We start from the raw sequence: 72,089 nt of genomic DNA, 5'->3' as shown, positions 1-72,089 counted from the left end.
CATTTGGCGCGGCCAAGATTGGGTTGGTGGCCAGGATGGCTTTTATTTCTTCCAATCCGGTCGTGGCTGCGTCCGTCCACTCGAAGTGTTCGGTGCGCCGAAGAAGGCGATAAAGGGGGAGTGCCTTTTCTCCTAATCGGGAGATAAAGCGGCTTAGGGCCGCCACACATCCAGTTAACTTCTGGATTTTCTTGAGGTCAGTTGGGATAGCCAACTGCGACAGAGCTCTGATTTTAGCCAAATTTGCTTCAATTCCTCTACTGGAGATGATGAAGCCCAGGAGCTTTCCGGCGGGTACGCCGAAAACGCATTTTCCGGATTGAGCTTAATGTCGTATGTTCAGAGATTGTCGAACATGAGCCTCAAGTCGTCTATTAAGGTGTCGACGTGTCTGGTTTTAACGACCACATCGTCTACGTATGCCTCCACTGTTTTGCCGATCTGCTTTTCTAGACATGTCTGAATCATGCATTGATACGTTGCGCCGGTGTTTTTGAGCCCGAAGGGAATTGTGTTAAAACAGAAGGGGCCGTATGGAGTGATAAATGCCATTGCGGCTTGATCGGCCTCCGCCATCTTAATTTGGTGGTAACCGGAGTATGCGTCGAGGAAGCACAATGAGTCGTGTCCTGCGGTGGCATCGATAATTTGATCGATGCGAGGGAGGGGGAAGGGATCCTTTGGGAAAGCCTTATTAAGGTCCTTGAAGTCGATGCATAGGCGCCAGGATTTGTCCTTCTTTGGTACCATTACCAGGTTTGCTAGCCAGTCCGGATGTTTTATTTCTCTAATGAATCCGGCCTCCAATAACTTGGCTAGCTCCTCTCCCATGGCTTGTCGCTTAGGTTCGGAGAAACGCCGAAGAGTCTGCTTGACCGGCTTGAATCCCTTTAGAATGTTAAGGCTATGCTCGGCCAGCCTGCGTGGGATTCCTGGCATGTCTGAAGGATGCCAGGCGAATATGTCCCAATTCTCACGCAAGAACTCCCGTAGTGCGGCGTCTATAGCGGGGTTTAATTGTGCCCCGATGGATGCTATTTTTGTGGGGTCCGTTGGATGCACTTGGAATTTGACTATTTCATCCGCTGGTTTAAAAGAGGTTGACTTGGATCTTTTGTCGAGTATCACGTCGTCCCTGTCCACTGCGGAGCACAGCGCAGTTAATTCCTCCGCCGCAAGGGCTTCGGATAATGCCTCGGGGGCCAGTGCGGCTGTTTTGTTCTCGGCGCGGAGTGCTATGTCCGGATCACTAGCTAGAGTGATGATTCCATTGGGCCCGGGCATTTTGAGCTTCATGTACCTGTAATGGGGTATGGCTTGGAACATCGTGAATGCCTCCCGCCCTAGAAGGGCGTGGTATCCGCTACTGAACGGGGCCACTTGGCATGTAATTTCTTAGGACCTGTAATTCTCCGAAATGCCGAATACCACATCTAGTGTGATTTTCCCAGCGCAACGTGCCTCCCGACTAGGGATGATTCCTCGGAAGGTAGTGTTGCTTTGCTCAATACGGTTTCTGTCTATTTCCATTTTTTGAAGAGTCTCCTCATAAATGAGGTTTAATCCGCTGCCGTCGTCCATGAGCACTTTAGTAAGACGAAATTCGTCCACAATTGGACTGAGGACCAAGGCGGCTAGTGCTCGGGCTATTAGGAATTTAGGTTTGTCACTGGCATTGAAGGTAATAGCCGTGTCGCTCCATGGATTTATTGTTGCCACGTGGAAGACTTCGGCAAGGCTGCGGAGTGCTCGCTTACGCCTATTATTTGAGGCAAAGATCTCGAAGACTGTCAATACTGTATTGTTATCCACGGGATGGTGCTCTGCGGTGTTTTGAATGAGGAGATCCTCACCGCTCTTGGCCACCTGCCGGAGTACCCAACATGCTCTAAGGCTGTGTGTTGGTATGGTATCCGCTGTACTATGAATTTTGCAGGGCCTGTTAAGCCATTCCTCCAATACGGTTCCGCGCCCTGTAGTGAGCTTTTGCTTCTTTGTAATTGAGTCGGGCGACTTATGAGAGTGCACCCTTTTAGTTCGGACTGGGGGTTTTGTCAGAGCGGGATTATCCCAAAATTTTGTTTGGGTTTTCTAGGCACTTTCCATCTCACAGTACTTCCATACTATGGCCGCCAAGTCAGCGAAGTGTGCTATGTCACGGCGACTTATGGCGTTGAGGATTCTCTTGTCCCTGCAATTGTTGCAAAAGAACGAAATTGCGTCTTCCTCGCGACAGTCCTTGACCTTGTTCATTACAAGGAGGAATCTGGCCCAATAGTGATGTACTGTCTCTTGGGGCTCTTGCCTAATGTGGGAAAGATCGTTTATATCTGGGTGGGTGGGTGGATTTAAGTCCAGACCTTGACCCAATCTGAGACCCAGGGGCGGGGGAGTTTCCGATCTTGGAAGTTCGGGCTTCGGGATGTTGCCCCGCAGGTTCGGCATGCTGCCTGATTCTGGGTTCTGGGTTAGGGCGATGTCCTCCCGTGGACGGGTATCCGGCTCAGAGAGCTCGGGAATCCGGACATAGTTCGTCCTCGGGATAGAGGGAGAATCGCCGCATTGCTCCTCCACCACCACTATCTGATGGGTGACCGGCAGAGAGTTAATCTCCCTTTGGTCGGGTTTAAGCCCAATCCGATCGTAGTCCATAGCGACTCCCAGAGCGGCGATGCGATCCAAGAGCTCGTTCAAAGAGGAGAGCTCCATTGGATCCATCTGCTCGGTGAATTTCGAGCCGATGTGGAGGCTATTTTCGATGACCCGAGAAGTCATTGTCGGCGCAGTGGCCGAGCGGGCGGTCATGACGAAGCCGCCTAGTCGGAGAGGTTGGCCTACAGCCAGGGCTCCCTCAGAGGTGATGTTGTTCTTGACAATGAGACGAGCCATCCCTCCTTATGATGACGACACAGTGGAACTCTCAATGAAAGCACCAATGTCGGTATCAAAACCAGCGGATCTCGGGTAGGGGGTCCCGAACTGTGCGTCTAAGGCGGATGGTAACAGGAGGCGGGGGACACGATGTTTACCCAGGTTTGGGCCCTCTCGATGGAGGTAATTCCCTACTTCCTGTTTGATTGATCTTGATGATATGAGTATTACAAGAGTTGATCTACCACGAGATCGTAGAGGCTAAACTGTAGAAGCTAGCCTATGGTATGATTGCCTGTTGTCCTACGGACTAAACCCTACGGTTTATATAGACACCGGAGGGGGCTAGGGTTACACAGAGTTGGTTACAAGGGAGGAGATCTACATATCCGTATTGCCAAGCTTGCCTTCCACGCCAAGGAGAGTCCCATCCGGACACGGGACGAAGTCTTCAATCTTGTATCTTCATAGTCCAACAGTCCGGCCAAAGGATATAGTCCGGCTATCCGGAGACTCCCTAATCCAGTACTCCCTCAGTAGGTATGGTGGCTTTTTTGAGGAAGGTATATGGTGGGTTTATGATACCGGCAAAAGTTGCGCGGTACTAGAGAGGCTAGCAATGGTGGAAGGGTGAGAGTGCGTATAATCCATGGACTCAACATTAGTCATAAAGAACTCACATACTTATTACAAAAATCTATTAGTTATCGAAACAAAGTAGTACGCGCATGCTCCTAGGGGGATAGATTGGTAGGAAAAGACCATCTCTCGTCCCCGACCGCCACTCATAAGGAAGACAATCAATAAATAAATCATGCTCTGACTTCATCACATAACGGTTCACCATACGTGCATGCTACGGGAATCACAAACTTTAACACAAGTATTACTCAAATTCACAGCTACTCAACTAGAACGACTCTAATATCACCATTTCCATATCTCAAAACGATCATCGAGTATCAAACTTCTCATAGTATTCAATGCACTCTATATGAAAGTTTTTATTATACCCCTCTTGGATGCCCATCATATTAGGACTACTTTCATAACCAAAGAAAATTACCATGTTCTTCTAAAGACTCTCAAAATAATATAAGTGAAGCACGAGAGTTCATCTATTTCTTCAAAATAAAACCACCGCCGTGCTCAAAAAGGATATAAGTGAAGCACTAGAGCAAATGACAAACTACTCCGAAAGATATAAGTGAAGCACAATGAGTAGTTGAATAACTATGTAACTATGTGAAGCCTCTCTATCATTTAAGAATTTCAGATCTTGGTATTTTATTCAAACAGAAAGCAAAGAAAAATAAAATAAAATGACACTCCAAGCAAAACACATATCATGTGGTGAATAAAAATATAGATCCAAGTAAAGTTACCGATGAACGAAGACGAAAGAGGGGATGACTTCCGGGGCATCCCCAAGCTTAGGCTTTTGGTTGTCCTTGAATATTACCTTGGGTTTCCTTGGGCATCCCCAAGCTTAGGCTCTTGCCACTCCTTATTCCATAGTACATTGAATCTTTACCCAAAACTTGAAAACTTCACAACACAAAACTTAACAGAAAACTCGTAAGCTCCGTTAGTATAAGAAAATAAATCACCACCTAGGTACTATTGTGAACTCATTCTAAATTCATATTGGTGTAATATCTACTCTATTCCAACTTCTCTATGGTTCATACCCTCCGATACTACTCATAGATTCATCAAAAATAAGCAAACAACACATAGAGAATAGAATCTGTCAAAAAACAGAACAGTTTGTAGTAATCTGTAGGTTTCAAATACTTCTATAACTCCAACAATCCTTAGAAATTAGGAATTCCTAGGCAATTTGTTTATTAATCTACTTCAAGTGGAATTGTTATTTTATCGCTCTCTGGTAAGAAATGAAAATTATTCTCGTGAGCGCATACTTTCTGTTTTTTACAGCAAGATCAAATAACAATCACCCAAGAAGGTCCTAAAGGCTTTACTTGGCACAAACACTAACTAAAATATAAAACCACATCTAAAAATAGGCTAGATGAATTATTTATTACTAAACAGGAACAAAAATCAAGGAACTAAAATAAAATTGGGTTGCCTCCCAACAAGCACTATCGTTTAACGCCCCTAGCTAGGCATGATGATTTAATGATGCTCACATAAAAGATAAGAATTGTAACATAAAGGGAGCATTATGAAGAATGTGATTAGCACATTTAAGTCTAACCCTCTTCCTATGCATAGGGATTTTGTGATTAAACAACTTATGGGAGCAATAATCAACTAGCATAGGAAGGCAAAACAAGCATAACTTCAAAACTTTAAGCACATAGAGAGGAAACTTGATATTATTGCAACTCCTACAAGCATATATTACTCCCTCATAATAATTTTCAGTAGCATCATGAATGAATTCAACAATATAACCATCACATAAACCATTCTTTTCATGATCTACAAGCATATAATTTTTATTACTCTCCACATAAGAAAATTTCTTCTCATGAATAGTAGTGGGAGCAAACTCAACAAAATAACTATCATGTGACGCTTAATGCAATTGAAAACTAAAATCGTGATGACAAGTTTCATGGATATCATTATTCTCAATAGCATACAAGTCATCACAATAATCATCATAGATAGCAACTTTGTTCTCATAATCAATTGGAACCTCTTCCGAAATAGTGGAATCATTACTAAATAAAGTCATGACCTCTCCAAATCCACTTTTATCAATATAATCATCATAAATAGGAGGCATGCTATCATCATGATAAATTTGCTCATCAAAACTTGGGGGACAAAAAATATCATCTTCATCAAACATAGATTCCCCAAGCTTGTGGCTTTGCATATCATTAGCATCATGGATATTCAAGGAATTCATACTAACAACATTGCAATCATGCTCATCATTCAAATATTTAGTGCCAAACATTCTAATGCATTCTTCTTCTAGAACTTGAGCACAATTATCAGAATCCTTATTTTCACAAAAGACATTGAAAAGATGAAGCATATGAGGCATCCTTAATTCCATTTTTTGTAATTTTCTTTTATAAACTAAACTAGTGTTAAAACAAGAAACAAAAAGATTCGGTTGCAAGATCTAAAGATATACCTTCAAGCGCTAACCTCCCCGGCAACGGCGCCAGAACAGAGCTTGATGTCTACTACACAACCTTCTTCTTGTAGACGTTGTTGGGCCTCCAAGTGCAGAGGTTTGTAGGACAATAGCAAATTTCCCTCAAGTGGATGACCTAAGGTTTATCAATCCGTGGGAGGCGTAGGATGAAGATGGTCTCTCTCAAGCAACCCTGCAACCAAATAACAAAGAGTCTCTTGTGTCCCCAACACACCCAATACAATGGTAAATTGTATAGGTGCACTAGTTCGGCGAAGAGATGGTGATACAAGTGCAATATGGATGATAGATATGAGTATTTGTAATCTGAAAATATAAAAACAGCAAAGTAACTAATGATAAAAGTGATCACAAACGGTATGGCAATGCGTTGAAACAAGGCCTAGGGTTCATACTTTCACTAGTGCAAGTTCCCTCAACAATAATATCATAATTGGATCACATAACTATCCCTCAACATGCAACAAAGAGTCACTCCAATGTCATTAATAGCGGAGAACGAACGAAGAGATTATGGTAGGGTACGAAACCACCTCAAAGTTATTCTTTCCAATCAATCTGTTGGGCTATTCCTATAAGTGTCACAAACAGCCCTAGAGTTCGTACTAGAATAACACCTTAAGACACAAATCAACCAAAACCCTAATGTCACCTAGATACTCCAATGTCAGCTCAAGTATCCGTGGGTATGATTATATGATATGCATCACACAATCTCAGATTCATCTATTCAACCAACACAAAGAACTTCAAAGAGTGCCCCAAAGTTTCTACCGGAGAGTCAAGACGAAAATGTGTGCCAACCCCTATGCATAAGTTCACGAGGTCATGGAACTCGCAAGTTGATCACCAAAACATACATCAAGTGGATCACATGATATCCCATTGTCACCACAGATAAGCACGTGCAAGACATACATCAAGTGTTCTCAAATCCTTAAAGACTCAATCCGATAAGACAACTTCAAAGGGAAAACTCAATCCATTACAAGATAGTAGAGGGGGAGAAACTTCATAAGATCCAACTATAATAGCAAAGCTCGCGATACATCAAGATCGTGCCACCTCAAGAACATGAGAGAGAGATCAAACACATAGCTACTAGTACATACCCTCAGCCCCGAGGGAGAACTACTCCCTCCTCGTCATGGAGAGCACCGAGATGATGAAGATGGCCGCCAGAGAGGGATTCCCCAGGTTAATAGGTTAGTCCCAAAAATCATATAAAATAGCATATAAATGCATATAAAACATCCAAGGTTGATAATATAATAGCATGGAACAATCAAAAATTATAGATACGTTGGAGACGTATCAAGGCTCTCTCCCCCTCTCTCCCGATGGCGCCGGAACGCCGCCGGGGCCATCATCATCACTGCAATCTACACCAACAACTTCACCGCCATCATCACCAACTCTTCCCCCCTCTATGCATCAGTGTAACCCCTCTTTTTCCCGCTATAATCTCTACTTAAACATGGTGCTCCATGCTATATATTATTTCCCAATGATGTATGGCTATCCTATGATGTTTGAGTAGATCAGTTTTGTCCTATGGGTTAATTGATGATCGTGATTGGTTTGAGTTGCATGGTGCTGTCCTACGGTGCTCTCTGTGTCGCGCAAGCGTGAGGGATCCCCGCTGTAGGGTTTGGAATATGTTCATGATTTTCTTATGGTGGGTGGCGTGAGTGACAGAAGCACATACCCGAGTAAGTAGGTTGTTTGCGTATGGGAGTAAAGAGGGCTTGATGCCTTATAATGCTATGGTTGGGTTTTACCTTAATGATCTTTAGTAGTTGTGGATGCTTGCTAGAGTTCCAATCATAAGTGCATATGATCCAAGAAGAGAAAGTATGTTAGCTTATGCCTCTCCCTCATATAAAATTGGAATAGTGATTACCGGTCTAGTTATCGATTGCCTAGGGACAAATAACTTTCATGTGACAAAAAGCTCTCTACTAAAACTAACTTAGTTGTGTCTTTATCTAGACATCCCCTACTGTTTATTTACACGCTCTTTATTATCTTGCAAGCCTATTCAACAACACCTACAAAGTACTTCTAGTTTCATACTTGTTCTACGTAAAGCGAACGTTAAGCGTGCGTAGAGTTGTATCGGTGGTCGATAGAACTTGAGGGAATATTTGTTCTACCTTTAGCTCCTCGTTGGGTTTTACACTCTTACTTACCGAAATAGGATACAATTGATCCCCTATACTTGTCGGTTATCAAGACCTTTTTCTAGCGTCGTTGCCGGGGAGTTATAGCATGGGGTGAATATTCTCGTGTGTGCTTGTTTGCTTTATCACTAAGTAATTTTTATTTGTTGTTCTAGTTGTTCTATATCTTTAGTTATGGATATGGAACACGAAATACCCAAAAAAAATTAGGGTTACTAGCTACTCATGGAGATGGGGAACCTCCTAAAACCCTCGATGCTCATTATGTGAAAGATATTATGTACTACTTTGATAATCCTGAGAAAACCCCATTCAATTATGTTATGGGAGACACGTTGGATCAACATGAATACTTTAGGGATTATTGCTTGACTCAAAAAATGGAAAATATTATGGGATCAAGTTTATATGTTGTATTGGTATGCTAGATAACTATGCTTGAGATATGATTATACTTGTTGCTCTAGGATGAAGGCTCCACACCTTCCCTTTTCATGCAAATTTAATGATAATGAAACCTTGGCTTCTTATGCTACTGGTGTATATGATTACTATGATGTGGAACAAATAGAAAATTTTGTTGCTTTTATGGGTGCTTATGAAATTGAATCTTTGTTTAAAGAGTGTGAAAATCTTGATGATGCTGTGTACAGACCTAAAAATTTTGTATACTTAAATATTGCCATGAGAATTATGAATTCAATTCCGATATTGATGATTTTATTGAGAGAGTCTCCGTTGTCCAATAAGATACTAATATTTTGCAGGAGTCTATGAAAGAAGAAATTGATGAAACTGTGGGCTCATTGGATGAAAAGGATGATGAAGAGAGTGAAGAACAAAAGGAGGAAGAGAGGATTAGCTACCCGTGCCCACCTTCTAATGAGAGTAACTGTTCAACTCATACATTGTTTAATTTCCCTTCGTGCTTATCGAAGGATGATTGCTATGATGATTGTTATGATCCCGTTGATTCTTTTGAAATATCCCTTTTTGATGATGCTTGTTATGCTTGTGGCCAAGATGCCAATATGAATTATGCTTATGGAGATGAACTTGCTATAGTTCCTTATGTTAAACATGAAATTTTTGCTAGTCCTATTATATTTTTGAATTCTCCCGACTACACTATATCGGAGAAGTTTGCCCTTATTAAGGATTATATTGATGGGTTGCATTTTACCGTTGCACATGATAATTTTGATGAATATAATATGCATGTGCTTGCTGCTCCTACTTGAAATTATTATGAAAAAATTGCAATATGATAAAATTACTACATCTCCTTCTCTCCATGTTTCCAATATGATAAAATTGCAAGAAACTGTTTATACTATGCATGGGCCTTTACCATGTGTGCATGAATTGTTCTTTTATGACATGCCGATGCATAGGAAGAGAGTTAGACTTCGTTGTTGCATGATATATGTTACTTTGTGCTAACTACTAAATCACAAATCATTGCTAATTAAAATTGGCTTTGATATACCTTGGGATCCGGGTGGATTCATTACTTGAGCACCTTATGCCTAGCTTAATGGCTTTAAAGAAAGCGCTTCCTGGGAGACAACCCGGAAGTTTTAGAGATTCATTTATTTCTGTTGAATGCTTTTATATAGTTTAAAAACAAAAAAAATAAAGAGGGGAACCCAAAAATTTTCAAAAAGGAAAGTGAAGGTGAGAGAGACAAGCATTGTTGAAGTGGGGGGGGCTCCTTGAACTTTGTTCATGCCCAAGGAAACTTTGTGAATCTTGATTACAGAAACTTTTAAACAAAAATAATTACCCCCTTTTACAATTCCATTGTATTATAAAAATAATGTGCCAAGGTTTTGCCTTTAGGATGTTCACATTGCTTGTTGGTTTGTGCGGTGCAGAACAGAAACTTTGGCTGAAGTGCGCGATTTTACATTTTTTGCTCGAACATCAAATGGTTCTGAAACTTTTTGCACTGTCTTTCTATACAAATTGTTTATTTTTCCTAATTATTTAAGAATTTGTGGAGTACCAGATGTAACACCCTCGATGCGACTATATCTCCCACGTGTCGAGGCACGACTTAGAGGCATAATCGTATTGAAGGCATATGTCGCAAGTTAGGTAATCTTCACAACATCCCATGTAGTATGATAATAAAATGGGAGATAACATAGTTGGCTTACACTCGCCACGTCAATCAAGTACATAAATAACATTACATCATCCAAACACTCATGGCCCGAGTACGGCGCCAAAATAAAAGATAACCCAACAAGCGACACGGTCCCGATCACCCCCAACTGGGCACCACTACTGATCATCAGGAAAGGAAACATAGTAACGTTGAGAGTCTTCATCGAACTCCCACTTGAGCTCGAACGCGTCACCTGGAGCAGAATCATCAGGCCCTGCATCTGGTGTAATAGTAATCTGTGAGCCACAGGGACTCAGCAATCTCGCACCCTCGCGATCAAGACTATTTAAGCTTATAGGTAAGGCAAGGTAAATATATGAGGAGCTGCAGCAAGCAACTAGCAAGTATGGTGGCTAACTTATTCGCAAAAGAGAGCGAGAAGAGGAGGCAAAGCGCGAGCGAGAAACTAGAGAGCAACCTGCGCAAACATTACTCCAACACCGTGTCCACTTCCCGGACTCCGCCAAGAAGAGGCCATCACGGTAACACACTCAGTTGATCCATTTTAATTAAGTTAAGGTTCAAGTTATCTACAACCGGACATTAACAAATTCCCATCTGCCCATAACCGCGGGCATGGCTTTCGAAAGTTCAAATCCCTGCAGGGGAGTCCCAACTTAGCCCATGACAAGCTCTCACGGTCAACGAAGGAATAGACCTCCTCCCAAGACGTTCCGATCAGACTCGGTATCTCGGTTCTTCAAGACACTTCGACAGGGTAAAACAAGACCAGCAACACCGCCCGAATGTGCCGACAAATCCCGATAGGAGCTGCACATATCTCTTTCTCAGGGCACACTCAGATGAACGCTCCATACAACTAAAACCAAACCTCGAGTTTCCCCGAGGGGGCGCTGCACAGGACTCTAGTTTGGACCAACACTCAGAGGAGCACTGGCCCGGGGGGGTTTAAAATAAGATGATCCTTGGGCTCCGGAAACCCAAGGGAAAAAGAGGCTAGGTGGCAAATGGTAAAACCAAGGTTGGGCATTGCTGGAAAAGCTTTAATCAAGGCGAACTATCAAGGGGTTCCCATTGTAACCCAACCGCGTAAGGAACGCAAAATCCGGGAGCATAACACCGATATGACGGAAACTAGGGCGGCAAGAGTGGAACAAAACACTAGGCGAGAGGCCGAGCCTTCCACCCTTTACCAAGTATATAGATGCATTAAGTTAACAAGATAATATAATGATATCCCAACAAGTAATTAAATGTTCCAACAAGAAACGGCCTCCAATCTTCACCTGCAACTAGCAACGCTATAAGAGGGGCTGAGCAAAGCGGTAACATAGCCAATCAACGGTTTGCTAGGACATGGTGGGTTAGAGGTTTGACATGGCAATTTGGGAGGCTTGAAAGCAAATGGTAGGCATCGTAGCATTGTCATAGCAAAAGAGCGAGCAAACTAGCATAGCAAAGATAGTAGTGATTTCGAGGGTATGATCATCTTGCCTGCACAGTTGTCAGAGTTGACTGGATCCTCGAAAGCAAACTCAACGGGCTCCTCATTAGCGAACTCGTCTCCTGGCTCTACCCAAACAAGACAAACAAGCAACAAGGACACAATCAACCACGTGCAAGAATCAAACAAGATGATGCAAAGATGATATGCTATGCGGGATGCGATGCGGGATGCAAAATGCAAGATATGACAGGGAATGCATGAACCTGGCCTCAACATGGAAATCCAAGTGTGCCACTGGAAAGATGAGATGAAATCACTTGAAAACGATATAAATAACGCCGGAATCGGAGTTACGGTTTGGAAATGGCAAGCGATTCAAAAATGACACCGGTCTGCGATTTACAGCAAGTAGGCATCTAAATGCAATGAGATGAACATGCTACAGCACCCAAACATCACAACAAAATACATGGCAGGGATGCATTCAAGATGCTTAACAAAAGTCTAGCATTGAGCTACGGCCAATTCATCCATTAACAGATTCAAACAAGCATGGCAAAAATGCATATGGCAAACAGATCTCAGACTTTGTGAAATTAACACTTGTCTGGAATTTCAGATCAGGAAGCACTCTTCGGAGCAACAAAACTACATGCTACAGGACCTGAACATGGAAAAGTAAAGCATGGCATGGAGCTACTCAAATAGCTTAACAAAAGTCCCTTAGTGACCTTGAGCCAAAAGGGATCAGAAAATACAATTCCAAGCATGTGAACATGGCAAAAACATAATAAGTTTTCAGACTTAGTGAAAACTGGCACATGCTGAAACAGATATCAAGTAGGCATGTTTACGAGCTCGATGCACTCACTACGGTGCAAGTAATGACAAGCTAAGCATACATCTATCAAGAACACACAAAATGCAAGCTAGACATGGCAAGAACAATAACATAGCATGCACGGATCAACTACAACATCATCGGCAAAATTGCAAACAAGTTGACAATCTGCCCAGATTCACAAAGTAGCAAAAGTAGAGCTCGATTGACTCAATCTAGGTTGCTCCATAATTGCAAACAAAGGCATGGATGGATAGAGCACTACAAGATTAACAAAACATCCTTACTGATCATCCTCAAAAGAGGCACAGATCACTAGGAAACAACATGAACATATGGCCATATGAAATAAACAGATCAAGGACGTGGAAATGCTAAGTCCCTGAAATCAGCATTACCAAGTGCACCACTTTGAAAGCTTGTGCTAGTCACCACACACATCACAAAAATACATGGGTTGCACCTCTGGAAAGATGACAAAACCCTTAACAAAACATATCTAGAGCATCAGGGCATATCATGCACACATTAATCATGGCAAAAATGACAAAAAGCTAAATGGAGTAGCAGATCTGACAATTAACTCAAGTAGCCCTCCTCTAACAGCATTTCGGGCATCAAGATGAACTCAAATGAAAATGATGCAATGGAATGAAATGATGTACTCTCTGAGATGAACATTTTGATATGCTATATGCCAAAAACGGAGCTACAGATGCGGAGATACGACACGATGAACAGGAGCACTTGGATTTATGATTTGAGGACTTAGTAAAAAAAAGAACCACCAGATCTAGGGTTTCTTCGGCGGGCACGCGAACCGAGGCGATGACGGCGGTGACCGGCGGGCGGCGGCGTGCTCCGGCCAGGCGAGGGAGACGCCGACGTGCGGGATGACGGCGGCGACGGGCCCGCAAGGCGGCGGGGCAAGGAGGCAGGCGGCGGCGGCGGTTGGCGGCGCCAGAGCGAGGCGGGCGGCAAGAGGCGGCGCGGGGAGCGCGGTGGGGTCGCCGGCGTGGAGGCGGCTCGAGGCGGCGGGGCGGAGTGGATCGGGCGGCGCGGCGCGGAGCCCGGTCGGGCGGCGGACGGGCCTCAGGAGGGCCCGGCCTGGGCTCTCCAGGCCGGCGATGTGGGCGCGGGGCGCGGGCGAGTCGCGTCGCGACATGTGGCGGCGGCGGGGTAGGTCGGACGTGTCCGGCGCCGTCCGGACGTGTCCGGCGGCGGCGGATCTGGGATTTTAGGGTTAGGACGGGGGAGGATCCGGATTTCGAATGGGGGAGATATTTATAGGCATAGAGGGGGGTAGGAGAGTCCAAATGAGGTGCGGTTTTCGGCCACGCGATCGTGATCGAACGATCTAGATGATGGAGAAGGCTTAGGTGGGTTTTGGGCCAACTTGGAGGGGTGTTGGGCTGCAACACACACGAGGCCTTTTCGGTCCCTCGGTTAACCGTTGGAGTATCAAACGAAGTCCAAATGGTACAAAACTTGACAGGCGGTCTACCGGTAGTAAGCCAAGGCCGCTTGGCAAGTCTTGGTCCAATCCAGAAATGTTTAATCCCCACACACGAAAGAAAGCTAGAAACGACCACTGGAGGAGAATGAAGCACCGGAATACAAAACGGACAACGGGGAAAATGCTCGAATGCATGAGACGAACACGTATGCAAATGCAATGCACATGATGACATGATATGCAATGCATGACACGCAAGCAATGACAAGGCAACAACAGCAAATAACTAGAGGACACCTGGCACATCAGTCACGGGGCGTTACACCAGAGGTATGGTGAATGTTCAGATTATAACATACTGTACTGTTTAAGACAGATTCTGTTTTTGATGCATAGTTTGCTTGTTTTGATGAAACTATCGATTTCTATCGGATTAAGCCATGGAAAAGTTATATTACAGTAGCTACAATGCAAAAAATATGAATTGGTTTGCAACAGTACTTAGAGTAGTGATTTGCTTTATTATACTAACGGATCTTAGCGAGTTTTCTCTTGAGTTTTCTGTGGATGAAGTGTTCGAAGATCGAGGAGGTCTCGATGTGAGTAGAAGGAGGAGAGGCAACAGCTCAAGCTTGGGATGACCAAGGAATCCCAAGTAAATATTCAAGGAGACTCAAGCATCTAAGCTTGGGGATGCCCCGAAAGGCATCCCATCTTTCTTCAACAAGTATCGGTATGTTTTTGGATTCGTTCCGTTCATGCGATATGTGCAAATCTTGGAGCATCTTTTGCATTTAGTTTTTACTTTTATTTTATGCACCATGCTGGTATGATATATTCCATGGTTGATTTATAGAATGCTCTTTGCACTTCACTTATATCTTTTGAGTATGGATTTATAGAATGCTTCATGTGCTTCACTTATATCATTTGAAGTTTGGATTGCCTGTTTCTCTTCACATAGAAAACCACCATTTGTAGAATGCTCTTTTGCTTCAATTATATTTGTTAGAGCGTGGGCATATCTTTTGTAGAAAGAATTAAACTCTCTTGCTTCACTTATATCTATTTAGAGAGATGACAGGAACTGGTCATTCACATGGTTAGTCATAAAATCCTACGTAAAACTTGTAGATCACTGAATATGATATGTTTGATTCCTTGCAATAGTTTTGCGATATAAAGATGGTGATATTAGAGTCATGCTAGTGGGTAGTTGTGGATTGTAAAAATACTTGTGTTGAAGTTTGTGATTCCTGTAGCATGCACGTATGGTGAACCGTTATGTAACGAAGTTGGAGCATGAGGTATTTATTGATTGTCTTCCTTATGAGTGGCGGTCGGGGACGAGCGATGGCCTTTTCCTACCAATCTACCCCCCTAGGAGCATGCGCGTAGTACTTTGTTTCGATGACTATGTGAGTTCTTTATGACTAATGTTGAGTCCATGGATTATACGCACTCTCACCCTTCCATCATTGCTAGCCTCTTCGGTAGCGTGCATTGCCCTTTCTCACCTCGAGAGTTGGTGCAAACTTTGCCGGTGCATCCAAACCCCGTGATATGATACTCTCTATCACACATAAGCCTCCTTTATCTTCCTCAAAACAGCCACCATACCTACCTATTATGGCATTTCCATAGCCATTCCGAGATATATTGCCATGCAACTTCCGTCATCATCATATACATGACTTGAGCATTCATTGTTATATTGCTTTGCATGATCGTAAGATAGCTAGCATGATGTTTTCATGGCTTGTCCGTTTTTGATTTCATTGCTACGCTTGATCATTGCACATCCCGGTACACCGCCGGAGGCATTCATATAGAGTCATATCTTTGTTCTAGTATCGAGTTGTAAGTAAATAAAAGTGTGATGATCATAATTATTAGAACATTGTCCCATGATCAAAATAAAAGTGGCCAAAGAACCCCCCCCCCCCAAAAAAGATAGAGGCCAAATAAGCCTACATAAAAAGAAAAGAAAAAGAAAAAAAAGAGAAAAAAAAGAGAGAAGGGACAATGTTACTATCCTTTTACCACACTTGTGCTTCAGAGTAGCACCATGTTCTTCATATAGAGAGTCTCTTGAGTTATCACTTTCAAATACTAGTGGGAATTTTCATTATAGAACTTGGCTTGTATATTCCAACGATGGGATTCCTCAAATTCCCTAGGTCTTCATGAGCAAGCAAGTTGGATGCACACCCACTTAGATTCAGTTTGAGCTTTCATACACTTATAGCTCTAGTGCATCCGTTGCATGGCAATCCCTACTCCTCACATTCACATCAATTGATGGGCATCTCCATAGCCCGTTGATTAGCCGCGTTGATGTGAGACTTTCTCCCTTTTTGTCTTCTCCACACAACCTCCACCATCATATTCTATTCCACCTATAGTGCTATATCCATGGCCCAGGCTCATGTATTGCGTGAAAGTTGAAAAGGTTTGAAAACATCAAAAGTATGAAACAATTGCTTGGCTTGTCATCGGGGTTGTGCATGATTTGAATGCTTTGTGTGGTGAAGATGGAGCATAGCCAGACCATATGATTTTGTAGGGATAACTTTGACATGATTGCTTTATTAGTATGCTTGAAGTATTAGTGTCTTAATGTCAAATGATAGACTATTGCTTTGAATCACTCGTGTCTTAATATTCATGCCATGATTAGATTACATGATCAAGATTATGCTAGGTAGCATTCCACATCAAAAATTATCTTTTTTATCATTTACCTACTCGAGGACGAGCAGGAATTAAGCTTGGGGATGCTGATACGTCTCCGTCGTATCTATAATTTTTGATTGTTCCATGCCAATATTCTACAACTTTCATATACTTTTGGCAACTTTTTATACAATTTTTGGGACTAACATATTGATCCAGTGCCCAGTACCAGTTCCTGTTTGTTGCATGTTTTTTGTTTCATAGAAAATCCATATCAAACGGAGTCCAAACGGGATAAGAACTGACGGAGATTTTTCTTGGAATATATGTGATTTTTGGGAAGAAAAATCAATGCGAGACGATGCCCGAGGGGGCCACGAGGCAGGGCGCGCGCCCCAGGGGGGTAGGCGCACCCTGGGCCCTCGTGGCCACCCCCTAAGGCAGTTAATGACCTTCTTTCGCCGCAAGAAAGCTAATGTCCGGAAAAAAATCATGTCCAAAATTCAGCCCAATCGGAGTTACGATTCTCCGGGAATTTAAGAAACGGTGAAAGGGCAGAATCAGAAACACGGAAACAGAGAGAGATAGAGAGACAAATCCAACCTCAGAGGGGCTCTCGCCCCTCCGCCGCCATGGAGGCCATGGACCAGAGGGGAAACCCTTCTCCCATCTAGGGGGGAAGGTCAAGGATGAAGAAGAAGATGAAGAAGAAGGAGGGCTATCTCCCCCTCTCTCCCGGTGGCGCCGGAACACCGCCGGGGCCATCATCATCACCGCAAATCTACACCAACAACTTCACCGCCATCATCACCAACTCTTCCCCCCTCTATGAAGTGGTGTAACCCCTCTTTTACCCGTTGTAATCTCTACTTAAACATGGTGCTCCACGCTATATATTATTTCCCAATGATGTATGGCTATCCTATGATGTTTGAGTAGATCTGTTTTGTCCTATGGGTTAATTGATGACCGTGATTGGTTTCAGTTGCATGTTTTATTATTGGTGCTGTCCTATGGTGCTCTCTGTGTCGCGCAAGCATGAGGGATCCCCGCTGTAGGGTTTGCAATATGTTCATGATTTTCTTATGGTGGGTGGCGTGAGTGACAGAAGCATAGATCCGAGTAAGTAGGTTGTTTGCGTATGGGAGTAAAGAGGACTTGATGCCTTATAATGCTATGGTTGGGTTTTACCTTAATGATCTTTAGTAGTTGCAGATGCTTTCTAGAGTTCCAATCATAAGTGCATATGATCCAACAAGAGAAAGTATGTTAGCTTATGCCTCTCCCTCATATAAAATTGCAATAGTGATTACCGGTCTAGTTATCGATTGCCTAGGGACAAATAACTTTCTTGTGACAAAAAGCTCTCTAATAAAACTAACTTAGTTGTGTCTTTATCTAAACAGCCCCTACTTTTTATTTACATGCTCTTTATTATCTTGCAAACCTATCCAACAACACCTACAAAGTACTTCTAGTTTCATACTTGTTCTAGGTAAAGCGAACGTTAAGCGTGCGTAGAGTTGTATCGGTGGTCCATAGAAATTGAGGGAATATTTGTTCTACCTTTAGCTCCTCGTTGGGTTCGACACTCTTACTTATCGGAAGAGGCTACAATTGATCCCCTATACTTGTGGGTTATCATAAACTGACTCCAAAACAGTTCTAATAGCATTTTTTCTCTGTTTTGGAATATTTAAGAAAATAGGAAAAAAAGAAGTAGTCCGGGAAGGACACGAGGCTTCCATGAGGGTGGAGGGTGCGCCCTACCCCCCTGGGCACGCCCCCTGCCTCGTGGGCACCTCATGTGCTCTCCGAACTCCATTTTCTTGCACGATACTTCTTTTGGTTGGTAAAAATTCACTATAAAATCTCCCGAAGGTTTTGACCACCGTATCACGCAAATATCTTTTGTCTTTGTTTCGAGTTGTTTCTACTGTAGATTTAGAGCAATATGTCTTCTCAAGAGTCAGTTGGGGAGAGTCGGGTGTCTCATCCGACACAGGGGCCAAGAGCAAACATCAATGCTGATCACTTTGGGCCATAAACTGAGGAAGAGATGGAGGCTGATTTGAAAAGGATAGATGCCATGGAGGAGGATGAAGAAGTTACTTCTTGTTTCCGAGCAGGATTCACTATGGGGGAACTATAGAGCTCGGCTATTCCAAACTCGGTCATCCCTTCCAAAGTTAGATTTCTTTCTTATGAAAATATGAAAAAGAGTGTTACTTGTTCTCCAGCAGCTATGCAACATCCTTGGGTGAAAGGAGCTTTAGCCGTCATGGGCAAGCTCTGTAAGGAAATAATGGACCTCAAGCAGCAAGTCAATAAGCTAGAGGAAGAGAATCGTATCCTGAAGGGCATCATCGCCAAGAATATCACATCACCCCCCCCCCCCGAAGAAGGAGACATAAACACATGGGTATGGGCACTCCCCCTTGACAACTGCCAAGCTTGGGGGAGTTCCCCAGTATCGTATCACCATCATACTTTTATCTTTACCATTTTTCTTAGTTCGATCCTTTTGGTAATATCTTGATCTAGTAGAATAAAGTTTTAGTATGATCTAGTTTTGAGTTTTTCTTTATGATCCTTCTATGTAATCGAGTATGTGAGCTATATATAATAAAGATTAGTGTTGAGTCAAGGGCTTGAGTATTTTGCCATGATCTTGAGGGAATAGAATAAAAGAAAAAGAAATAAAGAGATCATATGGATCTTATGGAGAGTAATGACTTCACATATAAAGAGTATGATGAATAAAGTTGTTGAGAGTGGACATACATAGTTTTGGTCATCGTTGCAATTAATAGGAAGTAATAAAGAAAGAGAGGTTTTCACATATAAATATACTATCTTGGACATTTTTTATGATTGTGAGCACTCATTAAAGTACGACATGCTAAAGAGTTGACGTTGGACAAGGAAGACAACGTAATGGGTTATGTTTTCTTACATCTAAGATAAATTATATTGTCATGGAAAATCCAACATGTTGAGCTTGCCTTTCCCTCTCATGCTAGCCAAATTCTTTGCACCAAGTAGAGATACTACTTGTGCTTCCAAATATCCTTAAACCTAGTTTTTCCATGAGAGTCCACCATATCTACCTATGGATTGAGTAAGATCCTTCAAGTAAGTTGTCATCATTGCAAACAATAAAAATTGCTCTCTAAATATGTATGATTTATTAGTGTGGAGAAAATAAGCTTTATACGATCTTGTGATGTGGAAGAAATAAAAGCGACAGACTGCATAATAAAGGTCCATATCACAAGTGGTAATATAAAGTGACGTTCTTTCGCATTAAGATTTTGTGCATCCAACCATAAAAGCACATGACAACCTCTGCTTCCCTCTACGAAGGGCTTATCTTTTATTCTTGTCTTATACTTCATGCAAGAGTCACGGTGAGCTTTGATAACCCACAAGTATAGGGGATCGCAACAGTTTTCGAGGGTAGAGTATTCAACCCAAATTTATTGATTCGACACAAGGGGGGCCAAAGAATATTCTCAAGTATTAGCAGCTAAGTTGTCAATTCAACCACACCTGGAAACTTAGTATCTGCAGCAAAGTGTTTAGTAGCAAAGTAATATGATAGTAGTGGTAACGGTAGCAAAAGTAATATTTTTGGTGTTTTATAGTGATGATAACAATAACAACAGAAAAGTAAATAAGCGAAGAACAATATATGGAAAGCTCGTAGGCAATGGATCAGTGATAGAGAATTATGCCAGATGTGGTTCATCATGTAACAGTCATAACCTAGGGTGACACGGAACTAGCTCCAATTCATCAATATAATGTAGGCATGTATTCCGAATATAGTCATACGTGCTTATGGAAAAGAACTTGCATGACATATTTTGTCCTACCCTCCCGTGGCAGCGGGGTCCTAGAGGAAACTAAGGGATATTAAGGCCTCCTTTTAATAGAGTACCGGACCAAAGCATTAACACATAGTGAATACATGAACTCCTCAAACTACGGTCATCACCGGAAGTGGTCCCGATTATTCACTTCGGGGTTGCCGGATCATAACACATAGTAGGTGACTATAGACTTGCAAGATAGGATCAAGAACTCACATATATTCATGAAAACATAATAGGTTTAGATCTGAAATCATGGCACTCGGGCCCGAGTGACAAGCATTAAGCATAGCAAAGTCATAGCAACATCAATCTCGGAACATAGTGGATACTAGGGATCAAACCCTAACAAAACTAACTTGATTACATGATAAATCTCATCCAACCCATCACCGTCCAGCAAGCCTACGATGGAATTACTCACGCACAACGGTGAGCATCATGAAATTGGTGATGGAGGATGGTTGATGATGATGATGGCGACGGATTCCCCTCTCCAGAGCCCCGAACGGACTCCAGATCAGCCCTCTCGAGAGAGTTTAGGGCTTGGTGGTGGCTTCGTATCGTAAAACGCGATGATTCCTTCTCCTTGATTTTTTTTCTGCCCGAAAGTGAATATATGGAGTTGGAGTTGAGGTCGGTGGAGCTCTAGGGGGCCCACGAGTGAATATAGTCCTTTGCTTGTTATGATGATATATGCTGCTATTCTAAGAATGATCATGATGCCCTCATGTCCGTATTTTATTTTATCGACACCTCTATCTCTAAACATGTGGACATATTTTTTGATTTCGGCTTTCGCTTGAGGACAAGCGAGGTCTAAGCTTGGGGGAGTTGATACATCCATTTTACATCATGCTTTTATATCGATATTTATTGCATTATGGACTGTTATCACACATTATGTCACAATACTTATGCCTTTTCTCTCTTATTTTACAAGGTTTACATGAAGAGGGGGAATGCCAGCAGCTGGAATTCTGGGCTGGAAAAGGAGCGAATATTAGAGACCTATTCTGCACATCTCCAAAAGTCCTGAAACTCCACGGGAATTATTTTCCAAATATACAAAAAAATGGGCGAAAGAAGTACCAGAGGGGGGGCACCCACCGTCCACGGGGGTGGGGGCGCGCCCTACCCCCTGGGCGCGCCCCCTGCCTCGTGGCCCCCCTGGTGGCCCTCTGATGCCCATCTTTGGCTATATGGAGTCTTTCGTCGAGGAAAAAATCATAAGCTAGCTCACGGGACGAAACTCCGCTGCCACGAGGCGGAACCTTGGCGGAACCAATCTAGGGCTCCGGCGGAGCTGTTCTGCCGAGGAAACTTCCCTCCGGGAGGGGGAAATCATCACCATCGTCATCACCAACGATCCTCTCATCGGGAGGAGTTCAATCTCCATCAACATCTTCACCAGCACCATCTCATCTCAAACCCTAGTTCATCTCTTGTATCCAATCTTTGTACCCAAACCTCAGATTGGTACCTGTGGGTTGCTAGTAGTGTTGATTACTCCTTATAGTTGATGCTAGTTGGTTTACTTGGTGGAAGATCATATGTTCAGATCCATTATGCATATTAATACCCCCCTGATTATGAACATGAATATGCTTTGTGAGTAGTTATATTTGTTCCTCGGGACATGGGAGAAGTCTTGCTATAAGTAGTCATGTGAATTTGGTATTCGTTCGATATTTTGATGAGATGTATGTTGTCATCCCTCTAGTGGTGTCATGTGAACATCAACTACACGTCACTTCACCATTGTTTGGGCCTAGAGGGAGGCATTGGGAAGTAATAAGTAGATGATGGGTTGCTAGAGTGACAGAAGCTTAAACCCTAGTTTATGCGTTGCTTCGTAAGGGGCTGATTTGGATCCATATGTTTCATGCTATGGTTAGGTTTACCTTAATACTTCTGTTGTAGTTGCGGATGCTTGCAATAGGGGTTAATCATAAGTGGGATGCTTGTCCAATTAAGGGCAGTACCCAAGCACCGGTCCACCCACATATCAAATTATCAAAGTACCGAACGCGGATCATATGATCGTGATGAAAACTAGCTTGACGATAATTCCCATGTGTCCTCGGGAGCGCTTTCCTTTATATAAGAGTTTGTCCAGGATTGTCCTCTGCTACAAAAAGGATTGGGCCATCTTGCTGCACCTTATTTACTTTTATTAGTTGTTACCCGTTACAAATTACCTTATCACAAAACTATCTGTTACTGATAATTTCAGTGCTTGCAGAGAATACCTTGCTGAAAACCGCTTTTCATTTCCTTCTGCTCCTAGTTGGGTTCGACACTCTTACTTATCGAAAAGACTACGATTGTAACACCCTCGATGCGACTATATCTCCCACGTGTCGAGGCACGACTTAGAGGCATAATCGCATTGAAGGCATATGTCGCAAGTTAGGCAATCTTCACAACATCCCATGTAATATAGATAATAAAAGGGGAGATAACATAGTTGGCTTACACTCGCCACGTCAATCAAGTACATAATAACATTACATCATCCAAACACTCATGGCCCGATTACGACGCCAAAATAAAAGATAACCCAACATGCGAAACGGTCCCGATCACCCCCAACAGGGCACCACTACTGATCATCAAGAAAGGAAACATAGTATCGTTGAGAGTCTTCGTCGAACTCCCACTTGAGCTCAAGCGCGTCACCTGGAGCGGAATCATCAGGCCCTACATCTGGTGTAATAGTAATCTGTGAGCCACAGGGACTCAGCAATCTCGCACCCTCGCGTTCAAGACTATTTAAGCTTATAGGTAAGGCAAGGTAAATATGTGGAGCTGCAGCAAGCGACTAGCAAAAATATGGTGGCTATCCTGTTCGCAAAAGAGAGCGAGAAGAGGAGGCAAAGCACGAGCGGGAAACTAGGGAGCAACCTGCGCAAACATTACTCCAACACCGTGTCCACTTCCCGGACTCCACCGAGAAGAGGCCATCACGGTAACACACTCAGTTGATTCATTTTAATTAAGTTAAGGTTCAAGTTATCTACAACTGGACATTAACAATTTCCCATCTGCCCATAACCGCGGGCATGGCTTTCGAAAGTTCAAATCCCTGCAGGGGAGTCCCAACTTAGCCCATGACAAGCTCTCACGGTCAACGAAGGAATAGACCTCCTCCCAAGACGTTCCGATCAGACTCGGTATATCGGTTCTTCAAGACACTTCGACAGGTTAAAACAAGACCAGCAACACCGCCCGAATGTGCCGACAAATCCTGATAGGAGCTGCACATATCTCTTTCTCAGGGCACACTCAGATTGTCTTAGGTACGGGTAGGCCAGCCTAGAGTTGCCCCTGGTCGCCACCGGCAGCTGACAGGTGGACCAACACTCGGAGGAGCACTGGCCCGGGGGGGTTAAAATAAGATGACCCTCGGGCTCCGAAAACCCAAGGGAAAAAGAGGCTAGGTGGCAAATGGTAAAACCAAGGTTGGGCATTGCTGGAAAAGCTTTAATCAAGGCGAACTATCAAGGGGTTCCCATTATAACCCAACCGCGTAAGGAACGCAAAATCCGGGAGCATAACACCGATATGACGGAAACTAGGGCGGCAAGAGTGGAACAAAACACTAGGCGAGAGGCCGAGACTTCCACCCTTTACCAAGTATATAGATGCACTAAGATAACAAGATAATATAAAGATATCCCAACAAGTAAATAAATGTTCCAACAAGGAACGGCCTCCAATCTTCAACTGCCACTAGCAACGCTATAAAAGGGGCTGAGCAAAGCAGTAACATAGCCAATCAACGGTTTGCTAGGACATGGTGGGTTAGAGGTTTGACATGGCAATTTGGGAGGCTTGAAAGCAAGTGGTAGGCATCGTAGCATTGACATAGCAAAAGAGCGAGCATCTAGCAAAGCAAACATAGTAGTGATTTCGAGGGTATGATCATCTTGCCTGCACAATTGTCAGAGTTGACTGGATCCTCGAAAGCAAACTCAACGGGCTCCTCATTAGCGAACTCGTCTCCCGGCTCTACCCAAACAAGAAAAACAAGCAAACGGAACACAATCAACCATGTGCAAAGCTCAAACAATATGATGCAAGGATGGTATGCTATGCGGGATGCATATGCAAGATTTGACAAGGGATGCATGAACCTGGCCTCAACTTGGGAATCCAAGTGTGCCACTGGAAAGATGAGATGAAATCGCTTGAAAACGATATAAAGAACGCCGGAATCGGAGTTACGGTTTGGAAATGGCAAGCGATTCAAATATGACACCGGTCTGCGATTTACAGCAAGTAACCATTTAAATGCAATGAGATGAACATGCTACAGTACCCAAACATGGCAACAGAATACATGGCAGGGATGCATTCATGATGCCTAACAAAAGTCTAGCATTGAGATACGGCCAAATCATCCATTAACAGGTTCAAACAAGCATGGCAAAAACGCATATGGTAAACAGATTTCAGACTTAGTGAAATTAACACTTGTCTGAAATCCCAGATCAGGTAGCACTCTTTGGAGAAACAAAACTACATGCTACAGGACCTGAACATGGCAAAGTAAAGCATGGCATGGAGCTACTCAAAGAGCTTAACAAAAGTACCTTAGTGACCTTGAGCCAAAAGGGATCAGAAAATACAATTGCAAGCATGTGAACATGGCAAAAACATAATCAGTTCTCAGACTTAGTGAAAATTGGAGCATGCTGAAAACAGATATCAAGTAGGCATGTTTACGAGCCCGATGCACTCACTACGGAGCAAGTCATGACCAACTAAGCATACAACCAACAAGTATACACAAAATGCAAGCTAGACATGGCAAGAACAATAGCATAGCATGCACGGACCAACTACAACATCATCGGCAAAATCACTAACAAGTAGACAATCTGCCCAGATTCACGAAGTAGCAAAAGTAGAGCTCGATTGACTCAAGCTAGGGTGCTCCATAATTGCAAACAAAGACATGGATGGATATAGCACTACAAGGTTAACAAAACATCCTTACTGATCATCCTCAAACGAGGCACGGATCACTAGGAAACAACATGAACATATGGCCATATGAGATAAACAGCTCAAGGACTTAGTGGAAATGCTAAGTCCCTGAAATCAGCATTAACAAGTGCCTCACTTTGCAAACTTTTGCTACTCACCACACACATCACAAAAATACATGGGTTGCACCTCTGGAAAGATGGCAAAACCCTTAACAAAACACATGTAGAGCTCATGGGCAGATCATGCACACATTAATCATGGCAAAAATGACAAATATCTAAATGGAGCAGCAGATCTGACAATTTTCCCAAGTAGCCCTCTTCTAACAGCATTTCGGGCATCAAGATGAACTCAAATGAAAATGATGCAATGGAATGAAATGATGCACTCTCTGAGACGAACATTTTGATATGCTATATGCCCAAAACGGAGCTACGGATGCAAAGTTACGATGCGTCAAAGTTTGCCAAAAATCTGAGGAACTGGGGACTTGGAAAAAAACCTCTAGGGTTTCAGATGTGGATCGCCGGCGCGCGAACCGAGGTTCGCCGGCCGGACTTGGAGCTCGCCGGAGTTCGAGGACGAGAGGGAGGTCGCCGGGTCGGGCACCGGAGCTCGGAGCGGGCGGCGCGGCGAACCGGGAGGGCGGCGCGGCGGTGCGGAGGCGTCTGGGCGGCGCGGCGAGCCGGGAGGTAGAGGCGGCGGTCGCCGGCGTCGGGGAGGCGCGCCGGCCGGCGAGGGAAGAGTGCGGCGGCGCGGCGGAGGGGCGGCGCCGGGTGGTGAGGAGGAAGCAGGCGCGGGCGGCGGTGTGGCTGGGCCTCGTGGGGGCCCAACCCGGGCTCGGTGGGCCGGCGATGTGGGGCGCGGGCGCGGGCGAATGGCGTGATGCCACATGGCGGCGGCGGGATTTTTCGTCCGGCAGCAGGCGGACACGTCCGGCCGCGCGGAGGGGAGAGGGATCTAGGGTTTGATCCGAAATTTCGGGGGAGATGCCTATTAATAGGTAGAGGGAGCTAGGAGACTCCAAATGAGGTGCGGTTTTCGGCCACGCGATCGTGATCGAACGCTCTAGATGATGGAGAGGGTTTAGGTGGGTTTTGGGCCAACTTGGAGGGGTGTTGGGCTGCAACACACACGAGGCCTTTTCGGTCCCTCGGTTAACCGTTGGAGCATCAAACGAAGTCCAAATGATACGAAACTTGACAGGCGGTCTACCGGTAGTAAACTAAGGCCGCTTGGCAAGTCTCGGTCCTATCCGGAAATGTTTAATCCCCACACACGAAAGAAAGGTAGAAATGACCACCGGAGGAGAACGAAGCGCCGGAATGGAAAATGGACAACGGGAAAAATGCTCGAATGCATGAGATGAACTCGTAAGTAAATGCAATGCACATGATGACATGATATGAGATGCATGACAACGATAACAACACACGGAGACAAAGACCCAAACCTGAGGAAATAAAATAACTTAAAGCCAGAAACGGCAAGAGTTGGAGTACAAATTGGGAAAGTCACATCCGGGGTGTTACAACACTCCACCACTACGAAAGGATCTCGTCCCGAGATCTGGGACTGAAAGAACGCCGGGTACTCAGAACGGAGGTGATCCTCGCGTTCCCAGGTAGCTTCACGGTCGGAATGGTGTGACCACTTGACTTTGAGGAATTTGATTGACTTGTTGCGAGTCTTGCGTTCAGTCTCTTCAAGAATAGCCACTGGGTGCTCACGATAGGAGAGATCTTCTTGGAGCTCAATGTCCTCGAAGTTGACGGTGCGTTCAGGAGTCTTGAAGCACTTTCGAAGCTGAGAGACATGGAACACATCATAAACATTTGCAAAGTTTGAAGGAAGCTCGAGTTGATAGGCGAGGTCGCCTCTCTTGCTGACAATCTTGAAAGGTCCCACGTATCTGGGGGAAAGCTTCCCTTTGATACTGAAGCGACGAGTACCTTTCATAGGAGAGACGCGGAGGTAAACATGATCTCCGATCTCGAAAGCCAAATCACGGTGCTTACTATCATAGTAGCTCTTCTGGCGGGATTGGGCTGCTTTGAGGTTATCTCGAATGACTTTTCACATTTCCTCTGCCTCTGTGATTAAGTCATTTCCGAGAAGCTGGCGTTCACCGGTTTCGGACCAGTTGAGAGGGGTACGGCACTTCCTGCCATACAGAATTTCAAATGGGGCCTTGCCCGAACTTGCTTGAAAACTGTTGTTGTAGGAGAATTCAGCATAAGGAAGACAATCCTCACACTTCATGCCGAAGGATATCACACAAGCCCTGAGCATATCTTCAAAAATCTGATTGACACGCTCGACTTGACCGCTAGTTTGAGGATGGAAAGTTGTGCTAAAGCGGATGTTGGTACCCATGGCCTTCTGAAAAGAATCCCAAAACTTGGAAGTAAAGATGCTGCCACAGTCTGAAGAGATCATTTGTGGAATACCGGCAGAGAGAAAATCCGAGAGGTATAGAGTTCCGCTAATTGAGCTGCAGTGATTGACTCTTTGATAGGCAGAAAGTGAGCCACTTTAGTGAGTTTGTCGATGACAACGAATATAGCATCATTGCCATGCTTGGACTTTGGAAACCCAGTCACGAAGTCCATTTCAATGTGGTCAAACTTCCATTATGGAATGGCAAGAGGTTGGAGGAGACCAGCTGGCCTTTGGTGTTCTGCCTTCACTCTTCTGCAGACATCACACTCATTCACGAATTGAGCAATCTCGCGCTTCATACGAGTCCACCAATAAGCCTGCTTGAGGTCCTGATACATCTTCGTGCTCCCAGGGTGGATGGAGAGGAGAGAATTGTGAGCCTCGTTCATGATCACTTTACGAAGGTCACCCTTGGGTACAACAATACGATCCTCGAAGAAGAGAGTGTCCTTGTCGTCAAGGCGGTAGCACTTGTACTTGGGTTGACTCTTGGCAATCCCAATCTTCACCTTTTTCACCATAGCATCAAGAAGCTGAGCTTGGCGAATCTGGTCTTCCAAGGTAGGAGAGACTTGAAGGTTGGCGAGGAAACCTTGAGGAACAACTTGCAGATTAAGTTTGCGGAAAGCTTCACAAAGCTCGAGTTGATAAGGCTTGAGAATAAGACTGTTGCAATAAGCCTTTCTGCTCAATGCGTCAGCAATCACATTGGCCTTGCTTGGAGTATACTCGATACTCGGATTATACTCTTGAATCATTTCGACCCATCGAGTTTGCCTGAGGTTGAGATTAGGCTGAGTGAAGATGTACTTGAGACTCTTGTGGTCAGTGAAGATGTCCACTTTTCTTCCCAATAAGAGATGTCTCCAAGTCAAAAGAGCATGCACAACTGCCGCCAACTCGAGATCATGAGTGGGGCAGTTCTTCTCATTGGGCTTCAACTGGCGAGAGGTATAAGCAACAACTTTCTTCTCTTGCATCAATACTGCGTCAAGACCTTGGAGAGAGGCATCACAAAAGACCTCATACGGCTTGGATTCATCAGGCGGAGTCAGAACTGGAGCAGTGATCAATTTCTCTTTCAAAGTGTTGAAAGCAATGTCACACTCCGGAGACCAAACATACTTGACGTGCTTCTGGAGAAGATTAGAGAGAGGCTTCGCGATCTTAGAAAAGTTTTCAACGAATCTTCGACAGTAGCTTGCGAGACCGAGGAAGCTACGGAGTTGCTTCACGTTCTGAGGAGGTTCCCAATTCACAATTGCAGACACCTTCTCAGGATTCACGGCAATGCCCTTGGCAGAGATGATATGACCAAGATAAAGAATCTCATCGAGCCAAAATTCACACTTGGAGAACTTGGCGTAGAACTTGTGTTCCCTCAGCTTATCGAGAACCAAACGCAAGTGCTTGGCATGATCTTCCTTGTTCTTCGAGAAAACCAGAATGTCGTCGAGATAGACCAAAACAAAGTCATTGGTGTAGGCGTTGAAGATGAAGTTCATCATGCGAGAGAAAGTCGGAGGAGCGTTGACGAGGCCAAAAGACATGACAGTGTATTCGTATGAACCATAGCTTGTCCTGAAGGCCGTCTTGGGAATATCTTGCTCACGGATACGAATCTGATGATAACCCATACGAAGATCAAGCTTGGAGAATACTTGGGCACCTTTGAGTTGTTCGAACAGCTCGTTGATGTTGGGAAGTGGGTACTTGTTCTTGATGGTCTTCTTGTTCAATGGACGGTAATCAACACAAAGCCGGTCCGTTCCATCCTTCTTCACAAAAAGAACACCACAACCCCATGGAGAAGAACTAGGCCGGATGAGACCCATTATCTCTTGAATATCAAGTTGCTTCTTCAGCTCCTTCAACTCTTCAGGTTCGAGTTTGTAAGGACGCTGCACACAGGTTCCATGCCGGGCTCAAGATCAATAACAAATTCAACTGGCCGGTGCGGAGGCATTCCTGGAAGCTCTTCTGGAAAGACGACTTGATATTCGCAAACGACTGGAATTTGCGAGATGGCATCGAGTTCACCCTTTTCGTTGAGAGAAAACAGACGGATGGTATTATCACAAGCGGCAAACACAATTACATCCTCAGACGAATGAGTCAATTGAATTTGCCTGGCTGCACAATCAAGATGCGCCTTGTGCTTAGAAAGCCAATCCATTCCGAGAATAAGATCAATATCCGAGTCACCAAGAACCATTGGAGAAGCCAGAAACTTGTAGTCACCCAAGGTGATAGTAACATCCGGAGCAATGGAGTTAGCATGCATGCGCCTACCGGGAGAGACAACTGCTAATGGACTAGGCAAAATTTGCAAAGCCAAACCATGCTTAGATGAAAATGGTCTCGAGATGAAATAATGCGATGCACCCGTGTCAAAAAGAACTTTTGCTGGAATATCGTTAATAGGAAGGTTACCCATGATGACATCTGACGAATCCTCTGCCTGAGCTGCATTCATCAAGTTGACCTTGGCGTGCTTGGGGTTATGCTTGACCACAGCTGTACTTGCCGATCTGACAGGAGGAGGAGGAAGAAGACGCCTCTGGTTGAAACACTTGTTGGCATAGTGACCCTTCTGTTGGCACTTGTTGCACGTGACCTCTGAAAGTGGACGGTGATACGGAGCACTCCATCTTGGAGGTTGAGACGAAGTCTTGTTCTGAAAGCCCGGGTTGGGTGGGTGGGAAGAACCACTGCCACCTTTGCTCTTCTGCTGAAACGACTGACGGAACGGAGGAGGAGGAAGCTAATACTTCTGCTGCTTTGCCACTTGAGTAGAGGAAGAAGGAGTAGCATCTCTGACTCGCTTCTTGGAAGCATCACACCTCAATTGAGCAGCCTCTTGCTTCTACGCCATGTTGTAGAACTCATCGTATCTCAAGGGCTCAAAGAGAACAAGAGCGAGCTGGATTTCTTCTCTGAGACCACCCCTGAACTGGTATATCATGCTCTTCTCATCAGGTACGTCCTGCTTGGCAAAGCGGGCGAGCTTCTGAAACAACTTGTTGTAGTCATAGACAGACAAAGAGCCTTGCTTCAGGTTGCGAAATTCCTCACGCTTGCTTTCAACCACGCTCTAAGGAATATGGTGAGCTCTGAAATCTTGACGGAATTCATCCCATGTGATAACACGTCCACCTCTGGAATCCTTGTACTGCTGGAACCATTCTGCAGCTTGATCTTTGAGTTGGAAGGAAGCGAACTTGACAAAGTCCTCAGGCCTGACGTTACTGCACTCGAAATGCTTGCACAGATCCACAAGCCAATCGTCAGCATCGGTTGCCTCAACACAATTGCTGAAAGTCTTTGGCCCGTTAGCAAGGAACTGGTTGAGTGTAGCAAAGTGATTCTGATTGTTGCCTTGGTTCCCTTGGTTGCCTTGATTGTGCTCTTGGAGAATTTGCATGATCAACTGTGTGTTTGCATTGGTTGCGGCCATCACAGCTTGCCATGCCTCCGGAGGAGGTGGAGGTGGTGGCGGATCAGGATTCGGAGTCGTGCGCGTTGGAGGAGCCATACTGAAGAGGTTGACATCCATTAGCACATTGATAGAAAAATATTGAAGCTGAATCCAACGGAATGAAAATTGCAACATATAGTCTTTACATCCGAACAAAATGAACGAATGCATTCCTCTTGAAATGGTCATATATCCATAAATTGAGAAGCCACTTAGAATTTAGGTAGAGAAATAAATCAACAAGGTACGGATCAAGAACGAATAATCGGTAAGAAATCCCAATCTCAAACCAATATCCGTGGAAGAAGAACTAGAGCTACAAGAATTCCCACCTATGAAACTCCCGAACCTTTCCGGTTATGCAATCAGGTGTTGGGGATACAGGGGAAGCATAATATCTCACCCAAATCTAGCAAATCCTACATCCAACTGTATCCATCCTTCAACACATAACCGAGAAAACTTCGGAAACCATCAACCTCAACCTTCGAAAAGCATCCGTTATACAAGTTATGGCAATACTCACGAACTCCCGCCCCAGTACTGGGTGGCATCGAGGTTATCTCACCAACGAACTGCATAAAAGAGATTTTCGATGTCGGCGTACTAAACTCAGGTATTCCAGAACTGCAACGATAAAATTATGACGACAACACCTCAGAGCTCAACTTCCCGGGACACTTCCACAAAACCCCTGACAGGAGGCACCAAGACAATGTTCTCGTCATAAAACCATCAGAACGATTCCAAGATACCTGCGTGATCCTAAAAAAAATTTAGTGAAATTTGAGAAGAGAAGAGTCAAAACTCTATGTCAGGATGCCTTACCAGAGCGATGAGGAGACTGGGAAGTAAAAGAATTCCTAAACTCTCCGATATATAATTCCTAAATGACTCAAAACATTTTTCTAGACACAACTCGGCTGCTAAAACGATCAAGCAATGGGGCTCCTAAGGTCGGGGAAGGCTCTGATACCAACTTGTAACACCTTCGATGCGACTATATCTCCCATGTGTCGAGGCACGACTTAGAGGCATAATCGCATTGAAGGCATATGTCGCAAGTTAGGCAATCTTCACAACATCCCATGTAATATAGATAATAAAAGGGGAGATAACATAGTGGGCTTACACTCGCCACATCAATCAAGTACATAATAACATTACATCATCCAAACACTCATGGCCCGACTACGTCGCCAAAATAAAAGATGACCCAACATGCGACACGGTCCCGATCACCCCCAACAGGGCACCACTACTGATCGTCAGGAAAGGAAACATAGTATCGTTGAGAGTCTTCGTCGAACTCCCACTTGAGCTCAAGCGCGTCACCTGGAGCGGAATCATCAGGCCCTACATCTGGTGTAATAGTAATCTGTGAGCCACAAGGACTCAGCAATCTCGCACCCTCGCGGTCAAGACTATTTAAGCTTATAGGTAAGGCAAGGTAAATATGTGGAGCTGCAGCAAGCGACTAGCAAAAATATGGTGGCTATCCTGTTCGCAAAAGAGAGCGAGAAGAGGAGGCAAAGCGCGAGCGAGAAACTAGGGAGCAACCTGCGCAAACATTACTCCAACACCGTGTCCACTTCGCGGACTCCGCCGAGAAGAGGCCATCACGGTAACACACTCAGTTGATTCATTTTAATTAAGTTAAGGTTCAAGTTATCTACAACCGGACATTAACAATTTCCCATCTGCCCATAACCGCGGGCACGGCTTTCGAAAGTTCAAATCCCTGCAAGGGAGTCCCAACTTAGCCCATGACAAGCTCTCACGGTCAACGAAGGAATAGACCTCCTCCCAAGACGTTCCGATCAGACTCGGTATCTCGGTTCTTCAAGACACTTCGACAGGTTAAAACAATACCAGCAACACCGCCCGAATGTGCCGACAAATCCCGATAGGAGCTGCACATATCTCTTTCTCAGGGCACACTCAGGTTGTCTTAGGTACGTGTAGGCCAGCCTAGAGTTGCCCCTGGTGGCCACCGGCAGCTGACAGGTGGACCAACACTCAGAGGAGCACTGGCCCGGCGGGGTTAAAATAAGATGACCCTCGGGCTCCAGAAACCCAAGGGAAAAAGAGGCTAGGTGGCAAATGGTAAAACCAAGGTTGGGCATTGCTGGAAAAGCTTTAATCAAGGCGAACTATCAAGGGGTTCCCATTATAACCCAACCGCGTAAGGAACGCAAAATCCGGGAGCATAACACCGATATGACGGAAACTAGGGCGGCAAGAGTGGAACAAAACACTAGGCGAGAGGCCGAGCCTTCCATCCTTTACCAAGTATATAGATGCATTAATATAACAAGATAATATGATGATATCCCAACAAGTAAATAAATGTTCCAACAAGGAAGGGCCTCCAATCTTCACCTGCAACTAGCAACCCTATAAAAGGGGCTGAGCAAAGCGGTAACATAGCCAATCAATGGTTTGCTAGGACATGGTGGGTTAGAGGTTTGACATGACAATTTGGGAGGCTTGAAAGCAAGTGTTAGGCATCATAGCATTGACATAGCAAAAGAGCGAGCATCTAGCAAAGCAAAGATAGTAGTGATTTCGAGGGTATGATCATCTTGCCTGCACAATTGTCAGAATTGACTGGATCCTCGAAAGCAAACTCAACGGGCTCCTCCTTAGCGAACTCGTCTCTACCCAAACAAGACAAACAAGCAAACGGAACACAATCAACCACGTGCAAAGCTCAAACAATATGATGCAAGGATGGTATGCTATGCGGGATGCGATGCGGGATGCGATGCGGGATGCATATGCAAGATTTGATAAGGGATGCATGAAACTGGCCTCAACTTGGGAATCCAAGTGTGCCACTGGAAAGATGAGATGAAATCGCTTGAAAACGATATAAAGAACGCCGGAATCGGAGTTACGGTTTGGAAATGGCAAGCGATTCAAATATGACACCGGTCTGCGATTTACAGCAAGTAACCATCTAAATGCAATGAGATGAACATGCTACAGCACCCAAACATGGCAACAAAATACATGGCAGGGATGAATTCATGATGCCTAACAAAAGTCTAGCGGTGAGATACGGGCAAATCATCCATTAACAGGTTCAAACAAGCATGGCAAAAACGCATATGGTAAACAGATTTCAGACTTAGTGAAATTAACACTTGTCTGAAATCCCAGATCAGGTAGCACTCTTTGGAGCAACAAAACTACATGCTACAGGACCTGAACATGGCAAAGTAAAGCATGGCATGGAGATACTCAAAGAGCTTAACAAAAGTACCTTAGTGACCTTGAGCCAAAAGGGATCAGAAAATACAATTGCAAGCATGTGAACATGGCAAAAACATAATCAGTTCTCAGACTTAGTGAAAACTGGAGCATACTGAAAACAGATATCAAGTAGGCATGTTTACGAGCCCGATGCACTCACTACGGAGCAAGTCATGACCAACTAAGCATACAACCAACAAGAATACACAAAATGCAAGCTAGACATGGCAAGAACAATAGCATAGCATGCACGGATCAACTACAACATCATCGGCAAAATCGCTAACAAGTAGACAATCTGCCCAGATTCATGAAGTAGCAAAAGTAGAGCTCGATTGACTCAAGCTAGGGTGCTCCATAATTGCAAACAAAGACATGGATGGATAGAGCACTACAAGATTAACAAAACATCCTTACTGATCATCCTCAAACGAGGCACGGATCACTAGGAAACAACATGAACATATGGCCATATGAGATAAACAGCTCAAGGACTTAGTGGAAATGCTAAGTCCCTGAAATCAGCATTACCAAGTGCCTCACTTTGCAAATTTGTGCTAGTCACCACACACATCACAAAAATACATGGGTTGCACCTCTGGAAAGATGGCAAAACCCTTAACAAAACACATGTAGAGCTCATGGGCAGATCATGCACACATTAATCATGGCAAAAATGACAAATATCTAAATGGAGCAGCAGATCTGACAATTTTCCCAAGTAGCCCTCTTCTAACAGCATTTCGGGCATCAAGATGAACTCAAATGAAAATGATGCAATGGAATGAAATATTGTACTCTCTGAGACGAACATTTTGATATGCTATATGCCCAAAACGGAGCTACGGATGCAAAGTTATGATGCGTCAAAGTTTGCCAAAAATCTGAGGAACTGGGGACTTAGAAAAAAACAACCTCTAGGGTTTCAGATCTGGATCGCCGGCGCGCGAACCGAGGTTCGCCGGCCGGACTTGGAGCTCGCCGGAGTTCGAGGACGAGGGAGAGGTCGCCGGGCCGGGCACCGGAGCTCGGAGCGGGCGGCGCGGCGGTGCGGAGGCGTCTGGGCGGCGCGGCGAGCCGGGAGGTAGAGGCGGCGGTCGCCGGCGTCGGGGAGGCGCGCCGGCCGGCGAGGGAAGAGTGCGGCGGTGCAGCGCAGGGGCGGCGCCGGGTGGTGAGGAGGAAGCAGGCGCGGGCGGCGGTGCGGCTGGGCCTTGCGGGGGCCCAACCCGGGCTCGGCGGGCCGGCGAATGGCGTGATGCCACGTGGCGGTGGCGGCGGCATTTTTCGTCCGGCCGCGCTGAGGGGAGAGGGATCTAGGGTTTGATCCGAAATTTCGGGGGAGATGCCTATTAATAGGTAGAGGGAGCTAGGAGACTCCAAATGAGGTGCGGTTTTTGGCCACGCGATCGTGATCGAACTCTCTAGATGATGGAGAGGGTTTAGGTGGGTTTTGGGCCAACTTGAAGGGGTGTTGGGCTGCAACACACACGAGGCCTTTTTGGTCCCTCGGTTAACCGTTGGAGTATCAAACGAAGTCCAAATGATACGAAACTTGACAGGCGGTCTACCGGTAGTAAACCAAGGCCGCTTGGCAAGTCTCGGTCCTATCCGGAAATGTTTAATCCCCACACACGAAAGAAAGGTAGAAATGACCACCGGAGGAGAACGAAGCGCCGGAATGCAAAACGGACAATGGGAAAATGCTCGAATGCATGAGATGAACTCGTAAGCAAATGCAATGCACATGATGACATGATATGAGATGCATGACAACGATAACAACACACGGAGACAAAGACCCGAACCCGAGGAAATAAAATAACTTAAAGCCGGAAACGGCAAGAGTTGGAGTACAAATTGGGAAAGTCACATCCGGGGTGTTACAACGATAGATCCCCTACACTTGTGGGTCATCAGGAGTAAAGAAGTACTTGATGAGGTAATTGTACCTTCTCCCTTATTGGAAAGTAGTACATCACAAAAATCAGTTCCAGTGATTCCTACACCGATTAGTGAGGAAGCTAATGATGATGATCATGAAACTTCTGATCAAGTTACTACCGAACCTCATAGGTCAACCAGAGCAAGATCTGCACCAGAGTGGTATGGTAATCCTGTTCTGGTGGTCATGTTACTTGACCATGATGAACCTACGAACTATGAGGAAGTGATGATGAGCCCAGATTCCGTGAAATGGCTTGAGGCCATGAAATCTAAGATGGGATCCATGTATGAGAAAAAAGTATGGACTTTGGTTGACTTGCCCGTTTATCGGCAAGCAATAGAGAATAAATGGATCTTCGAGAAGAAGACTGATGATGACGGTAATGTTACTGTCTATAAAGCTCGACTTGTTGCGAAAGGTTTTCAACAAGTTCAAGGAGTTGACTATGATGAGACCTTCTCACCCGTAGCGATGCTTAAGTTTGTCCGCATCATGTTGGCAAATGGATGTCAAAACTGCATTCCTTAATGGATATCTTAAAGAAGAGTTGTATATGATGCAACCAGAAGGTTTTTTCGATCCCAAAGGTGCTAACAAAGTGTGCAAGCTCCAGCGATCCATTTATGGACTGGTGCAAGCCTCTCGGAGTTGGAATATACGCTTTGATAGTGTGACCAAAGCATATGGTTTTATACAGACTTTTGGAGAAGACCGTATTTACAAGAAAGTGAGTGGGAGCTCTGTAGAATTTCTGATATTATATGTGGATGGCATATTTTTAATCGAAAATGATATTGAATTTCTGAATAGCATAAAAGGATACTTGAATAAGAATTTTTTTAGTGAAAGACCTCGGTGAAGCTGCTTATATATTGGGCATCAAGATCTATAGAGATAGATCAAGATGCTTAAGTGGACTTTCACAAAGTACATACCTTGATAAAGTTTTGAAGAAGTTCAAAATGGATCAGTCAAAGAAAGGGTTTTTACATGTGTTGCAAGGTGTGAAGTTGAGTCAGACTCAATGCACGACCACTGCAAAAGATAGAGAGAAAATGAAAGTCATTCCCTATGCCTCAGCCATAGGTTCTATCATGTATGCAATGCTGTGTACCAGACCTGATGTGTGCCTTGCTATTAGTTTAGCAGGGAGGTACCAAAGTAATCCAGGAGTGGATCACTGGACAGCGGTCAAGAACATCCTAAAATACCTGAAAAGGACTAAGGATATGTTTCTCGTTTATGGAGGTGACAAAGAGCTCGTCGTAAACGGTTACATCGATGCAAGCTTTGACATTGATCCGGATGACTCCAAGTCACAAACCAGATATGTATTTTTATTTTTATTGAATGGTGGAGTTGTTAGTTGGTGCAGTTCTAAGCAAAGCGTCGTGGCAGGATCTACGTGTGAAGCGGAGTACATAGCTGCTTTGGAATCCGATCTAGGTGAAATACCTAGTTCATCGGGTCCAATGAAAATCTTTTGTGACAATACTGGTGCATTTGCCTTGGCAAAGGAATCCAGATTTCACAAGAGAACCAAGCACTTCAAGAGATGCTTCAATTCGATCCGCGATCAAGTCAAGGAGGGAGTCATAGAGATTTGCAAGATACATACGGATCTGAATGTTGCAGACCCATTGACTAAGCCTCTCTCACGAGCAAAACATGATCAGCACCAAGACTCCATGGGTGTTAGAATCATTACTATGTAATCTAGATTATTGACTCTAGTGCAAGTGGGAGACTGAAGGAAATATACCCTAGAGGCAATAATAAAGTTGTTATTTATATTTCCTTATATCATGATAAATGTTTATTATTCATGCTAGAATTGTATTAACCGGAAACTTAGTACATGTGTGAATACATAGATAAACAGAGTGTCCCTAGTATGCCTCTACTAGAATAGCTCGTTACTTAAAGATGGTTAAGTTTCCTGACCATAGACATGTGTTGTCATTTGATGAACGGGATCACATCATTAGAGAATGATGTGATGGACAAGATCCATCCGTTAGCTTAGCATAATGATCGTTTAGTTTTTATGCTATTGCTTTCTTCATGACTTATACATGTTCCCCGGACTATGAGATTATGCAACTCCCGAATACTGGAGGAACACCTTGTGTGCTATCAAATGTCACAAAGTAACTGCGTGATTATAAAGATGCTCTACAGATGTCTCCGATGGTGTTTGTTGAGTTGGCATAGATCGAGATTAGGATTTGTCACTCCATGTATCGGAGAGGTATCTCTGGGACCTCTCGGTAATGCACATCACTATGAGCCTTGCAAGCAATGTGACTAATGAGTTAGCCACGGGATGATGCATTACGGAACGAGTAAAGAGACTTGCCAGTAACGAGATTGAACTAGGTATGATGATACCGACGATCGAATCTCGGGCAAGTAACATACCGATGACAAAGGGAACAATGTATGATGTTATGCGGTTTGACCGATAAAGATCTTCGTAGAATATGTGGGAACCAATATGAGCATCTAGGTTCCACTATTGGTTATTGAGTGAAGATGTGTCTTGGTCATGTCTACATAGTTCTCGAACCCGTAGGGTCCGCACGCTTAACGTTCGATGGTGATTTGAATTATGAGTTTCGTGTTTTGATGAACCGAAGTTTGTTCGGAGTCCCGGATGAGATCACGGACATGAAGAGGAGTCTCAAAATGGTCAAGGCATAAATATTCATATATTGGAAGGCTACATTCGGACACCGGAATGGTTTAGGTCGTTTCGGATAAGTTTCGGAGTACCGGGGGTTACCGGACCCCCCGGGGAAGTTAATCGGCCATCATGGGCCTTAGTGGAGAAGAGAGAGGGCCGGCCAGAGGTGGTGCCCCCCTGCCCAGTCTGAATTGGACAAGGAGAGGGGGCGGCGCCCCCTCCTTCCTTCTCTCCTCTTCCTCCTTCCCTCCTCCCTCTCTTGGATGGAAGGGGACTCCAACTAGGATTGGGAATCCTAGTTGGACTCTCCATTGTGCGCGCCCCCTCTGGGCCAGCCTCCTCCTCCTCCCCCCTTTATATACGTGGGAGGGGGGCACCCCAAAGGACACACAAGTTTCTCTTAGCCTTGTGCGGTGCCCCCCTCCACAGTTACACACCTCGGTCATATCGTCGTAGTGCTTAGGCGAAGCGCTACACCGGTGAACTTCATCATCGCCGTCGCCACACCGTCGTGCTGATGGAACTCTCCCTCGACCTCAACTGGATCAAGAGTTTGAGGGACTTCACCGAGCTGAACGTGTGGTGAACGCGGAGGTGTTGTACGTTCGGTGCTTGGATCGGTTGGATCGCGAAGACGTTCGACTACACCAACCGCGTTATTAAACGCTTCCGCTTTCGATCTACGAGGGTACGTAGACACACTCTCCCCTCTCGTTGCTATGCATATCCTAGATAGATCTTGCGTGATCGTAGGAAAATTTTGAAATACCGCGTTCCCCAATAGTTGCTCCATCGGGTCAGGTGCGGGAGGTGGAGCAGCAAGCTGCCTTGCTTGTATCCGACGAGCTCGGCGGGTCACCCAACCGGCTTGTATCCCGGAGAGCTGCTCTTCGGAAGCCATCAGAAGAGTACTAAAGGAGGAGATGTGGGGAGCAGCGGTGGGGCATGATTCTTGCCCGGTGTCTGGCCTCATTTAAATAGAGGGCGAATGGGAGGAGCTCGAACATCATTGTGTTTAATGTCGTCCCGCTCATGAACGGATGTGTGGCCGAAGTAGGGTTCTCGGCTTTAACACGGGTTTAATGGAGGCGTATGAATGCAGCGAGGAGGCATGTTCAGCCAGGCATGTAACGGGCGGCGCCCTCGCCCGGTGAGCCGCTTCAATGGTGGAGGCAGTGAGAGGTCACATCTGCCCTGAGCCGCCTTTAATGCGCAGTGGCGCGCTTACAGCGGCATTAATGCGTGCAGCTGGCGCCGAGAGAGATGCACGTGCCGGAGGTGGGAGGATTTTTTGGTGGGCCAGGGCGGTCAGAAATGGGCGTGGGATCGATCTGGACTCTCGCAAACCTCCCCCACTTTTGTCTCCGGTTTGCAGGAGAAATCGCGTCCAGATCACGTCGTGGACCGGTACTGGTCGGCGTTGGATGGCTTCCGCTACCCGGACAACGTGGACCGAATGGATGCGAGCGGTTTGCAGGTCCGCCTTCGAGATGCCCTAACATGCTTAAGGGCATTTCTAACCGATTCTTTTTTTAAAGAAAACTTCAACTTTATTGGTTAGAGATAATCGTTACATCGTCTGCAAGAAAAGGTATAATATCATTCATTGGCTCCTCGAACCAATCCCTTTTAAATTTGTTGCTAGCCTAGCAATTTTATGAGCTACCTTATTTTCTTCCCTAGTACAATGTTCAAAACTATGAAGGGAAAAATCAGAAGCCAAAAGATAACAATCATCGAAGACTGCAGCCGCCGCTCCTGCCGAGTGTCCTCCATTCTTCATTGTGTCAATCAATTCCATATTGTCCAAGTTAATAACAAGACGATTGCATCCCTTAAAAGTTAGCGGAGTATATACCTTAGTGGAGTATATATGCTCCATTAAAATTTCGCCGCACCTAGCCAATCCCCTAAAGTTAGCGGTGTATAACTAAATTTGCACAAATTCAATCAAATTTAAACCAAAAGATGATGCATTTAAACATAAGTTCAACACACAAAGTTCTTGGAACCAAACATTACACATAAATTTAAACTAAAACTAAACTTAAACTAGTTTCGACCGAAGTGGAGGTCGAGCCAATTCTTTCGGGTGAGGCCAACTTCGGTGAGAGCTGTGTCCGGGCTGGTGTCATCGTCATTATCGTCCGGAGACGCTCCGCCACTCCTCGACATCGATCTTGTCGTTGTCGCCCACCTCGCCGCCCGTGTTGCCGCCCTCCTCGCCGCCCGTGTTGCCGTCGTCGTTGCCACCCAATGACGATAAGTTGGCCGTCATTGATGGTGAAGATTGCCCGCTTCGCGTCCACTAGCTCTGGGTACTGCCAGCGGAGCTCATACATGTAGGCCTCGACGGCGGCCTCGGCCTTGAGGCGCTCCCTCACCTTCCTGTCCTCCCGCGGCATCCGAGCGGTCACCACCCCCAGCTCCGCTTGGTTCTGTTCACATAAATGACATAATTATAGATAAAAGTAAATAAATGAACTGAAAACTAATGAAATATTAAATATGAAACAAGTTTTTAGGTAAACATCGTTCCACTTTATTCAACTACCATGTTCATAGGAGAGCAACTAGTTAACGGGTGCTCCTTCGGGAGCCTCGCAACGATTAGCGCCACTTGGCGTGCTCTCAGCCATTCGCTACGTGTCGCGCTCTGGGCGCTTCCTCTGAATTTTGTTTTTTATTTTCCGCACGCTTTTTTGGCTTTTTAAACGGTTCTTTTCTGGGTTTTTTTCGGTGTTTTGGTTTTCCACCAGTCTTCCTTAGCTTTTCGATAAGAAAATTTTTAAAAAAGGTTTGCTCGAAAAAATGCGTTTTTTCCTTTCGAGAGAGTCACGAATTTACTTCCGCGAGAGTCACGATTTTTCTTTCGCGAGAGCCACGGCTGTGCCTCTCAGAAATGACAAAAATGTGTTTTCTGTTTTTTTCCTTTCGCGAGAGTCACGGTTTTGCTTCCGTGAGAGTCACGGCCGTGCCCCTCGGAAATGAAAAAAACGCGGTTTCTATTTTTTTTCCTTTCGCGAGAGTCACGGTTTTGCTTCCACGAGAGGCACGGTTGTGCTTTAGCGAGAGTCACGGCCGTGCCTCCTCGGAAACGGAACAATGTGTTTTCTCTTTTTTTTCCTTTCGCAAGATTCACGGGTTTTCTTCCGCGAGAGGCACGGTTGTGATTTCGTGAGAGGCACGGGCGTGCCTCTTTTGAAAAGGAAAAAAACTCGTGCTCCCGGTTTGGTTTTTTTGTCCGGTTTTTTCGTGAATTTTTTGTCAAAACCTATCAACATGGGATCTAGTTTTGAAGATCTCGAGACGAGGAATCCAACGGTGAAAGCGGTTCGAGATTTTTTTTTGAAAGATCCAGCATCGCTGGCTTGTCATTGATTTAGCAGAGGAGAAGAGGAAAACAAATACATAATGTTTTTTGGCAAAAGCCTGCCTGAAGGCCAAAAAGAGAAAAAAAAACTAAATTCTCCCAGAAGGGGGCCCGAGAAGGCGCGCTAAACTATTTGGCCCTGCAATGCTCTAGAGCTCTAAAATTTGTGTGACACATCTAAAGATATCGTCAGGGGATGCAATTTTTCCCTTGAAAATGCAAGCGTTCCTCTCCCTCCAGATTTCCCAGCAGGTGAGCATGATGATTGAGGCCGCGACCTTTCGTGTCTTCTCATCTGCAAAATTTAGCAGGCATAGTTGCACTCTTTGTGTTGAACTGTCGGTGTTGCTCCAGAGATCACTGTTTAAAGGGCTACAACCATTCCAAGTCGCCATCCGCCTCAAAATCTCCAAGGCCAAGGGGCACTCCTAGAAGAGGTGCACCGATGTTTCTAGATGACGGATGCACAGGGGGCAGAAATATCCATTTGCCCAACCTCGGCGCTGAAGTCTTTGCACCACAGGTGATCAAGATGTAGCAGCCAAGAGAAGATCTTCATCTTCCCGAGCACCCAAGGTTTCCAAATGGCGGAGTAGAGATCTTTTCTTGTGGGTTCTTGAAACTGCATGTTGTAGGCCAAGCTCGCCGAGTACTGACATGAGTTTCCCCCTATCCATGTGATCGTATCATTTTTTCCTGCTGTGAGGATCACATTTTGTGCCACCAGCAGCCGCCGGAGGGAGAGAAACTCTATGACGATCACTGGTCGGTCACCATGTCTGAGGTCCTTAACCCAGGTGTGATCTGCGAGGGCAGCAGCCACAAACCTGTTCTTACGGTGGGAGTGCGCGTACAGAGTTGGGAAAACTTGCCTGAGAGGCCCAACTTCCAGCCAATGATTTTGCCAGAAGGATGTCGTCGCGCCATCGCCGATTGCGACTCTCGTTGCCTGGTTGAACAGTTTGTGATCTTTCTCATCGCATGGCACCGGGGTGCCAACCCACGTCCGGCGAGGTTGCTGCCAGGAGAGCCATAGCCACCTTAGCCGAAGAGCACGGCTGAATTTGATCAGATTCAGGATGCCCAAACCTCCATGTTGCACCGGCGAGCACACTTGTGTCCAGCTCACTTTGCATTTCCCACCGGACAGCTCCTCATCCCCCGTCCAGAGAAAACACCGGCGCACCTTGTCAATGTCTTTGAAGAATTTTAATGGCGCCCTGAGAACGGTGAGTGCGTACGTCGGTAATGCCGTCAGAACGCTTCTGACCAAAACCCTCCGGCCGACGATTGACAGAAGTCGGCCTTTCCAGCCCGCGAGGCGTGCACATATTCTATCTAGGATGAACTGCAGGTGCACTATATGTAGTCTGGAGATGGTTATTGGGAGACCTAAATACGTCATGGGGAAACCTACAACCTTCCCAGTAAAACTATGAAGCACATGTTGCAGATCGAGGTCGTCGTAGCGTATCAGGGTGACAGAAGTTTTGTCAGGATTTATCCTGAGCCCCGTGGCGTTGCCGAAGAGAGTCATGATGTGCATCAGATTGTCAAACTCCTGCCTGCTAGGGTTCGCAAAGAGGATCGCGTTGTCGGCGTATAGACTAACTCTTGAAGTGATTCTACGATTAGGGAGGGGGGCGAGGATGCCCTGCTCAGTTGCCGCTAGAAGAAGACGATGAAGCGGGTCGACTGTTAAGATGAACAGCAGCGGTGATAGCGGGTCACCCTGGCGAAGGCCACACGCGTGCTCGAATATCTTCCCAGGCACTCCGTTTAGGAGGCATGACGACGCGGACGAGGACCGAAGAATGGCAATCCAGTCGCACCATCGAGCGCTAAAACCTAACCTTTGAAGAAGCTCTAACAGATAATCCCATGCTACCGAGTCGAAGGCCCTAGCTATGTCGATCTTGATCAGGAGCGCTGGTTTTTTGTTGCGGTGCAGGGAGCGGACATAGTTCTGTACGTCCAGAAAGGAATCCTGAATGCTTTTCTTCCTCTGAAACACACTTTGAGCTGGCGACACAATATCCCGGAGAACCCCAGCTAAACGTAGGGCTAGGACTTTTGCCAATAATTTTCCTATGGAATGAATCAGGCTTATCGGTCAATAGTGACCAATCTCCGATGCTCCGTTTTTCTTTGGGAGAAGTGCGATCATAGCCGTGTTGATTGATTCTGCATTTGTTCTGTCTAGGTGGTAGAATTTCTCAAAAACCCTCATAACATCCTCTTTGATGATCGACCAGCATGATATGAAAAACCCTCCCGAAAACCCGTCCGGGCCTGGTGACTTCTCCACAGCTGAGGCCTTGATGGCATTCCACACCTCTCCCTCAGTGAAAGGCAAATCTAGGGTGTCCCCTTGGACCCGTGGAAGAGTGAGCATTGCCCAATTTGATGGTGTTGGACCGATTCTTTCTTGTTCCAAGTAGCCCGGAGAAGTGCTCATGGATGAGATGCGCTTTATCCTCGTGAGCCAAAGTGATGTGATTCCCCTGGTGCAGCGAATGCACGTAGTTTTTCCATCTTCTGGAGATCAGCCTGGCATGAAAGAGTTTTTTGCTCGTGTCTCCAGTGTGCAGCCATGTAATGCGAGAGGCCTGACGCTTCCTTGTTCGCTCAATGGCCGCGAAGCCAAGAATCCTCTGCTTAAGCAGCTTGCGAAGCCTGAACTCCTGTGTGGTGAGCTGCCTGTTCTCTTTGGCCATGTCCAACCTGAGAACCACTTCTGATGCAATGTGCAATTTCAGGCGTGCATTAGTGAAGAGAGATCTGCTCCACACCTTGAGATCCGCTGCCACCCTCTTCATTTTGATTTTGAGGCGGCCGTAGGGGCAACTGTGATTAATCGGCCTTTGCCAGGCCCTCTGCACTGTTTCCTGAAATCGTGGGAATTTTGGCCAGAAATGCTCGTATCTAAACTTTGCTTTCCTTGGAGGGGCAGCCGCGCAAGCCAGAACCAGGGGACAGTGATCGAAGATGGAGGTTGATGCTGCCATCAGCAGATACTCTTGAAGATCCATCTCCCAAGTCATGTTATAAAAAAATTTGTCAATGCTGCACATTGTTGGCTGAACTCGCTCATTTGACCAAGTATACTTTCTGTTTTTGCATTTGATTTCCTTTAGGCCGGCGAAATCAATCACATTTCTAAACTTCCCCATCATACGCCTGTTGATCTTGCAGTTGCTCTTATCCCTGGCCTCATATATGTTGTTGAAGTCTCCACAAATGAGCCGAGGTTGATTAGCCAGAGGAGCAGCGGCAGACATCTCATGAAAGAAATTTTCTTTTTGTGTGTCCTCCACCGGGCCATAAACATTTGTGAGCCAATATGTGTCTGTCGAAGATCGCGACGTCACTTTGGCCGTCAGAGAGAATTGGCCATCAACTTGTGTTTGAATTTCAAAACTGACTTGTCCTAGAAGATGGTCAGTCCTCCTCTTGATCCTACTGTAGGCAGAACTGCACATCCTTCCAGGGTTGAACCACCAATCTCTCTGGCCAGCTCTGGAGACCACTGCTCGATCTTTGTTTCCTGCAGACAAAGAATGCCTATTTTGTTGGCCGAAACCACCTCATTTATAGCAGTGCGTCTTGCAGGCGCGTTAAGGCCTCTAACATTCCATGACATAATCGTTGGGTTGTGGTTACTCATCAGGAAAACCAGATTGCTCTGCAAACTGAATAATATTATGAAGAAACAGGTGGTACACAATCCAACTAGCAGGGGGGCGGCAACATCCACCAATAGTCCAAAAATCATGTCGTCGTCTAACTATCTTAGCCACTACACTAACACTAACACAGCACAACATCAACATCCCTAACTCTAACCAGCTTAAGGCTGGCCGTCTGCGGAGCCTAACTATTGATAAAGCTAACATAATCAAACATCGACCTACTTGGGCGCAACAGTAGAGCCAGGCATGGTGGCGGCGATGCGAAGAGCAGCTTCGTCCAGGTCCGTGAGCTTGGCGATGGCCTTGATGTCACTGTATGACAGAGGCTCATCGAAACGCTTGATGAGGGCAGACATTACGCTCGTCGTCATCCTGTCCTTTGGGCCCAGGGTTCCCAGCTCCAGGATCAGCCTGAGCGTAGCCCGCTGCGCCACCGGCACGGTAGAGTGCAAGGCCGTCTGCCTGGTACTCTGCCTTCTCGGGGTTGGAGCAGCGCGTGTCTTCGGAGGGGTGGAGGAACGGTGGTTGGAGCGGGGCGGGAGAGGGCCAAGGACCGCAGGCTCCGTGCCAGTGAAGAGGAGCTGCGGGTCCCTGTTCTCGTCCTCCCCGATCCCCATGGCTTGAACCTGGCTGGAGACTGCACTGACCTGCACCTCCAGGACGGCAGAGGAGGGCGTGGACCGGCAAGCGAGCAGAGAGGTGGAACCAAACTCTAGAGGTTTCGCCAGAGTGGCCTTGATGGAGGCGTCGAGCTCGAGTTGCATGCAGTCCACGCGAGCCGGGGTGGGGACGGACTGGCCCGCGAGGAAGTCAGCGACATGATCAGGGATGGGCGATGGAGGTGGAGTTGCCGAACGCAGCGGGGCGGGTGGGGTGGCGGACAGGGCCGCCGGCTCGTGCTCATGCCTGGAGTTGTTGTGTCCCCGCGTGGCGCCTCTGTGGTGCCGAGGCACCGGCATCCTACTGCGCCACCTGGACAATCCCTCGCCTTGATCCTTCTCCTTTCCCTTGCTCGAGCAGCCCCTACCGAGGAGGGTGTCGCGCCAGGAACGCCGCCCGTTGCCGCCATCGCCTTGGTCGCTATTGTCGTGTTCACGGTGATGATCGCCGGAGGAGAAGTCGCGGCAGCCCGAGGACAGCACACGGGGCACGCTCCTGCACCCACGCGCCTGCCCGTCTTCCACCCCCGTCGACCACACTCAGAAGTCGGTGTAGGGCAGCCGCTCGCCGCCGTCGGAGTCCAACGAAGGGATGCCGCTTTGACCGGAGTGGGAAGAGGGATGGGAGTGGCGCGGCGCCCAGTCCTCCACCCCGTCGACGTGGATGAGGAGGTCGTACCGCCGCGTGCCGGGCGGCGGCGCCACCTTGCGCTCGGGAGGGGGGGGAGTAGCCTAGCAGCTCCTTGATGCGGCCAGCGCCGCGCTTCATCACCCACAGGGTGTGGGTTGTTGGGATGTGCGCCACATCCCACACCCAAACCCAGCAGGCAAAGAGCTTGGTGTGGTCGCGCTCGCGCGTCCTGCTGTCGAGGCGGTCGACGCAGCACATCTTCCCCAACGCCTCCTCCGCCCCCTCCAAGGACCAGAATTACATCGGGAGATTCTCGACGACGATGCGCACGTGGAGGGAGAGGTTGAGCAGCGCCGCATGATCATCTTCATGCCAGGGGTTGATGACGAAGCGCACTCCATCCACCGTGACGAAGCCCCTCGCCACGGCGTTGTCGCGGAGCACCGGGAGCTCGAAGTAGACGAAGAAGTGCTCCGGGTGGTGTGCCGTGACGTGCAGCAGATGCGGTGGGACGCGCAGTTGATCCTCGAGAGCGTGCCCCACCATCAGAGGACTCGCTGCGTCAGGCCCCTCCACCGCGGAGAGGGTGACCGCGTGCTGGCGCAGGACGAACACCTGGTGGTCCAAGGCCGGGAGGAAACAACCACACTGTGGCTGGTGCGTGGGCGGCGGGACGGGTCGATGTGGGCAAAGCGGGCCTGCCCAGACATAGCTAAGGTGGCGACGGAGCGGGCATGGAGCAACTGCGGTGGGGGAGGGGGTGGGGAAGCGAAGCCGGTCCCGGACTGGCACCGAAGCTTGGAGAGGGCCTAGCCCATTCTTAGCTGATCTGCCGGGGCCGCCGTTTCTAGGATTTTGTGGGCATTCCTTTCCAAAGTGTCCAGGATATGCTTGCAGATGACGCAACGGAGAGGGTCTCTACAGTCTTTCCGGCGGTGGAGCGAGCTGAGATAGCGAAAACAAAGACCATGGAAACGCTTTAAGAAGGCCTCGCGGCCGGGGTTGGGAGCCGAGGTGCCAGCAGCAGAGTGACGCCGGCACACACTATTGCCCGACGGGCCAGAGAGGCGGCACTGGATCCTAGCCTGCTTCTTTGAGCGCACCTCAGTCCACCCACCGTCCATTCCAGAAGAGGAAAGAGGAGCGGGGGGTGGGGGGGACGGACAAACCACGATGGATTTGAGCCTCTGCTTCCCGAAGAGTGGGAGTGCGGGTGGATCTGCTGGGCAAAAGGACGCCAGTCCGCGGGAGCACTCCCCCCGGAGCAGGATTCGCGGCGGAGGCGAGGGATCCGGCGTAGCCGCATGGCAGGGAAAGACCCTAGCTGGATCTGGCACCGAGGCCGACGTCCCCCATCCCGTGCTGTCGCATGAGAGGCACCTTGAAGAATAGCCGGATCTGCGGGACTGCGAGGAGCAGGAGCGGCGACGGCCCATGAGGTCGTGGGGAGCCGCCTACGTAGAGGCAGGCGGTGGCGGGGGTGGCCGCCGCAGCCGGAGTGGCACGCGGCACGGGTCACCGTGGAGGGGAAGGGGCTCTCTTCTCAAGACCAACTATCATGAAGAATAAATTTAATTAGTCGCCGTTCGAGATTGGGACGCATAGTTTGAGAGATAAAACGTTTTGAATAAACATATCTACAAAAAAAAAAAAACTCCTAGGTTGCGATAAGTGACGCGCTGTATGTGCGTCACTTGTCGCAACCAGGGGAGTTGGAGTAATTTTTACAACAAGTACTCCTCCACTAGTGATTTCGTGTTTGGAAGGCGAACATGCCGGCAACGAGAAAGAGATAATGCAAATTGCCAACCATCTAAAAAATAGTAGCCCAACTGGGGGAAACCAGCTTGAGACCCAGGCCCACAAGAGCCCATCTGATTTGCCATAAACGAGCGAGACGAGTAGGGTTTCTGTCTTGGCTACGCCTTCTCTCGTCTCTCGCCGCCTAGCGCGTGCCGCCGTCGGCCCCATCGCCTTCGAGCATCAGCCATGGCAGAACAGGTCAGCTATGTCGATCCTACAACTTAATTTCGTCTTCACTTTCTCTTGTTTGCCTAATTCGAGTTCTCTGGGACATTCGTTTGAGTCAAATTACTTTATTTTTTGACGAAAGTTTTAACTAATTTCCATTGATTAGTCTGATACGTAGTAGATTTGGATCTATCACGGTAGGTACTTTCGGTGTTAAGTAGAACAATATTGAAGTCCAGCGTTGATTATGGCACAAACTATTACTATTTGGAATTGTCCATTCGCTTCGCCTATCGCCAAGTGACTGAAACTGGACATTCCAAAATAGTAGGCGTAGTGGCATATATACGTTTGATCACTGCATCCTTGCATTTGCTAATTCCAATGTTCTGTAGGCGGACTCTTCAGTTTCTGCCGTAGATGGATTTTTTATACTATTAACTTGTGAAAGTTAGGCTATTGTTCTGTTCTCTGTCACCCTCTAATCCCCATTGCCCATGTGTCAATAAGCTAAAGTTCTTGGATAAGCTTGCCACGCTACTGGTTCTATATTTCTTGGTCAGAAGGTAGCCATATTAGACAAAATGGTTAGGATGTTTAGGTATTCTCAGGCTTTAATCAAACAACATGTCCTAAACAGTTTTGCTGGTTTTTGCAGACTGAGAAGGCTTTCCTGAAGCAGCCTAAGGTGTTCCTCTGGTACGAGGAACTGTTGTTTTTTCATTATATAAGTATAAGATGGTAAAACGTGTGTCCTGAATTGGTGATCATGACTTGATGTGCAATTATAGCTCAAAGAAGACCACAAAGGGGAATAATAAGCCTGGCAAGGAGGGCAGCAGGTTCTGGAAGAGTGTTGGCCTTGGTTTCAAGACTCCCAAGGAAGCCATTGAGGGTATGTTCTGTCATTCCTTTTCCCAATTGTAATGTGATAGCATAGATGGTGTGCTGCTTTGTGCATTTTGTAGTATCGGATGTTATTAATTGCCTTGTACTCATGGACTTGCTGAAGCATGTGACCGTTATTCAGTATTTTCTTCTTCTTATGTTTGTATGCTGTTTAGCTAGATATACTTTTTTTACTTTATCTACACCATAAAGATCAGTATAGCCTGCAACTTGGGCAAGTTAAGTGTTGTTGTTTATCTGTTATGACTTGCGATGTTGATGTGCAGTGAGCATTTATACTTGTTCTAAAATATCATCTAGATTCCGCAGTCTACTGTGCTCGTGTTATAAATATTTTTCATCAGTTTGTTTTTTTGGCAGTGTTCTAATGTATTTGAAAATATTGTGTCAAACATACATTTTGTTGGTATGGCACACAAATTTAATATGGTATAGAGCCAATAGTTGCAGTCTACACTGGTCCCACATTATTGCTGCTAAGGATTCCCTTCCTGATAAGGGAGTTCATATTGAATTCCTCCTTTGTTGTCTGATGTGTTATGCCTTATGTTCTACAATCTTTTCTTTTCAAACTGAAAGGCTTTGAACTGTTGAGTTGTTTTAGCGATGTGTCATCTGACATCATTTAAACTGTAGAGTGTTTGTTTGTTTTTGATGGTCTTCTCTTTTATGCTAATAGAAAGAAAGGGCAGTGCTTGTTAATACGTGAAGTTGTCTTTGACCTTTGCTTCTTCTTTATCTACGTGATTTCATATGAATATAATTTGTTCTTTAAATTACGATGTTGACCAAGAATAGTACTTTTGTTTTACTTCTACATTTATCATTTACTTCTGCTGGCCAAGTCTACCTTTGCTCAATTTTGTTTCGACTGCCAGGTTAATCAAGCGGATCTTGTTCGATTAGTTTCTTCATGATAAACTTTGTCACAAAATTTGTTTGAATTTTGATATCATTTGGTTTGTCAGTGTGCTTAGTCATTATTGTTTGTCCAGTTCAGCCATACATTGCACAAGCTATGCGTGTATTTAATCTGGCTTGTGTTGCAGGAACCTACATTGATAAGAAGTGCCCATTCACTGGCACTGTGTCAGTTAGAGGTCGCATCATTGCTGGAACATGTCATAGTGCTAAAATGAACAGGACCATCATTGTTCGTAGGAACTACCTTCACTATGTCAAAAAATACCAGAGGCAAGCTAATCAATCTTCTTCATTGGGTTTAAATTGTTTGGGTTGTTGCAACATAAGCAATATAGTGATATTCGTGAATAGGTATGAGAAGAGGCACTCCAACATCCCTGCCCACATTTCCCCTTGCTTCCGTGTGAGAGAAGGAGATCACGTGATCATTGGCCAGTGCAGGTAAAAGTTATGTACTTGTGTAATACACATGCACATTTACACCATTAACAGACATTAGCTTAGCTAGCTACTCCCTCCATTCACAAATGTATAATGTTTTGGATATTTCAGTATGGACTATGTACGAACTGAAATGAGTGAACAAACACACTAAAACATGTCTATACACATCCAATTCAGAAAAAGTTAGAACATCTTATATTTATGAACAGAGGGAGCAGATAACTGTGAAATTGGACATGTTTTTGGTTAAATGGGGCATGTCATGACCTCATCATCACACTGACTGAGTGAAGGTTGAAACATGTACTCCCTCCGTTCGGAATTACTTGTCTCGAAAATGGATGTATCTAGAACTAAAATACGTCTAGATACATCCATTTCTGCGACAAGTAATTCCGAACGGAGGGAGTAGCTTACATTGTCGTGTTTATGATACCCAGTAATTGAGTTAAATCAATTATGCCATGTAGGCCGCTGTCCAAGACGGTGCGGTTCAATGTGTTGAAGGTGGTCCCAGCAGGGTCAAAGAGTGGTGCGGTGAAGAAGGCGTTCACCGGTGCCTGAGCAAGTCATAGCAGAATCCAAAACTTTTTTACCATTAAATTTTGACAGTTACATCTATATTGTGCCATCTGTTTGTACTAGGGTTTTATCTCAAGAGTTCTCCAAACTTCAAGCTAAGAGTGAGTGGTTTAGTGAAGTTATGTTCAGAGTGCTTCGTGAAGATTATTGATGCGGTTACCTGGTTACCCGTTAATATACATCACTCGTTTTTTGCTTCTTGCATGTGACTCTTATCTGAATTGAGTCTGTAATGTCTAGGACCAACAAAGCTGCAGCACGCAAGTGCTGATTTATCCTATCTGTCGGTTGTTGATGGAAGTCTGTCCCTGAATGATAGTCGGGAGCTCGGCACCATACATCACACCTTGCACGGATAACATTCCGTGTTGAGTTGCGCCCCCTCCCAGCAGCAGATTGAAACTTTTCACACGGCGTACGTACGCAGGCGTGGCAGAGTTTCACTCGTTGCAGCGGGACAGCGAGCCGTGGCTCCAGAACACTGGCGTACGCAAGCGTGCGAGCCGTGGTTTCGGACCCCCGCCGATAATATGGCCGTATGCATCTTTCGGTGCAGAGGCCGGAGGTTTTTCTCCTTTTCAAAAAAAAAAAAAAAAACTGAACTCTGCCGAAGTAGCACAAGGATGGCAACAGTGACCCCGAGGGAACACTTGTAAGATACTCCTGGTCAAGGCTAGATGCCACTTAAAAAAAAGAAGGGAAAATAGGCCTCATTGGTTTTGGTTTGTTGGAATTCTACAAGATAGGATTTTTAAAAGAAAAAAATTCTTTTGAAGTCCTTTGATTCGTAGAAATGAATTTCTATTCCTAAGCAATCCAAACAATGCAAAAAGGAAGGAATTAGAGCAACTCCAACGGGCCGACCTAAACGGACAGCGATTTCGTCCACTTTTTGTCCGTTTGGGTCGGCCGCCCGTCCGGCGTCCGCCCTGTTTTTCATATGGGTCGGCAGCGTCGACCCATATGTGCAGACGTGGCTGGCTGGCCGCCTAATTTTACATTGATTTGCATTCAAACATATTGTGAAATGAAATAACAAGCAAAATAGTTTAGCCGCCCAAATAAATAGTATAGTTTTACAAGCCAAATACAAATAAAAATGTTTCACATAGTTTTGCAAACGAATAAAAGAAGATACATCTATTGGTTGCCAACATGAGTCCACATATGCTCAACCAAATTATTTTGCAGTTGCATGTGAGTTTTCCAATCACGCATGTCTTTATGAAACTGAGTGAACTGCTCAAATGTTACCGCTACTCCATACTCAGGCACAACATTCTCACTCTGAAACTGAAAGCCTTGATCGTACAGACGTTCCAGGCGCTCGTCTTCTACGATCATATTGTGCATGATCACACAAGCAGTCATCACCTTCCATAGTTTCTGCGTGCTTCAAGTATTAGCAGGATACCGAACGATGCCCCATCGAGATTGCAAAACATCAAAGGCACGCTTGACATCCTTTCTAGCACTCTCTTGCTCTTGGGCATATCTTTTCCTTTTCTCTCCGACAGGGTTGGGTATTGTCTTGACAATAGTCATCCACTAAGGATAGATACCGTCACCCAAATAGTACCCTTTGTCGTCGTTGTAGCCGTTGATAGTAAAGTTCACCGATGGGCTGTTCCCTTCGGTAAGCCTAGCAAACACCGGCGAGCGCTGAAGCACGTTGATACCATTGTGTGATCCAACCATGTCAAAGAAAGAGTGCCAGATCCAGAGATCTTGAGACGCCACTGCCTCTAGTATGACAGTGTAAGCCCTGACATGTCCCTTATACTTCCCTTGCCAAGCAGAAGGGCAGTTCTTCCGCTCCCAGTGCATGCAGTCTATGCTGTCAAGCATCCCCAGGAAGCCTCTACTGGCATTCATCACCAACAAACGGGCTGTATCTTCAGCTGTCGGCTCTCTCAAGTACTCAGGGCCAAACACAACAATCACAGCCTTGCAGAACTTATACAGGGACTCTAGGCATGTAGACTCGCTCATACGGACGTACTCGTCAATGAGATCACCGGGCACTCCGTATGCAAGCATTCGGATGGCGGCAGTGCATTTCTGATAAGAGGAGAAACCAATCTTGCCGACGGCATCCTCTTTGCACTCGAAGTAGTCATCATAGCCGACCACTCTCTCTCTAATATGGTTGAAAACATGCCTACTCATATGGAACCGGCGGCGGAATTTGTGATGTTTGAACAACGGGTTTGTTGTATCAAAGTAGTCCTTCCAGAGAAGAAAATGCCCGCTCTCTCGATTACGATTCAACGCCAGAAGGTGGCCTGGAATGGAGCCATGGAACAACGGCCGCTGGTTGTTGAGGTGGTGATGGACCAACTCGGCAGCCAATATCTCCTCCTTGTCGTCGGACGACGAATCGTCGGAGTCGCAAAGGAAATTGTGGAAAAAGAACTCGTCGGCGGAGTCCATTTTTGTACCTTGGCAAACTGCCGAACAGCTTGCGGGCGTCGAAGAAGGAGACGGCCGGCGAGGGGAGAGCAGCGCCCATAGACCAGCTAGCTGCCCTGCCGGCGTCCGATGAGTGTGACGGCGTCCGACGAGCATGCCGGTCGGATCTGGCGGGGGCGGTGAGGCGTCTTCTTGGTCGCGGGCGGCTGTGCGGTGGGCAAAGCGGCGGCGGGAACCAGTTTGCTCCCCGGCGGCAAAACGACGGCGGCGGGTGACTGGGGGCAGGGGCGGCGTTGCTGGGCGGATGTGGAGGTGGCGGCAGCTGGAAGAGTCGCCGACAAAAATGGGCGGCGGCGTCGGTGACGGAGGAGGCGGGGCGAGGGTTGCTTGTTGGCCGGGAGGAGGGTGAGAGGGGAGGCCAATGTGCCACAGACCAGCGGGCCCGGGGACAGGAGTAGGCGAGCGTGCGCGTCCGTCGCGTGTCCGCGCCGACGCAAATCAGGCTCAAAAATGGGCCGGGAATGGATCGCCCGCGGACGAAAAAGGACGCGCATCCGTTTGGGTCGGTGCGTTGGCCCGCCTTTTCTATCCGCGCCGACCCAAACGGACGGCCGCAGACGAAATGAGTCACCCCATTGGAGTTGCTCTTAGCCCTTCACATTTTAAAGAAAAAAATAGCCTAGACCAATGGGAAAACCTCTATCCTATGCATCAAATGACATCATTTTCTCTATATGAATTGAGATACAAGCCACGTCACTTTCTATGATTTTTCTTTTCCTAAGATATTCCAATCATAGGAACCATAGGAGCCCACAGCTAAAAAAAAGACCCAACCTCTGCAACAACATGATGTTGATGCTAGTCACAGGTAGGAACCAAAAGGGGGAAATCCTTGGGTAAGACATCGAGTAATGCACATAACCAAACACTATGTGCTTATTTTCTCACTAGACAGAGTTAGAGCCTAGGGGTGTAACATAGCTGCATGTTCAACCAACATTTGCTTCATCGTCACCCCATTCCCATACTCAATGTCTCCTCTCTGACCCCACTCTTCACCCCCCCATCCCCTTCCGAGGACAACCACCTTGCCTCTCCATGTCCCACTTGCATTCATTGATGCTAGCTACTGCTATCCTCATCTGAAAGAGTGGATGTCGCCACCATCAAGTCAGGATGCCAATGCCCACGGCGCCATATTATTAGTCTGGTCGCCACTTGCTTGTATCGGTGGACATCGACTCCTTGATGACCTCCCTCTCTCCTTGGCGCCGAACCCCTTCCGCACATTTTTCACGACTCCCCCTCCTCCTATCTCTTCCCACCGGATAGCAACTAAGGCCTCCTTTGGTTTGGAGGAATTTCACAGGATTTTCATAGGCTAGGATTCTCACAGGAAAATTTTCTTTGGAGCCCTTTGGTTTATAGGAATGGGCTCCTAACTTCCTATTCCTATGTAGGATTGTTTCCCATCCTCCAAAATTCAAAGAAGAATAAACGTTAGCCTAGACTCAATGGGAAAAAAATCCAACCCCGTGAACCAAATGCCATCTCATTTCTTATTCCTATTCAGAGGATTTGAGATACATTTCATCTTATTTTCTACAAGTTTCTCATTCCCCGTGATATTTTTATCCATGAACTAAGGAAAGCCTAAGCGTCTCAGCACGTAGATTTTTGTTTTAAGGCCTCTTTGATTCACAGGATTTTGAAAATGTAGGAATATGAAAAGTATAGGATTGCAGTGGCATGTCAACTTGAATCCTATAGGATTAGCAAAGAGTGTTTGATGCCACATGAAAAACAAAGAAAATGTAAAAAAAGATTGGAGTGGATATTAGATTTCCTATGAAATGTAGTACAAAAAATTCCATAGGATAAATTCCTATAGGATCCAATCCTATGAATCAAAGGGCCGACATAGGAAAAATTCCTAAGGATTTCAATCCTCAAAAATCCTAAAGATATCCTTTGAATCAAAGGAGCCCTTATTTGTGTTTAGGTAGACTTTGGAGGCCAGAGTTTCAACCTTGGGGAGCAAGAAATCATGTAAGGCTAGGTATATATACGTGTCCATGGACGTTCTGGAGTGCTCTAGAGTACCGTGTGAAAAGTGTCCTTGTGAAAACAGCTCCTTGGTCTCGGGGTAATTTTGTGTGGTTCAGAACTGATTAATCGTTCGAAAAGGAAAAGAACTGTACGCTAGAAGTCAAATGTTCCTGATGTGTATGTTGACGTGCATGACGCAAACATCAATACAGATCAAAACATGTCCAATTGGGAACATGTCGGCATTTCCTCTGGTCCATGAACGTTAATTAGTTTTACGAATGATACCGAAAAAAAATAACCTGCAGCACCAAAAATGGCGCTGTCTGGGGCGAGCTTAGGACATGGAGAGATGTCTCCACGTATAGGCCCCGACAAACCATCGCGCTAAGCGTTCCAGAGCCCTCCACGTCCTTTCAAATTTCGACCACCTTATCCTCCCCGACCTTCTTCATCCCCCTTTCCCCTTCCAGAGGAGCTGCTAGCTTGCCTCTGAAGCCCTCTCACACCTCCTATATATCCACCCATCTCAAGCTCACTACGGCTTCATCCAAGCAACCGAGACTAGCTCACGAATCCACCGATCAGGAAGCGAGGCACAGACCGAACAGCTAGCGCACGGTGATCGACGATGGCGGCCAAGAAGAGCGGGAGCGAGATGGGCGTGGTGCTGGGGCTGGACGTTGCCCGGTACATGGGGCGGTGGTACGAGATCGCGTCCTTCCCCAACTTCTTCCAGCCGCGCGACGGGCGCGACACGCGGGCGACCTACGAGCTCATGGAGGACGGCGCCACGGTGCACGTGCTCAACGAGACGTGGAGCAAAGGCAAGCGCGACTACATCGAGGGCACCGCCTACAAGGCCGACCCGGCCAGCGAGGAGGCCAAGCTCAAGGTCAAGTTCTACGTCCCGCCGTTCCTCCCCATCATCCCCGTCGTCGGCGACTACTGGGTCCTCTATGTCGATGACGACTACCAGTATGCCCTCGTCGGCGAGCCCCGCCGGAAAAGCCTATGGGTAAGCATAAACATAGTACATATTACTAACAACATATCCGACGCTACAAGTGCGCTTGATTAATCTGGTTGTTTTCCATATGCGTGTGCATGTATGTAGATCCTGTGCAGGAAGACGCACATCGAGGACGAGGTGTACAACCAGCTGCTGGAGAAGGCCAAGGAGGAAGGCTACGACGTGGCCAAGCTGCACAAGACGCCGCAGAGCGACCCGCCGCCGGAGAGCGATGCCGCGCCCACCGACAGCAAAGGGACCTGGTGGTTCAAGTCGCTCTTTGGTAAATGATGGATTCATCCGTATGTATATGCAGTTGACCGGCACTGTAACAGCCATGATGTGTGTTCATCTGTATCTTAGTGTATTAGCTAATCTTTATGGTGTCCAATAAATAAATCAGACTCAGTGATATAGTACTACCGTTTTCAGGAAAAGACTCCATGACGAGCTTTATCAACGCTACCTGCAAACTGACTGATTTTTGTTATTTGGGTCAGTCGACTGACCAAAACAATTCCGTTAGTCGGTTTGCTCCCATATCTGCATGCTTCCTACTCGATCGTTCCTCCGTACTAGCTGCTCACTTCATCACCCAACTGGAGCAAAGGGTGTACGCTGGACTTTTGATATTCATGCAAACACAATACAAACCTGTTAACCGATAACCGAGAGAAGAAACATGTTAACCGATAAACGATAAAGGGCCTTGGGGTGAGATAGCAACCAAGCACAATGCAAACCTGTTAACCGATAACCAAAATAAGAAGAAAAAAAAGGGCCAATCTCATGAAATTCTAGTACTTGTGGCAAGTCTTATTTTCAATCATCCAACGGACAAACGAATGTGCGCCAAAATAAAAATCATCTTGCACCAAAGTTTGTCTCAGTCGAGTTTTATATGGGAGCAGTCGAGCCTATGTAACCATAAAACAAAAGCCCACCTGATGCTTGGGCTTGTTTTCAAACATAACATAAACTGGCCCAATAGCTGCAAAGACACAAGACAGAAACAAAAAAATAAATAAAATATGAAGTTTTCTAAGGAAGAATGAATTTGACATTGTTATTACACTTTAAGAAGAAAAACAAATTAATGATAAATTTTGCACAGAATTTATAAATAAATTGCAGTTTTAATAGTATGGAAAAATATTCATATAATAGTGAAATTTACAGAAAAATTAAGTTTTATAAGAAGGAATGTATTAGTGGTATTGGTTTTACCAGTAAAGAAGAAACAAATTGCAATAAAAACTAAAAAAAATCAAAAGAATGAAGGTTTCCAAGGAAAAATAAATCGATGGCATTTGTATTACCTTGGGAGAAAAATGAAATGCAAACAATATAAATAAACTTGCAGATAACTTTGCACTAAAATTGCACTTTTTTTAATATGCAAAGAATTAGCATACAATAGTGTAACTTTTGCACCCTATTATAATTTACATAAATATCATAGGGTACTTGCTTCTATACTCAAGCATCAATGAACAAAGACATGTATTAAAATAAAACATAAACTCGTCCCTTTTACAACCACAAAACTGAAGCCCACCAAATACTTAGGCTTGGTCCGAAGCAGGACATAAACTGAACCGATATCTGGTAAGGCACACGATAAAAACGAAAATAAATGAACAAAAAAAATAAAGTTTTCTAAGAAAGAATGAATTAGTGCATTGATATTTCCTTTAAGAACAAAAAATAAAGCAAGCAATGGCAAAATTAGCATATAATTTACACATAAATTGCGCTTGGTGTAATTATTTCAAAACATAAGTTTCCTAAGAATGAATAGTGACATTGCTATTACCCTTTTAAAAGAAAGAAAATGAAATGTTCTTTGAAAAAGATATCAAAATAATTATTTTTTCTAAGGAAGAACGACAGTGGCCTTGGTACTACCATTTATATCGAAACAAACAGAAAAAAGAAGAAAATATAAAATAGTCAAGTTTTCTAAGGAATAATGAGTTGGTGACATTAGTATTAGCCTTTAAGAGGAAAAAATAATAAAAAATGACAAAATTTACACATAAATTGTGCCTTTTATAGTAAGCAAAAATACACATATAATAGTGGAATTTCTAACAAAAGTTTCTTCTAAGAAGGAATAACTTAGTGACATTAATATTACCTTTAAAAAAGAAAGAAAATGAAATATAAACTTAAAAAAATGAAAATAATGAAAAATGAATTAGTGGAATTGGTATTAACCTATAAAATTAAAATAAAACAAATAATGAGAAAATTGCACACAATTTAAATAGAAATTGCGCTTTTTATCATGTGCAAGAACAAGATCGCTCGTGGGCTCACAACATTGGGTATCTTGGTGACCTGGTTTGGCACGCGAATCTAACCTCTTCGTGCAAGGGCACATCCGATGTACGACTATACTGGACCTTTCGATGAATCTTGATCGAGCATCCACGACTACATCAAGGCGGTACTACACAATGAGGCTGCTTTTCTGGTTGGAGGCAAAGAATCGAACATGCCAATCAAGCCCAAAGTCCCGTCGTATTGCCATGGAATGCCGATACTCAATGTAAATATGGACGGAGCCCATTTTTTCATAAGCCTGGTCCTTCCTTTATAACTGAACCCTTCGTAAATCCATGCCTTACCCGCAGGATCTGAAAATGCTCATCTCCATGCCGCCACTGCGTGGGAACGCAACCATGTGGGAAGATTACGAATGGAAGCACATGATTCGCGCTACCTACACACAGAGCCGACAGGTCAGAGATGGTGACCCATAGGCGAATGATGCTACATAAAAAACGGAACGTGAAAAAGGACATCCAGCTCGCAAGATGTGGAAGAAGAGGACAGAAGAGTGCTAGCCTCACCGCGTATGATGTGGAAGAAGGGCCAACAACCACAATGTCTGATGCGCCACCACGTTGGTCCCTTTCGCCTCTCCCGTGCGAATGAGCAATGTCTTCTAGCAAGGAAACGTCCATCATCGCCTTCGAAGGAGAGTACGACAAGAACACGACCCCACTAGTGGTCGATGCTCCAGGTAGGTACGCCCGTCTACAAAAATAATGTCTAGCAAGTGGCGCAACAAAGGAGAAGTCAGCAAGAACCGAAAATGATGATGCACCTTTGTCACAGGCAAGCAACAAGGAGACATGAAACAACTGTTTGCTACTTTCAATTGTGGCACAATGGCCTTGAAAAAATTGGTGGTCGACCTAACAAGCGCTGTGGAGCCCATAACAGAGGTTTGCTGCGTGCTATTTGTGAGTTGCGTTGCGATTTTCCCTGAAAAGGAAGGGTGAAGCAATATAGTAGCGGATAGTATTTCCCTTAGTAGAGAACCAAGGTTATCGAACCAATAGAAGATTCACGCAACCAACCGCCGACAGTACATACACACACAAGAGAAAATACTTGCATCCAACACGGGCAAGAGGGTTGTCAATCCGCTTGTACTCATTAATTGCAAGGATCAAGCCTGGTAATAGGTGATGGATAAACTGCAAAGTAAAATAAAAGTAAAAAATTGCAGTAAGATATTTTTGGTTTTTGTAATATGATTAAACTAGACCTGGGGCCCATAGTTTTCACTAGAGACTTCTCTCTCATAGAAATAACATACTATGGGTAAACAAATTACTGTTGAGCAATTGATAGAAAAGCGCATAGTTATGAAGTTATTCGTTGCATGATCATGTACACAGGCATCATGTCCGTGACAAGTAAACCGACTCCTGCCTACATGTACAACTATTACTTCACCAATCGACCGCTATTCAACATGCATCTATGGTATTAAGTTCATAACAAACAGAGTAACACTTTAAGCAAGATGATATAATGTAGACAGAATACAACCAAGCAATATGATTGAACCCCATCATTTTCTCCTTAGTAGCAACAATACAAATACGTGTCTCGCTACCCCTTCTGTCATTGGGTGAGGACACCGCAAGATTGAACCTAGTACTATGCACCACTTCCACTGATGATCTACTCATTAACTTGGCCATACAAAACTCATAGATCGGAAAACTTTACATAGCTATAACAATCACACATAATAAATTCAGAAAAGACTTAATTACTTTCAATGAATAATCTAATAATAAACCCACAATTCATCGGATCCCAACAAACACACCGCAAAAAAAGATTACATCAAATAGAACTCCGAGAATAATATTGTATTGAAGATCAAAGAAAAAGCAATCTAGCTAATCACTATGGACCCATAGGTCTGGGGTAAACTACTCACATCATCAGAGGTGCAACAAGGTTGATGTAGAAGCACCCCATGATCGATTCTCCCACTGGAAGAGTACCAGCGGAGGCCTCTAGATGGGATCATGGTAGAACAGAGGCTTGCTGCGGCAGAATAATTGTTTCAGGTCTCGCTCTGGTGTTTTTTGGATTTGTTGGAATTTATAGAAGTGGACTTAGGGTAAACGGGGTTACAAGGGCCCACAAGCTTAGGTGGTGCACCCTCCCGGGGCACGCTGCGTGAGCTTGTGGCCCTCTCATAAATCTTCTGGCCTCCCCCGGAAGCTTCTAGGGTCCCTTCTGGTCTAGAAGAAATCACCATAAAGTTTCATCTTGTTTGGAGTTGTTTGATACAGTTTTTCCGTGAAACAATAAAATAGGCAAAACCAGGAAGTGGAACTGGGCACTCAGTTAATAGGTTAGTTCCCAAAAATGATATAAAATTGCATATAAAGCATACAACATGGACAATATAATAACATGAAACAATAAAAACTTATATATACGTTGGAGACGTATCACTGCGCTGCCAACCCGCCTAGCCAAATCACCCGACCGATACCGTTTAAAACCCTTGTTCTATGTGGTTTTGCCCTGACGCGGTTGTCCTAGTCGCAATAGTTTGTATGCAAGGAAAAGTGTAAGTAAATCAAGTGCCCCTTTAGTGGTTTTGGAGTACTGAAGAAAAATAGGTTGAGGGACTAATGTGTTTGCGAGTGTACACAGGAGATATAGTCCCTGAAGATTTGGTTTAGCACAGGGAAGATGACCCCTAAAAATGGATTTCTTCACGTGAAGAATTTGGTGATGAAATTGGTATGGCCTTTGAAGAAATTGATGTGAAGAATTGAAGCTTGAAGACTTTTGTTTTCGTAGTTTCTTTCTTATTTTGAGTCATAGGAAAAACCGTACTGTTAAAGGGGGCCTAGGTGAATCATAGTTCACATTTCCATAGTGATGCTCAAACCTATACCTACATAAGCCACTTCGAGTGAAGCCTTTGGAAATTTCCGGAACAGCTAACGGATTTGCTAGCGATAGTGACAAAGTTCATCTGGTCGCTGACGAATTTGGTCATGCTGAGGAGTTAGGATTTCGCTAGTGCGATTTTCCTATCGTGAGGAAATTGAGTGCCTCGACGAATTTGAGAGTTCAAATTCTGACCATTGCTGCGCCGCGGGCTAGCTATCAAGTGGATCCTTATCCTAACAATGGTCATATCAGAGAAGGGCATTTATGACAATTCATGTAAGGTTGCCCCTAGCTATAAATAGCCCCCTGCCACAACCACTTGTTCATTGGCTGCTTAGAGAGAACTTGACACTTGTCATTTGAGAGCAGCCCATCCTCTGATGACTTTGAGAGAATCATAGGTGAGGAAAAAGCCACCAGAGCCAAAGTGATTGAGCATCACTGAAGAGTTTGATCTGTGTGATCCAATGCCTGTTACCTTTGAGGACTGTCATTCTTCCAAATGGTTAGGCATCATGTTCTAAGCACCCAAGTGTCATTGTGGTGTGTCGGTGAACAAGTCTGTGAAGATTTTGGAAGTCTACCTTGAAGATTTACCACGAGTGATTGGGCAAGGTCTAAGTGACCTTAGCTCAAGAGGAATACGGTGAGGACCATCTGTCCTCTGAGTTCATCTTAGCCGCCTCAACTAGACGTTTACAGTTGATGCATCAACTGGAATTGGTCTACCAAATTGCTGTGTCTTCATCAAGCCTACCTGGTTTCAAATTCCTCAACCCTTACCTTTAAGTTATTCCGTTGCTGAAGAATCTGTGATCAATATTATGATGAACTTGAACTGCAGACTTTCATCATGCTGTTTTTCATTTCTTCAGTTTATCTTCCTCATGCTTCTATGCTTATATGATTGCATGTTCTTCACCTATATGTATATTGTATGCATGCTTTCTGTTTCTGTGATGATTTAGTTTCCTCGCGTTTCTATTTTCTTCACTCTGATCTTTGTCCAACTCATTAGAGTTTGACGAATTTCTAAAAATCTCCCATTCACCCCCTCTAGGAGTAAACCTATGCTTTCAATTGGTATCAGAGCCAGGTAACCCCTTGTTCTGTGTGATTTTGGTTTAACCACCTAGAGTTTCAATTATGTCGACCGAAGGTATGATCAATATATCCACTGCGTGCCCCATCTTCGATGGCACATACTATCCTTACTGGAAGAATAAGATGCGCATGCACCTTGAGGCAATTGACAATGATCTCTGATTAGTCGTTGAGAACGGCATCCCCACTATTGGCCCTAGCATCAATGTTGCAAACACTAGTACGCGTCGGTGCTATACAAAGGGTTTTAACCCCTTTCCGCAACGACATTTGGAACTGTCGCTTAGTGAGTGTGAGCGATAGGGGGGTCCTTCCCACATGACCTAGAAACGGTCGGGGATATGCCCTCCTTGCAGACACGCTTGGCAAAATGAGGTCGTGTGCGACCGGCGAGCGCTCAAATACGGTAATATGTACAGTAGAGCTAAAAAAAATACAATTATATAGGCGAAATTGTTTCTGGTCGCAAGTACATCCCACACAGTCAGTCCCCGCTAAACGTTTCCGTTCGTATGTACATCCCACACAGTCGCTCCAAGGAAAACATTTCCGTTCACAGGTACATCACACACAATTTTCCCCGTTAAATCGTTTGTGATAGCGTTGCCATTGCACACGATATTAACAATTTTATCGTTTGCATTATTAAATGCATCACACACGGTGCGTAGAAGAAACTCTGTGGCAAAGGCTGTCCATCACACACAGTTTTTATGTGGTAGACGTTTGTGCAAGGTGGCCTAATGCAAACAGTTTTGAAGGGAAGGTCGTGTGTGATTGTTCATTGATCCAACACGGTTTATTCCTAGAAACTGTGTGCGTTGCCTGAGGTCATCGCCCACGGTATTTTGTCAATAACCGTTTGCAATAGAAAAACCCAATTAGCAGGCTAATTCCTCATTAGCAGGCTAATTCCTCATTAGCAGGCTAAGTCGCCATTAGCAGGCTAATTGCCCTATTATTAATAATCCATTTATTAATATAATTGACATTCATATTAAGCACATAATATATTTCATTTCCATATTATTGAAGCAGGATTTCATAATTGAAGTACATCAGAGTACAACATGATATAGCTTCAGCACTCAGCTACCCCATTACACGACTGCACTAGCATGAAGTTTCAAATGCAACATGTAGAACATTTCAAAATTAGCATCATAGACGGTACATAGACTGATGCATCTCATCTGGAAAACTGCTGAAGCGGAAGGCGAATATTGAGCCTTCATTCATGTTGAAGGTCTTTGCAACTTTAGGCCAGTGCCTGTGGATGATTAACCGTCCGTCCTTCGTCCTCTTCAGGAACACTTCAATATTGAACCATGGGTGTTGTATGAAAACCTTCCTCGTCTCCTGACCATAGAGGTGGTTTGAGAGGCAATCATTAGTGAACTGCTTTGGAAAGGCCTAAAAACAAGGATGTGCATAAATATCTTCTCTATATTGGAAATGGGGCAAAGGAATAAAAAAGGCAAGGTATAATAGTTAGTACCATCTTGTAGTGAACTGATGTATTCTTCATTGTGTAGACAAAGATCTTGTTGTTTTTTGTCGCTAATTTCTTTATCCTAACAATCTTTTTGAGTTTCTTGACTTGGTTGATATTCATGGACAACTCATTTCCCCATATGCAAAAAGGGTCGAACAATGGGTCAAAACCTTTAACAGTAGGACCTACATGTGCAAGGCCAAATTGTTAAAAACCTAAATATTAGAATTGTCCCTGCAATTGCACAATAATGTGCTATTAGACAATAGACCATGCACGTGCTAACCTCGATTGTAAACCTCAACGCTTCCCATTGTTTCCCTGCAACACATATAAGGTAGTTAGTCATCAGGTTAAGTAAGGGTTCGCATGCTATCAGCAAAATATGTTGATGAAAAATAAGCACATTGCAGATTCATCAGATTAATTCAAGCCACATGGAAAACCCATTTATACAAACCAAGCATGATTAAGACCTAGGAAATATAGAACTTATATATGTTTCTCATGTATTAAGTGCAGCCAAATTTGATTTATTCCTCACATGCACAACAATACAAAATTCTACCCACGACAATTGGACATCACATTGCAGAATTGAACCAAGCAGTTAACTAAACACCACAACAAATGAACCGGACATTAACTTAGCACCGCATTGCACAATATAACATACTCGTAAATAGAAGATCAGACAGTTAACCAAACCAAGCATGCTTAACAACCTGGAAATATAGCAATTGTATTTGTTTCTCATGTATTTACTACAGCCAAATTCAGTTTTTTCCTCACATGGTATACAATAACAGAATGCACCCACAACAATTGAACATCACATTGCAGAATTGAACCAAACAGTTAACTAAACACCACAATAAATGAACCAAACGTTAACTTGCACAATATAACATACTCCTAATAGAAGATCAGACAGTTAACCAAACCAATCATGCTTAACAACTTGGGAATATAGCAATTGTATTTGTTCCTCATGTATTTAGTACAGCCAAATTCAATTTACTTCTCACATGGTATACAATAATAGAATGCATCTACTACTATTGAACATCGCATTGCAGAATTGAACCAAACAGTTAACTAAACACCACAACACAAATGAACCAAATGTTAACTGAGCACCACATTGCACAATGTATAACCAAACCAAGCATGCTTGATAAGTTGGAAATATAGCAATTGTATTCGTTTCTCATGTATTTTGTAAAGATAAATTTGATTTATTTCTCACATGGAAGACAATACAAAATTGCAGCCTGAAGAATTGAACATCTCATTTGCAGAATTGAACCGAACAGTTAACTGAAGACGACAACTAATTAACCAAACAGTTAATAAGTGAGCACCACACTACACGACATATAGAACATATACACTAGAGCACCAGATTGTACGGTAAACTTAGATAGCAGAATTCACTAGAATTTGTTAAGGAAAGGAAGGAGCAGCACACGCAACGGGTAAATCGAGCATGCTTAATCGGCATAGCTAGCAAATGGCAAGGTGCTCCTCCAAGATCTAGGGGTCGACACGAATGGCAGCCATCGTGACCTCTTCCGCGCGTGCGGCCGCGATTTGCTTCTCCGCTGCCAAATGCTCCTTGAGCTCCTGCCTATACTGCGTGCACCACGACTTAGGGATGCGTTTATTTGGTGGAGGGGTCAGTGATTTGGGTGGAAGGTGTCGCGCTGGCGGTCGGGGCATGCGGGATGTGGAAGGAGGAGGAGGATAGGGGTCAGGTGTGGACTACCTGCCTGGATAGACGAGGCTGAGCAGCGTGAAGGAGGGTCGCCGACGAGGAGGCGGCGCTGCAAGCAAGGAGTGAAGGTTTCCACTTGGAAAGGAATGCAGAAACAGAGGAAATGTGGCTTTTGGTAAGGGGGAGGGGGTGGGGAGGTAGATATTTCCGCAAAAGCCAAAAATTTGGAATCGCTTCAGTGAAAAAACTGGCGTGCAAAGTGTCATCAGAGACGGTCCCTTATTCAGAACTGTGTATGATATGTGAACATCACAAACGATTCAGATAGCTTAACCCGTGTGTAATGAGTTTGAACGTCAAAATTTTTGGTTCGAATTTCCCTGGTTACAGTGGTCATCCACGTCGTTACATAATTTGGGTACACAAAGGAGACTACAGCACACCCACACTTCTTAATCGAGCAAGATCAGCAACTAAAAAGAGCTAGCTGACCTAAACATTACTCTAACAAATTAAAGACTGGCATTTCAGGTGCATAATTCAAATTTGTTTTGTAGGCATTTCAGGTGCATAATTCAAATTTGAACTACATGCACATGCTCTAGTGGATATAAATGGGTTGAAAAATCAAATCTATGTCCTTGGTTGCATGCTTAGGTCCCATGCAAGAAATGTGAATGAATGTCAAACACCCTGCCACCATCACTCAGCCGCAAACATTGAGATACCTGGTTTTTAAATTCTAGTAAATCCAAAACTTGTCTGAAATTCATGAAACTTGGCATGCCATCATGGAGCGGCATCAACATGCCATGGTAAATGTTTTGTCCCATTTGGCGCAGGTTTGGGTATAAGCTTCTCACAAACTAGAGCTTCTCACAACAAGCGTGATGGTTTCGGTAGGGAATGTGACACCTTTGGGGACGAAACGATATCCACTGCCTCTTATTGCTTTCAAAAAATTTCTAGTGTCAACATAAAACAACACGAGTGTTGTGTTTAATTTTCGAATTTTTCGGGGTTCATTTGGACATTTTTATATATTAACTGGGTTTTCTAGGCATTTTATGTGCATAATTCAAATTTGAACTACATGCACATGCTCAAGTGCATTTAAATTGGTTGAAAAATCAAATCTGTGCCCTTCGGTGCATTCTTAGGTCCCATGCAAGAAATGAGAATGAATTTTCAAACACACTACCACCATCACTCGGCCGCAAACATTGAGATACCTAGTTTTTAAATTCTAGTAAATCCAAAACTCGTCTGAAATTCATGAAACTTGGCATGCTATCATGGAGCGGCATCAACATGCCGTGGTAAATTTTTTGTCCCATTTGGGGCAGGTTTGGGTATAAGCTTCTCACAGACCAAAGCTTCTCACAACAAGCGTGATAGTTTCGGTAGGGAACGTGACACCTTTGCGGATGAAACGAAATCCATTTCCTCTTATTGCTTTCAAAAAATTTCTAGTGTCAACATAAAACAACAGGAGTGTTGTGTTTAATTTTGGAATTTTTTGGGGTTCATTTGGACATTTTTATACATTAACTGGGTTTTCTAGGCATTTTATGTGCATAATTCAAATTTGAACTACATGCACATGCTCCAGTGCATATAAATTGGTTGAAAAATCAAATCTGTGTCCTTCGGTGCATGCTTAGGTCCCATGCAAGAAATGGGAATGAATTTCAAACACCCTGCCACCGTCACCTAGTCGCAAACATTGAGATAGCTGGTTTTTAAATTCTAGTAAATCCAAAACTCGTCTGAAATTCATGAAACTTGGCATGCTATCATGAAGCAGCATCAACATGCCGTGGTAAATTTTTTGTCCCATATGGGGCAGGTTTGGGTATAAGCTTCTCACAAACCATAGCTTATCACTACAAGCATGATGGTTTCTGTAGGGAACGTGCCACCTTTGGGGACGAAATGATATTCGTTCCTCTTATTGCTTTCGAAATTTTTCTAGTGTCAACATAGAACAAGAGGAGTGTTTGTGTTTAATTTTGGAATTTTTCGGGGTTCGTTTGGACATTTTTATACATTAAGTGGGTTTTCTAGGCATTTTATGTGCATAATTCAAATTTGAACTACATGCACACGCTCTAGTGCATATAATTGGTTGAAAAATCAAATATGTGTCCTTCGGTGCATGCTTAGGTCCCATGCAAGAAATGGGAATAAATTTCAAACACCCTGCCACCGTCACTCGGCCGCAAACATTGAGATAGCTGGTTTTTAAATTATAGTAAATCTAAAACTTGTCTGAAATTCATGAAAATTGGCACGCTATCATGGAGCGGTATGAAGATGCCATGGTAAAAAAATTATCCCATTTGGGGCAGGTTTGGGTATAAGCTTCTCACAAACCAGAGTTTCTCACAACAAGCATGATGGTTTCGGTAGGGAACGTGCCACCTTTGGGGACAAAACGATATCCGTTGCCTCTTATTCCTTTCAAAAATTTTCTAGTGTCAACATAGAGAAACATGAGTGTTGTGTTTAAATTTGGATTTTTTCGGGGTTCGTTTGGACATTTTTATACATTAACTGGGTTTTCTAGGCATTTTATGTGCATAATTCAAATTTGAACTACATGCACATACTCCAGTGCATATAAATTGGTTGAAAAATCAAATCTATGTCCTTCGGTGCATGCTTAGGTCCCATGCAAGAAATGTGAATGAATTTCAAACACCCTGCCACAGTCAGTCGGTCGCAAACATTGAGATACCTGGTTTTTAAATTCTAGTAAATTCAAAACTCGTCTGAAATTCATGAAACTTGGCATGCTATCATGGAGCGGCATCAATATGCCGTGGTAAAATTTTTGTCCCATTTGGGGCAGGTTTGGGTATAAGCTTCTCACAAACCATAACTTCTCACAATAAGAGTGATGATTTCGGTAGGGAACGTGCCACCTTTGGGGATAAAACATTATCCGTTGCCTCTTATTGCTTTCAAAATTTTTCTAGTGTCAACATAGAACAACGGGAGTGTTGTGTTTAATTGTGGAATTTTTCGGGGTTCGTTTGGATATTTTTATACATTAACTGGGTTTTCTAGGCATTTTATGTGGATAATTCAAATTTAAACAACATGCACATGCTCCAGTGCATATAAATTGGTTGAAAAATCAAATCTGTCTCCTTCGGTGCATTCTTAGGTCCCATGCAAGAAATGGGAATGAATTTCAAACACCAGGGCACTGTTGATTGCCGGCAAAACGTTGAGATACTTTGTTTTTAAATTCTAGTAAATCCAAAACTCGTCTGAAATTCATGAAACTTGGCACGCTATCATGGAATGGCACCCGACATGCTGTGGTATTTTTCGTGTCCATTTTGAGAGAAGGTGCACTGGAATAATAGCCAACAAAGGCATTTTGAAACAAATAGCTTCCACTGTAACATCTCAAACATTTTGTATAATTTAAATTGTGTGCGTTCTATTAACCATTCACATGACACCATGCCTCACTCTTTTAGTGACTTGGAGGTGCCGTGTGGACACGTGTTTGACTAAACAGGAGGCGTGCGAGCTGTACTCCAATGGGGAGGCTCACCGGGAAGCGTGTGAGCTATACGCCTTACAGGCTCACCGGGAAGCGAGCCCTTTGACTTCCATGGCCGCCCGCCTTGCTCGCTTCCTCTCCATTAATGGCACCGAAGCCGCATTTTAATACATTTTTTAAATATAAAACACGCATCGCAAATGTTTTAGTTAGAACACCCGTATGCAAACTGACAACTTTTCCAGGAAGCCCAGGGAAAATTTGCCGAGCAGGATTTGTGCAGCTCTTGATCACAAACCTTTCAGTTAGAACACCCGTATGCAAACCGACAGCTTGCCCAGGAAGCCAAGAGAAAATGTGCCGAGCAGGATTTCTACAACTCTTGATCGCAAACGTTTTAGATAGAACACCCATATGCAAAGTGAGAGCTATGGTCTCCCCCCTTAAGTCGAGGGAAAATTCGCAGCATAGGATTTGTGCATCCCTTCAATGCAAACGGTTGTTTTGGATGACCCGTGTGCAACTATGTACCAAGAATTTGGTAAGATTTGCATCTGTCATATTGGGTATGTTGCCATTTGTCAAATTGGAAAGATTGACATTTGTTGATCTAGTAACATTGCCATTTGTCAATCCTTGTAACACTGCGGTTTGTCAAAATATGTAGCTAAAAATCACTAGCACTATCTAATTTTTGCAACTAAGATTCAATAATTAAGCATAGATTTCATTCATAGATTAAGCAACCGTTCTTAATTTGTACAAACAATTCAACTCGATAGCTGAACCGACCAAACTTTTCCCCAATTGTTGCCAACCACGTACTGAAATAGCTAGTTCAACTATATATACTAGCTAATTTTAAGTACATTGTACAGTTCCACCACATCTATAGTCAGATGAACCGAACAAAATAGCCCCTAAATACTAC

The 72,089-nt window shown here is 44.9% G+C and overlaps 4 protein-coding genes across 5 annotated transcripts; 2 read left to right on the top strand and 2 right to left on the bottom strand.

The window, feature by feature from the left end:
* Positions 1-41,126: 41,126 nt before the first annotated feature.
* On the bottom strand, positions 41,127-46,089 carry LOC147965408 (uncharacterized). The gene is made up of 4 exons (XM_087530448.1): positions 45,207-46,089; positions 43,305-44,896; positions 41,730-41,873; positions 41,127-41,132 (listed from the first exon to the last, which is right to left on the bottom strand). Exons 1-4 carry the CDS (start codon positions 46,087-46,089, stop codon positions 41,127-41,129), a joined length of 2,625 nt encoding a protein of 874 aa, XP_087386574.1.
* A 3,544-nt stretch (positions 46,090-49,633) lies between these two features.
* Positions 49,634-52,915, top strand: LOC125512112 (small ribosomal subunit protein uS17). 2 transcript variants are annotated; one of them, XM_087528128.1, is made up of 7 exons: positions 49,634-49,791; positions 50,420-50,460; positions 50,553-50,656; positions 51,720-51,864; positions 51,946-52,035; positions 52,509-52,594; positions 52,684-52,915. In XM_087528128.1, exons 1-7 carry the CDS (start codon positions 49,780-49,782, stop codon positions 52,827-52,829), a joined length of 624 nt encoding a protein of 207 aa, XP_087384254.1. In that variant the 5' UTR covers positions 49,634-49,779; the 3' UTR covers positions 52,830-52,915. The 2 variants fall into 2 exon arrangements, with proteins under 2 accessions (XP_087384254.1, XP_048533135.1); XM_048677178.2 differs by having other exon boundaries at positions 49,636-49,791; positions 52,509-52,820.
* A 1,253-nt stretch (positions 52,916-54,168) lies between these two features.
* LOC147965407 (uncharacterized) lies at positions 54,169-55,053 on the bottom strand. Its single transcript, XM_087530447.1, has one exon. The coding sequence runs from the start codon at positions 55,051-55,053 to the stop codon at positions 54,169-54,171; it is 885 nt and encodes a 294-aa protein (XP_087386573.1).
* A 2,503-nt stretch (positions 55,054-57,556) lies between these two features.
* On the top strand, positions 57,557-58,515 carry TIL (temperature-induced lipocalin). Its single transcript, XM_048678941.2, has 2 exons — positions 57,557-58,102; positions 58,202-58,515. The coding sequence occupies exons 1-2, from the start codon at positions 57,716-57,718 to the stop codon at positions 58,385-58,387; spliced, it is 573 nt and encodes a 190-aa protein (XP_048534898.1). The 5' UTR covers positions 57,557-57,715; the 3' UTR covers positions 58,388-58,515.
* The last annotated feature ends 13,574 nt before the right edge of the window (positions 58,516-72,089 follow it).

The sequence above is a fragment of the Triticum urartu genome, chromosome 6A (genome assembly GCF_056163025.1).
Source record: "Triticum urartu cultivar PI428250 chromosome 6A, HENAU_Tu73, whole genome shotgun sequence".
Taxonomy (NCBI): Eukaryota; Viridiplantae; Streptophyta; class Magnoliopsida; order Poales; family Poaceae; genus Triticum; species Triticum urartu.
Note: the sequence above shows the minus strand (reverse complement) of the source record. Positions and strands in the feature narration are given on the sequence as shown.

Coding starts and splice junctions, on each gene's coding strand:
- LOC125512112 (XM_087528128.1), top strand. Junction 50,657..51,719: donor TCCCAAGGAAGCCATTGAGG/GTATGTTCTGTC, acceptor CTTGTGTTGCAG/GAACCTACATTGATAAGAAG. Junction 52,036..52,508: donor GTGATCATTGGCCAGTGCAG/GTAAAAGTTATG, acceptor TATGCCATGTAG/GCCGCTGTCCAAGACGGTGC.
- TIL (XM_048678941.2), top strand. CDS start 57,716: ATGGCGGCCAAGAAGAGCGGGAGCGAGATGGGCGTGGTGCTGGGGCTG. Junction 58,103..58,201: donor CCCGCCGGAAAAGCCTATGG/GTAAGCATAAAC, acceptor GCATGTATGTAG/ATCCTGTGCAGGAAGACGCA.
- LOC147965407 (XM_087530447.1), bottom strand. CDS start 55,053: ATGGACTCCGCCGACGAGTTCTTTTTCCACAATTTCCTTTGCGACTCC.
- LOC147965408 (XM_087530448.1), bottom strand. CDS start 46,089: ATGTCTGCCGCTGCTCCTCTGGCTAATCAACCTCGGCTCATTTGTGGA. Junction 44,897..45,206: donor GTCCAACACCATCAAATTGG/GCAATGCTCACT, acceptor TTCATTCCATAG/GAAAATTATTGGCAAAAGTC. Junction 41,874..43,304: donor GCAAAGACTTCAGCGCCGAG/GTTGGGCAAATG, acceptor TTATGTGAACAG/AACCAAGCGGAGCTGGGGGT.